Below are 54669 nucleotides of genomic sequence, written 5' to 3' on the forward strand. Positions count from 1 at the left end.
TGTTCTTTTTGTTTTTTTGTTTACATTATAACCTCCAACTTTAAAGGAGGGTTCATTGAAAAAACTGCCTACAGGACCTTTGTTTCTTGTAAAATCCACAAATCAAGTTTAAATGGAAGCATGTATCAAAAGGAAAGTAGCTGTAAAAAGCTAGAAATCTCACTTTCAGTTTGCTACAAGCAATGTAACAGACACATGAAGCACATGGAAGAGGCAATCCTGGTCAGCTGAGATCAAAAAAGTAGCTTTTTGGCCTGCAAGAATTTTGTTGCCTGCAAGATAAAATTGACATTCCACATACCTTGATCACACCACAGTGAAACATGGTGGTAGGACTATTTTTTTTAATCTTCAGCAGAAGAGGGAAGCCAGTTAGAACGGGAAGCTGTATGTAGCGAAGTGCAGACCAATATTCAAGTTTGTGAAATCTATAACTCTGAACACAACAGCCAGAACTACAATACTGTGCCTTAATATTAAATAATATCTGCTAGAGTTAACACTAGTTATGCTATGATAACTCATTTATTTACATTTCATTCTCAGTCATTAAAGTATCTTCACATCCTCAATGTAGAGCCTCTAAACACATTTATTTGTCACCCCCACTCACCGTAAAAAAAATACTTTTTTTTTTCTTAAAATACCCAATGAGATGGTTATTCTATGACCTCCAGCTGTAATCTGTGGTGTTGCACAGAAATCTATTCACACTAACCCACATTCTGCTGTCTTCATTATGAGCCACTGTCACCTTTTGCAGTGATTGACCTCTGTCAGGTCATTACACCATCCACTGCAGCTGACGCCTGTAAAGCCCACCAATGCATTGCAGCCATGCCATCCCTGCCCTTTGTACATGTCCCAACACACCCTGCATACTTTGGCTGATCTCGTATAGGAATTCGTGCTTTACCAAGAAATGATGGACAAACAAACTGTTATATTTTTGTTTTCTTCTCTGTATAAGTATTATTTTTGTAATTCACGTGCCACTGGTCATTTTTGTTGCAAGGTGATACTTTAAAAAGAAGCAGAAAAAAGTTAGGTGTGACTTGGAAGTAAAAGTCTAAATTCAAGACTTAACACAGAAATGACTCTCTAGAAAGGCCTGGTTCATGTTTAAATGTCTTTACTTTACTGAAAGCTTTATCAATCAATTTAATGATAAAATGGATTAAATCACTGTTCCTAAATTACAAATGCAAATGGCTCAATATCTAAGTCTGGCAAAAAAGAAAGTTTTTGCACTTCGCATAACAGGTACAGAGATCAAAAACACCACGGGTGTAGAATAGTGAGAGCATGTTAATTTTCTCAAGGATTGAAGGAGATAAATTTTAAAAAAGGGTGATTACCAGTGTTGGTCAGATGGACAGAAATGTGACAACTGAATGCTAAAGTTTATCCATGTCTACTAAATGTGTTATTGTTCAAGTGTTGAGTCTCCCCAACTTCACTGGGTGATGAAGTGTAAAAGTTTTTGATTTTGTTTTTCTTTTTTAGTATTCAGCCCACACATTTCCATTGAAACTATATGTGGGACACACATATTAAAAAAGGCAGCAAAACAGCATAAAAATAGCAAACATTTCTCTGTTTTATTCTTTTGCAATTAATTTTATATTTGTAGTTCTGACTGTTGTGTTGTGTGATATTTCAATCATCTAATTGTCAATTTTTTTTTTAAATCTGATGAATGGGTTTGAAAAGTTTGACTGAAGCCAATAATTCTCAGCATGAACTATAACAACAATTAGCTATCAGATATTTATTTTATTTATTCTTGTCTATATATCTCAAGTTTTATCAGACTGAAAATATTTATTTTCTGTTTCTCTAACATTTAAAATGGATTTACTTGCCTACCAAACACTGAATGTATTGAAGTATTCCAACTAATTTAATTTTACATTTGAGAATCTTTTGTAATGTTGTAACTTTTTCCAGTTTAACCTGTTTTAAATGGCCTGCTGTTCGTTAATGTTTTGACTGTGAGAGCCATTTAACCATTACTGTGACCTTAATGCTTTTCTCCAGGGGGCTTAATTGTGTATCATTTTAAACAGCGGCTCTCTATTCAGCAAACTTCTTTAAGGGCACATGTGACATTCTTGTGCATTTTTAACTTGTTTGCTAAATCTGCAACACCACAGCCCCTGCTGCTTCTCACCTTCATTGTAATGCAGGAAGGGGTTATAATCCAGTCAGGGCCCAGGCCACTTCACACCTCGGTGAACACTGCGGACCCCCACTGAGTCTGGATGGGAGTCAATGACCGCTTCTTACTGAACACACATACTGACACACACATGCACTCCAGAGAGCTACACACCTGCTCCCCAAACCAAACAACTCCCCCTTCACCGCTCGGCCGTTCTGCTGGCCGATTTCTTTGTCTCGCAGGTGTCCCATCTACAAGTCAAAAGGTAAGCAAACAGAGGAGCCCGGACAAGTTGTGGTGGACCATTACTCACTGGGCTGATGTCAACAGCCATTTGACCTCACTCACTGTCCAATAAGGCCAACAGGAGGAAAGATAAATATTTCTGACATTATTAAAGACACAGACGGTGCGTTTCTCCATGAAGTCAGGTGCTGGTGGAGAGTGGACCTGGAGGATCAAAGCATTCCTCAATGTCCACTGGCACAGCACGGAGTCAGGGTGTGGACTTTAGTGGGATGCTTGGGCAGGAGTCAGCGTCATTAAACCACTTAGAACAGATGATCCCTCATCAAGGAGCAGGTCCTAAAAATAGAGAGGGCAGGCCCACCTTAGTTTAAACAAAACCCAATGTTTGCTGTGTGAACCGCCAGATGTTCTGGGAAGAAGTAGTGGAATGAATAATGATAGCACAGCACATATTTAACGCATCATCAGAAAAAGTGTGCTAGGAATCCCCCTGTGGATAAAAAAATAATTGGTCAAGAAAAAATTAAATGATGCTGACTTATAAAGATCCTAAACTAAAGGGGATAGGGGGAGGCTTTTATTGTGTTGTATAAAAGGAATATATGTATTAAAGGTATGTTTGACATTAGAGTTTCTCTTTTCAAATCAAAGGATGTCTTAGCTAAAGGTCTGAAGTGAGATCAGAATGTCATCTCTTACTTCTAATGTTTTCCAGCTCAGATTGCTTTTGTACAATCACACTACTCATAAATACAAAGTGATTTTTGCTTTTATTAAAATTGAAGGGCTATTTCTATTAGTTCACATGCTGAGTTTAAATGTTAGTAAATTCTTATTTTTAAACCTCCACTGCCATGCTGAATTTAGGGCAGCCTATTTGAAATATTTTTTTAATCTGACCTCATGTTGTTTTTGCTTATCAATCCAGTTGGTGGGGTTCATCTTTCCAGCTTCATATTTGCTAGCCTTAATTGTCACTTTAAATTTTCTTTGTTTCCAGCACAAAAAACCTTCAGTGTTGTTAAAGACCCAAGTGTTCTGCTCCAGATGTGTTTGTAAGGAATTACTGGGGATCGTTTGGTCCCTTCAGAATGAGAGGCAGAGTTCAGTTTTACAATGTTTATTTAAAAAAGCCTTCATGCAAATCATTCTACCAAGTGGAGGAACTCTAAGAGGAAACATGTGCTTTCATGACATTATGCTAGTACTTTATACAAGGCAAATAATGGCCAGCCTCAATAAAACATGAGGAACTCTAAATTATTGCTGGCTCTAAGTTTTTCAGCAGCTGACCAAAAACATCACAGGAGAAGATGCTTGCTGTCACATATACTATTGCTGGCTCATTGATAGATATTTATATTTATAAGGTAATTCAATCATGGACACAGTTATAAAACAAATGTTATCTATTTTATCTTTCTCTCAACAAGAATGGCAAAAATTATGTGATTTAAAGCCATTTGAAATTTTAATTCATCCCAAGACCAGTTGTCTGTTGTTCCATGATCCACAATGGGGCTCCTGACCTCCTGTTTGTCAAACCACGTCTCTAAAAAGACATTTATAAATGAAATATAAGAGGATTTTAGGACAATTCATGAATGGATTTTTCCTAAATTGTACAGACAAAAATGTCTATTTACCAACTACCCTTGCACTTAAGCTAAGAAAATGAGATCATACTGGTCCACTTTCATTAATTTTAGATCAGCAAAATGTCATTCTTCACATCTTCAGTGAGCAGCTTGTGGCAGATCATAATTATGTGTTAATTAAGCGATAACAGGCTTCCCCCTCAGCATGATGCTAGAGTTAGGTGAGTCACCATAGCTGGCTTTGGACAACCTTTGTTGGCTTCTCTTTGTCTTTGATTCAGATGAGTTAAAAAACACAAAGGATCACAAAGCAGTTTAACTCAACAAGACGACAAACTATTAGTTCAAAGACAAAAGTTGATGAGTTGAGAAATTATTGCACATTTACTGAATTAACCTAAGAAGACAGGATGAGTTTTGTTAGTGGTTGGAGTTTTTTGCAACAAAAAAAAATGCATGTTTTTCTAAAGGGTAGGTAGTCAAGTGCTGAAAACCCAAAGTTATGCCAAACAAATACAAAAACGAGAAAAAACCCCAACACTATTACAATACAAATGCAGTAAGAAATCTAGTTCAATTACAATATATATGCAGTATATTCTTGTGTTTATATAATACAAGTTCTAAAAAACATTTACAATTTCAAACATTGTGCTGTGTGGGTTTGGTTTGGGATACATTATGTTTCTCATGCCTTTACTTCATGTGAAAATCAAAAGGGGCCAAGGGCTAAGGAAGACATTTTAACTCTGGCACTGATCCCTCCCCTCAGCCTTGATGTCTCATCTAGTTCAACTTCATTACCATAAAACTAAAACACAAAGCAAAACTGCCCTCCACAATTATTTTGTTCAGTAAACCCAACTGTTTACAAGACCTCATTTGTCTGGTAACTGTAACTTCATTTTGATGTCGTTCTGTAAAGTTTCATGGCTTTTTTATGACTAACGCTTGGTTACAATATGTTACTAGAAGCTAAAAGGACAAATAGATGTATAAACACCAGCTTCATTGTTCCTGCTGGTAATAAGGGTCCTCTACGCTGACACGCAACACAGAGATCTGAAGTCTTGCCCGTGGCAGCTCCTCTTCTTCCCTCAGCCCTCCCCGTTCCCTCACTGCAGCATCCACTGCTTTCTATTTTGAGCCAGAGGGCTTTTGAAATAACTGTGTGTCCAACAGTGACAGCTGTAAGAAGAGTTCAAGTCTGGGGCAGAACAAGTCCGAACCACACCCTCCGTTGCCCATCAGATTAGAGCAGCATCAAGGTCAGGAATCTTCCAACAGGTGCTTATTAATCTCTGACTCAAACTCGTTCACACAGTAGCAGGCGTGGGCACTTTGGCGGTTACAATAGTTTGGCTATTTAATAGGCTCTATGTGATCATTAACAGCGACTTTTTAGGAACTCTCCTACCCCGAATCCCCCCTAAGCTGTCATCGTCACATTCTCCTCCTCCTCCTCCTCTTTCTCCTGCCTCATTTATGCCTCGGTGGGTGTCGCCTTCATGCATGAAGCTGTGCCAGCATTCAGAAACATACACTCAGGCTGCACAGATGGCTTTTTGGCATGTGGCGTTACTTTTCCCCTGCGTACCTCAGATCCCCAAGGGAGGAGTACAAAAGTATCATATATGTTATGGCAGCATGTAAATGAGCAAATAATATGAGTCACTGCTACTACTCCTTCTGGAATGGCTTTTTAGAATGAAAAGCATTTAGGCAACAAGAAGCAGAACTGAAATACTTTGACTTAATGTTTTATTTTTACTCTGTGAGAATTGTGAAACGTGGACCTCAGTTTGTGTAGAAAGAAGATGTTTGTCCCAGAGTTCAACATGTTCAGCAGGGCAAGAAAAGCTAAAAACCTTGTGAAGATGATGAAGCTGGTGAGAAGTTGTCATATCCACAGTCATACAGTCCAAGAATATGGACTGAAATGCCTCTCACAAAGAAGCCTTTATTACAAAAAAAGAAACATAGAGATCACATTACAGTTTGGAAATGATGACAAAGGATAACAAATTCAATGTTTGGGAGCACAAAGCCCTGATCTCAGCCCCTTAAAATAATCATGGTCAGAGGTGAGGAGTTGTTTGGAATCAAGATGGTCCCAAAAACCCGATTCACTCAGTTGCATCGGTTCTATCAGCAGGACCGGAAAAACATTTACTGTTGTTTACTGTTGTTAGAAGCTTGTGACTGGACAAGAAAATCATTTAACCCAAGTTATACTATGGATTCGCATCGTACAACTTGGCTGTACTGAACACCATCGAGATGTATTTAGGCTTATGGATATGAGAAAGGAAATAGATATAATTTGGGTAATCCTAGTTGACATAAAACAGAAAATTAAGTAGTCTGACACTGCAAAAAAATGTAATAAATCCTATTTCAGCTCTCTTGTTTGGAGCTGAAAGGGATGTTGGGGTGTCTCTACCCTCTGTGAAGAAACCTGCTTGACAGTCACTGGACGGACTGGGTGTTGTCAGAGACTCATCATCTCCTCATCATCAACCTTTTGAACTACTGTTCTCCGACACAACATGAATAGAAGAAGTTGTCTCATGATTTTCTAATTTATATGTACATATATATATATTAATTTTTCTAACATCGTGAGTTATCATTTATTGTCATTTATTGTGTCACATTTTCAACATCGTCACTGAATGAAACAAAAACTGGAACAATTCTTAATCACGCAGCACCACCTGCTGGGCAAGATGTGTAATCGCAACTCAGGGCTTAAAAAATAAACGACGGAAAGCGGTAAGAACCAATGCACAAGGATAAAAACACAATTCAATTAAACAGTCAGGACTTTATTTTTAATCTTCATTTTATTTTTTGTTAATAAGTCCTCTAAATTAACACCTGTATTGAATTTTGTAAAACATATGTCGCGTCGATTACGGTTACGTCACAAAGTGTTTCCTACTTATTAGAAATGAAAATAAGAAAGGCTAAGATGAAAAACTTGGATTTGGCTGCTTTTGCGGTACAAATGAAGCCAGGTTCCGCTGTGTTCATCTGGGAAGCCGACATTCCTGAAATAAGGAAGTGAAGCCACCTTATTTGTGGAGGTGAGGGAGTGGCCACCTGACACCTTCTGCTCCACTTTCTGACATTCTGGTCGACTTGATCGCTGCTGGAGGGATTTATATACTTTTCCCCCCTCTCCTTTTATCAAGCTGTTGTCCTGGGAGAAGCTCAGTGGAATCAGGTAAGAGTAGAAATTAGTCCGTGCCTCTGCTTTTCACCCACGAAAAGAATCTCAACCTTAAAGTTGTTTACAAAAAGGGCAAAGTTTATGGACGTCAAAAAAAAAAAAAAAAAAAAAAGGAACGAAACTCGAAATATTTTGGTTTTGTGTTCCGATTCTGTCTGACTTTTTTTTTTAATGTTGACTTTCTGCATTAAAAAAAAGAGAAGCAAACTGCGTATATCTCGCAGCTTCTGTTGTGCATTAGTACTAACACACGTTAGTGTTGGTGCTCATGATGTGAAACTCGAGGCGCTTTTTATAACCACAGTAGAAGAACTATGTTCATGAGCAAAGCGTGTCTGTGCAGGTGAGGAGGCAGCCAGGCGCATTCCAGGCCCCGGGGTCATAATGTTGCGATATGTGGACCCCCTGCTATCTGTTCAGAGCAAAGGCATGGCGAAATGAGTTGCCTGGGTTTGGATATGCGCCTCCAGAATAACAGTTAGGAATTTAACCTAGAAAGGAAAGATGAAGATCCTGACATGTGTTTTAACGTTGGTTATTTCTGAAGTATTTCCGGAAGCACCAAAGAAAGAAATCCTAAAAAGTGATAAGAAGGTCTGACATACAGAGAACAGCACTGTAAGTACCAAGAAGTGCCATATGATTCTCTGTTAGGGTGGAACAGAGGCTTGCACAGCCCCAGGTGCATGTCTTGACAGATTATTTTTGTGTTTTTCTTTCCAACACTGAGCTGTACCTGGGAATAAGGACACTATACGGAGAACTAGAGCTTTCCTAGAGAGGCTCTACTCTGTTAAACATATGGTATTTTTATGCTGATCTAGTTAGGAATTTGAAAAAATATTGAGAATCATCTTCACTTTGCAGTTTCTGAAACAAACAAACAAAAAAAGACTTATAATGTTGATATGCACTAAGAAACGTGTTATTTCTCAGAAATGGTCATGTTAGAATTTTTGTTTTCCTAGGCTGAAAATCCCCTTCAGTTCAAATATTTTAAAAAAACGTTATCACTTTTTTTTGTAACCTGAAACTTTAATGTGTTTTAATGTAATCAAAAAGAGGACTTGAAAGGGAAGACAAAAAGTTTGTGGCTTTCAAACCTTTGTTGTATACTCAGAGACCTAATAAAATGTGGTACGTATTTGTATTTAATGCCTTTTGCTCTTATTCCCCAAACTGCAGGCAGAGCAGTGATAAAAGTTTAAAGCAGCACTAAGATATCAACCACTAGTGTCTCACATAACCTAGAAGCTGCAGGCCGAGCTACAGACTGGTTGTGCGTGTTGCAAGAAGCTGGTCCATCACATGCTGCTCTCCACACTGTATACATGAGCTTCCTCTTTCCTCATCTCTTGTTTAATGTTCCTCCTTCTCTGTCGGCTGCTGAGGAATTTCACTCTCTTCTGTCACTGTTCCCTCATGAAGATACTGCATATTTCAGTAAAACATGGCTGTTCACAACAAGGACACAGAGTACAAGTATTATCTATACAAAATGTCTGGTTGATGAACATCCCCACTCATTGACCTTCTGACGCCTCTGTAGTAGAGAGATGTTGAAAGAGTTACTTCACACTACTTTTGTCTCGTAAGAAAAAAAAAAAGCCTTCCTGGTAAACATTTGTCACCATAACAAGTATCAGCTAGAGAATAATAAATAAAGGCAGCATGTGCTAACTCTAAAGTAGGCCAGTTTTTCCACATCTTTGGGGAAATGAAGAAATTTTGAAAAAACTTCAAATGCGTTTTTAATTAACATTAACAGTAGTCTTGTCAGTTTTTTCGATTTACTGGGGTATTTTTGTGTATCAAAATTAACAGAAAAATTGTACTTTCCAGATATAGATTTAATAGTTACTTTTTGTGAGCCCAACTCTCTTACAACAGTTAACTAAATCAATTTAAAAGAACAAAGCAGAGACCTTGCTTCCAAGGAATGTCTGAATTCACAAATGATTATGTGTAACAAATGAATCATATTTTCAAATAAATTCTGGTTAAGAAGTTACTTGAGGAAATATGTGTTAACCAAAGAAGAAAGGTAATAGAGTGAGACAAAAAGAAACTTTATTTCCACAAAAACCAAGTTACTTTGCTTGACCTCCTAAAACAAAAACCAGAATTGAAAACCAAACATGGCATTCTGACACAGCAGACCTTTTAGTTGAAGAAATAAACAGATGTGCTGATTTCTCAAAAATGTTTCTCATCTTTCCGCATAAGCTGTCATAAAACACAAAAAGCATGTTACGTGGCTCTCAACTTGAAAAAATTAAGTGCATATCATTTAGATTCATTTTATATCAATTTCACCTGTGGGTGTGAAATATAAGTGATGACTCTAAGTTGCAAAAATCGCCTTATAGAATTTATTTGACATGTCTGAAATTGACATCGAATCACATATAATACTGTGTCAAATACATAGGAAGGTGTTGTTGTAGCATAACTTACTAAAAGCTGCACATTGCAGATGCTTGGTAGTTTGGGAGAGTAAGTAGCTGTGGAGGGAAGACACCAACCATTCACACTAAGGAGAATTTTAGAATAATGTGAAATCATGTTTTTGGATTGTGGGAAGAAGTGAGTGTGACTGGAGAGAACCTACACATGCAGAAAGACCCCACGTAACAGAACATCCCCAGTTGCAAGGCAGGAGGGACAAAAAGCCCATCAACTGTGCACCATATGTACTTTTGCAAAAGAGCCAGATATTGACATAATAAACTACACTTTTCCATTCTTGCATCCACATTTTCTGCTCTGCTCTGTGTAAACAATTTCTTTCTTTTTCTTGGTGAAAAATATTCTGTTCTGCAAAATATTTTGGCAGAACAGTTTTGGCAATGCTACAAACAGTGGATCTGAATGTTTACAATTTTTTTTTTGTCAAGACCATGTTTATATATCCCACCTTCTTCATGTATCAATCTGCAGGACAGATAAACCTTCCCACCCCCGTGAAACCAGTTGCCGAAACCCCCCTGTTGGGCTATTCATACCCAGATGATGGTGCAACATTCTTTTCTCTCATCCTCTCAGCTTGTCTCCCTCTTCTGCCTTCCGCGTTGCACTCACTCGCACACACAAACACGCCTACAGGGGAATTTGTGGCCCCAGGCTAACAAAACACAACCTAACAGTGGTGGAAGAGCCCTGAGAGAAACTAACACAACTCGGGCAGCTCACAGCGGCCTAACAGCATGGAGCTTCTCAGTTATGACGTTTAAAAGGCTCTTTCCTCACCAGCCGGGTTGCAAGGCAGGTATTGGCAGAAATTTCATGGTGAGCTTACATGTCTTTGCAAGATTGTTCCTCAATGTGCTGACTCAAAGAGTCGCAGGAAGTTTTCAGACAGAGAGACTCTTAAAGTAAGTGTATTTTCTTTTGCATTCACTGAAAGTGTGCTTTTAGACTGAGAAGTGCAATTCAAGGTGACAGTTTCAATATGTGTTTGTGTCGCAGTGTGATAAAGATTTATGATCATTTTTACAATCACTGACCCGAGTCATGTTTGTTTTAAACCAGGTGGTCAGAGGGTGATGTGTACCTGGGAATAGATATTCAGAAATCCGTAAAGGCTGTTAAACAATTAATTACAGAAGGCTTATTGTGATTCTACGCTAGGAATAAATAACATTAAGGAAAACTTAAATTTATTCCATGTAGTGAAATGTGTTTTAAACCAGGCGTAATATGCTATAATGACGTAGAGAATGTTGGTATACTCACGAAAGCTAAAGAAGAATAATTTAGATATTTGTCCAAAACATCTTTAATGTTGTTATTGATGTGCTGAAATTAGTTTCCATCCTTAAATTGAATTGAAATTTTTGTGGCTAGGCCTTCACTTGCAAATAGTGCAGGGACTTTGTTTTTTTTTTCATCTTTATGAATCACTTACTATCATTATATCTTGAGCATTCCTCTCAGAAATGTGCTGTCCTCACATTTCTGTGCACACTTGTAAGATTTGTAGATGATAAGAAACCATGGATGGAGTTTGAGCTACAAATATGGAAAAAATAAACTGTTTATGCAGCTTTAATTTTACGGTATATCTGGAAAAATTGTTGATTTGGAGTTTAGCTAGTCATTAAGTGCCTTGCTCAGTAGCACATGTGAATGTAGCTGGAGGATCATAGAATCATTCCTATAACCTTAATTTTGCCTGTAAACTGCCCTTCCCACTGAACCCCAGTCATTAACACTAGAGAAAAAGGTAGCATCACTGCAGCTGGTGGTTTATTGTATTGTTTATGATGTTATTTTGAGATAAGGCGGCCACTTCCATTTTGTAATTCCAACAGTAGTGAAAGATTAGTTGCAAATGAAAACTTGACTTCCTTGCTGAATCCCTTGATTGCTGTTTCACTTGACAAATTTTGCAGGTCCACACTTGACATCACAAATATGGGAAGAATGCAATCTTTAGATCTTCGAAACAAAAGTTATGAATCATTGCACCCACACGGCACGAGATCACAGGGTGAATATAATGTGAAAGATATAAAACATGACTGTATTTGCATAACAAACTGAGTCAGAGAACACAGTGTCCTTTGGTGGTACTGTCATTGGAAGTTTGTTTTATTATTTCTTATTAATGGCAATCTTTAAAACCTAACGATTTTGGTTGAATGTGTTCAGTTTTCCTTAAGTCAAATGCTTTCTTTTTTCTTTATTTGGTTGAAAGAATGATGCGGGCGTGACAACGCCAACCCGGCCCTGACGATGTACGAGGTGATGTCTGGTGACACCCTGGCCTGGAAAGGAGCCAGTCCAAGACAAAGCAGCAGAGACCCCAGCCCTGACAACGAGATTACTGGGGAGGGAGGGCCAGTAAAAATCCTTAAAGTGTGCTTCTGCACCAACAACAACCTAGGAAAGAACTTCAAGCTGGTGAAGTGTGACAGCTCCTGGAAAATTCAGGTGAGAGCGTCATTTTGCAGACATAGAAGTGCCAGAAGGTGGAGTTGAAGATGCTTCTGTAATTGTTTTTGATACAAAGTGGCAAAGATTTGAAATCAGGGATCCTGCAAAAGCCGTAAAACATTAATATTAGTTTTTTATTTTTTGTCAATGACACGTCAGAATTTTCTGCTCTACATAAAATTATACATGATTCAAAGGATTAAAAAAAGGAAAAAATTGACAATTGTTTTTAATTCTCGCTCAGGCTATCATTCGCTCCATCCTGATCAGCGGCCGATTGGGACCCAACGTTGAACTGTCAAAATGTTACGGTCTTATGCTGAAGCACTTAAAGTCTGAAGAACTTCACTGGCTCCACCCAGATCTGACTGTGGGTGAGGTTGAACAACGCTACGAGAGTCATCACGTGGAGGCCGAGTGGAGGTCCAGATAGGTTTTTCAGGCCTCAGTGTCGCAAAAAAATATTTTCCGTGATATGAGATTCAGAAATAAAGCATGACTAGTTAAAATGTCTCCTCTTGTTCGCAGATATGACCTTAGGATCAGATACATTCCAGTCAATTTCCTGGAGAAGTTTAAAAATGACAGATCCACGTTTCTTTATTTTTATCAGCAGGTACTGACCTCCTCCTCTCTCTCTACCTTTGATGCTGCAGTCAAAAGTAAAATCATAGAACTATGTCTGACAATGGTAAAAGGAAGCAAAGGCTGTTATAAATAAGGTTTTTAGTAACTATTAATGCTTGGTGAAGGGAATGCTCTGGTGGCACAGGAGGCCTTAGTCCTTGCAGCAGTAGTCACAGGTTCGATTCCCAGCCTGGCGACATTTGCTGCATAATTACCCTGTTTGCTGTCGAACTACCTTCAAACCAAGGCCACTAGAACCAACAAACCTTAAAAAATAATTATACATGGCAAAAATCGATTTATATTTAACTGCTACTCACAATTTCATTTTTCTGAGTGACAGCTGGTAATGTTTCATTACAGGTGCGTAGTGACTACATGCAGTGTCATGCCAGCAAGGTCAGCGATGGGATGGCCCTGCAGCTCGGCTGTTTGGAGATCAGGTGAGTCACTGCATTCCTCAGCTCACAAGTCAATGAGTTATTTGAATTCTGGTTGCATTACTTATGGATTTAACTCCAGATGATTTGTTTACCTTTATGTTGTACATGTATTGCATAACAAAGCTACTGTTGAAATAACAGGGATTTGCCTATTTGTGTCCAGCAGATACTAACATGTAACTCTGTGTTTGCAGGAGATTCTACAAAGACATGAATGCAAAAGGTCTCGAAAAGAAATCTAACTTTGAGCTGCTGGAGTGAGTTTTTTCCTCTGTTGTGTCTCTTCTGAAGCATTTTTTTAAGAAATGGCACTGAAAGTGTCAAAAGCAAAGTTTCAGGTTGTTAAAATCTGTGTGAATGTTATAAAATAGTGTTCTTTGTTAGGTGAGTCAGATGCATAACAGTTTCTTTTTCTACCAAGACAAAATATGGCAAGCAAAAAGCTGCCAACAGCAACAACAGAGGAGACTGTAAAACATGAACAACCTATACACAAACTGCTCTAATCAACAGAATGGAATGAAACACAAAGAAAAAAGGGCAACAAATAAGGGTTGCATATATTTTTACAATTGTTTTAAAAATGAAAAATAACTAGAAGGAATGGAAGACAAACTCTAAGAGACAGGATGATCTTGCTTCACTTATAATACAGAAACATGAGCAGAAACATCTAAAAAGTCAAAAAGGATTTAAAAAGGAAGTCAAAGAGCTTTGGTGCCTTGCAAAAGTATTTGTATTCCTTAAGCTTCTCAGTTTTTCACTTAACAAATTGACATCATGAACTTTTTAGAAAGGAATACTGTAATTTTCATAGTTTTCATTCATTCCAAACACTTTAGATTTCTAGATTTTAAAACAAGTTAAAAACCATTTAAAAGTTTCTTTTACTTTGTGATCACGCCCTACTTTGTCTCCTGTATAAAGTTGCTCCAATACAGATTAAAGTATGTGGCGGTAATGTGACAGAAAGTGAAAAAGTTTTATCATACTTTTGCTAGGCCGTGTACATCCTCGACATATTTAGAAAAACATCTTGTTAACACTGTTTTAGCTAAGCCAGGTATTTAGTTCATGTTTTACATTCAGGGTATATGTCTATGTATCCTTTAGAAAAGAAGTTGGCCTGGACCTCTTTTTCCCTCAGCAACTGATAAACAGCATGAAGGTAAATCTCTACCACAAACACTTGTTTTTGTATTTGCCACCACCATCCGAGAAGATTATCTTGCATTTTTCTGGAAAGTTATACTTTTGATGTCTGTTTGTGATTGTGGTCCAGCCTAAGCAGCTACGGAAGATGATCCAGCAAACATTTCAACAGTATGCAACCCTAAAGGAGGATGACTGCATGATCAAGTTTTTTGAGACCCTCAAGACATTTACCAACTTTGATGAGGAGGTCTTTCCATGTGAACTTGTGGTGAGTTGCTGTAAATAACTTCTCATAGCACCTATGACACACTTGGTTAATGTTTTCATCACAAACCTTTGTGTTCATCACCAGCAAGGTTGGAGTTTGTCTGTAGAGCTGGTCATTGGAGGAAGGGGCATTCGCCAACGTTCTCAGAAGGATTCAGCAGTAAGAGAAAAGCTGTTTTTACATTTCCCAGCTTGTTTTATACCATAAATATAGATTGTTTTTCTAATTTACAGGCCATTTTCAGCATTGTGATGTTCTATTTGGTTGTTTAGTTGCTGCATCAGAGACCCAACAGTTAATATTCCTAATTTCTTTTGGTGCTTAACAGATTTTAGTGTCTTCTGTTCCACTGGTAACCAAGAAGATTTTTATTCTAGCAACTATGTTGTTTGTTTTTTGCATCTGTGAAACAGTAACTAAATCAACATAACACCAGCTCTAGATTTTAATTAAATAAAGGAAGAGTGTTTAAACAAAATGTGTCACTTTTGCCTTACGGGTGAAAGCAACGGATAAAAGGAGGGAGAAACAGCAATGTGCAGCTTCACTCTTCACAAGTGGCTAAAAGTTCAGTTCACACAGATTAAAAGGCTATTAATTCATTATATTAGTTCACAAATAAAAAATGCAGTATTACCTAGTGCTCTGTGCAGCATCTAGGTGTTCCTTTGTCAATTTCAAGTGAAGTAACTTTGACATTTTTTTTTATTAAATATCAGTGGAAGATGTTTCAGCAAGCATTATTTACTATTTCAGTATGTCACTTTTGGCCATTTTTTTAATTGTCTTGTTTTGTGTAAACTAATAAGCAGTGCATTAAAATATGGCCATATTTTTGTGCTTTTTTTTGACAGATAGAAAATAAAAAATACAAAAATATAACCCCAAAGTTGCCCATTCACACTAATTAAATAGAAATACTTACTGCGCATGTCATGAGGAGAAGTATCTGTTGTTTATAGTCTCGTATCAAAGAATTGTCATCATAATTGAACTTACCTGTCCTTTTCTGCCACAGGCTTTGTTCCTTACTGACTTCAAACAGATAAAGAAAATCCAATGCTTGCCACAGACCAATGATAAGGCTCTCCTCAACATCAGCGTCGAAGGTGCCAAACAAGTAAGTGCAGCAAAAAAGCTGTTTCTAAAACTTCCTTAAATTAGTGCTTAATGTAAATACAACCAGTGGGGCAAAATAAATAAATAAAAAGAAAATCAAAGGATCTTGTTTATATTTGTGTGTTATCTTCTTTAACAGAACCTGTCTATCAGTGTGGCTTCGGTTCCTACAGCAGAAAACATGATGGATCTCATCGATGGATACTGCCGCCTGGAAAATGACACAGACGACAGTGTCATTTACCGGCCAAACAAAGGTGCGCTTATTTTACAATTGCCTCTTAATGGAGAGCAGTATTAGAAATTCTCTACAAATTGTAAACAAATGCTCTTAAAACCTTTTCAATCTAGATGCCAAGCCTTCACGGGTGTCCCTACCCGACATCCCTACAGGGTAAGATGTTTTACTTGATCACTCACTTGACACTTAGAAGAAGCCCTGGATAAAAATTCTGACTAATCTTGTTTTGTTGGTTTTTTTCAAAAAGCACTGACATCAACTCAGCTAGACACAGCATGGGTGAGCCAGAAACTTCAGATTTGCTCAAGCATGTATTTCTTTGGTGTAATTCGTTTAGAAATAAATACATAATGTCTTTGTTGATTCAAAGTGTCTCTCCATTTGGATTCTCAGGTTCTGATATTTACTGTGAGATTCTTGATGAGAGGCCAAAATCAGGTTTGTCTGAAGCTGTTACACTTATTTTTGTTTAAAATAATAGCAACTGAAACTCGTTTCGATCATTAAAACTATCCTATGTTGGTCTGTAGCTGTGAAATATGGGATTGATAGAAATGACATCATTCTGGGGCGAATCCTTGGCGAAGGCTTCTTTGGAGAAGTCTATGATGGCGTGTACAAAAGAGCTGTAAGTTACTATTTAGACTGTACAGATACATCTGGAAAACAAAAAAAATATGATGTGTTTGTTGTTTTGTTGGACAGAACGGTGAAAGAGTTAATGTGGCAGTCAAGACCTGCAAGGATTGCTCACCTGAGGTGATGGAGAAATTCATGAGTGAAGCAGGTACGAGGGCCTGCCTTGGCTGTAAAACAATAGAAGAAGCAATGCGGATGAGAGCAACATTTAATATGTACGAACTTTGCTTGGCAGTTATTATGAAGAACCTGGATCATCCTCACATCGTCAAGCTGATTGGCATCATAGAGGAGAATCCTGTGTGGATCGTTATGGAGCTTTACCAGTACGGAGAGGTTTGTCCCCAGTCACTGCTTTATTCTTAAACTGTTCATGTAGTTTGATTCTGCTCAGTTTTGCCTGATGCTATATAGGGAAAAGGTACCTGAGTGATTAAATTATCTACATTTTTACAGCTTGGTAGATACCTGACTCAGAACCAAAACAAACTGACAAACACAACCCTGGTACTGTTCAGCCTGCAGATCTGCAAAGCCCTCGTCTATCTCGGGGGGTGCAACATGGTGCACAGGTGAGAAAAGGATTGAAAGATTAACATAAATACAAGGTCAAAAAGTGTGTCTTTCTGCATGCAGTTAGTATATTTGGTAAAACTTAATTTAACGGGTTGTGAATAAGACTGTCATGACACTGTCATAAACAAATGTTTGTTATGAACATTTGTCATGTTCATCACAAATGTCATGAATATGAGTAAGTCTTCATGAATACTTATGACTGTTGTCATAAAGTGTCATTCGGTAAATTATCACACTTTTAATACAAAGTTGGCATTATTCAAAATGTCTGTTATGAAAACTTGACATTAATCAAGAAACCATTATATGTCATAAAATTGTTAGAAAAGTATTACTGATTACACATTAAAAAATTATGCAGCTTTATGTTATAAAAGCTAAAGTTTAATTCATTCATGAAGACTTACTCATGTTCATGTCAGGCATTATGACAGTCATGTTTATGGCTGTGTCATGACAGTCTTATTCACAACCCGCCAAATAAAGTGTTACCATATATTTAAACTTTTTGTGTCAGTATGTGTCAGTTTTGCATGACAGTTCCTCAGAATGTCAAAAACCTCAATTAAGGTAAAAAGATAAGAAAGTCAATAAACTACAGCATAAAACCTCACAAAGCTACACAAGAGAAAAGCTAGATGGCACTGTGGCTTAACTTTAGATACTGTGATCAGCCTCATGGTCATATTTCTTTAAAAAGGTTTTTAATATTTATATGTAAGAATTGTGGCATATAATCATGTAAAATTTTAAAAAATCATTCCGGTTTGCAACCCTGAAAGAGTTGGAGGAGTCCTTGTAGTTCTTGAACTAACTTCACAAATAGAACAATTAGCTACTATAGATAAATCAGAAATCAAAACTTTTCTTTGTAATTTCATCTTATCTGATGCCCAAACTCAAAAATATAATGAAAAAAAGGATTTTTAAAATGAACTGTCATGTTTTTTTTTTTCAGTTAATATGCAGGTGAAAGCAGGGTTTGTATGGAACATGAAATAATAAACTTGTGCTCTCTATATTGAGCTTTATTTTTCTGCTTTGGTAAAAATAAATAGTCTAAAAAAAAAAAAAAAAAATCTCATGTGATTTTTGAATAGTTGCCACAAATAACCACTGATATTTCATCAACTTCTATCCAGGATGTTGTAGTGATCATTATTCATATCTCACGTTCATATGTGAAAATCAGAGCCTAGATGAGTCTGTAAATGAAGAACGTTGGTTTTTTGGTTTTCTCAACGTTTAACACAACATATCGAATCAGTGCCCACATTACTGCAGGCAAGACCTGATCAGTCTATCCATCATAAACCAGATACTGATGGAACCTAACTTAGCAAACACATAAAAAATAAGAATAAGTACCAAACTACAATAATGTTGCTTTTGTCAGGGATTACAGAACGTCGGTTAAAATATTAATGAAACGATTACCATGACAATGTAATAAGAATTGCAAAAATATTTTTCTTGAAGTTAAAATACTGACCGTGAGGCAGAACAATCGAGTCAGTCAAGCTACTGGAAGAAAAAAAAGCTTAATGTTATCAGTAGAGGCCAGGCAGCCTTTCACGGCTCCAAGCTTCTGTGAAGCGAAAACACTGACAAGAAGAAATGTTCACCTGCCTGAAAAAAATTAAACATTCCTTTCTCCCTGTTTTGATCCAGTCAATCTGAAGGTGAATTTTTTTTTCTTCCTCAAGGACAAGCTTCTCATTGATCCAAATATTTGTTTAATGATATTCCTCCTCGAGCCTCCTGCCAGGACCTATTCCAGTTGCATTTTCATCTTTTGTTTTTCATTTGCGTTCAGGGATATTGCTGTTCGGAACGTGTTAGTTGCAAGCCCAGACTGTGTGAAGCTTGGAGACTTTGGTCTGTCGAGATACATTGAGCATGAAGAATACTATAAAGGTAACAGAGACGATGATACAAACATTTCTGTTAAAAGATCTGGGTGGTTAATCTAAAGTGTAACCTTTGACCTTTTGCACAATGTGGCTCAGCGTGATCTGATGGTGATTTCTCCACAGCTTCTGTTACTCGATTACCAATCAAGTGGATGGCCCCAGAATCCATAAACTTTAGACGTTTCACGTCAGCTAGCGATGTCTGGATGTTTGGTGAGCTCAGACGCGTTTTCAGATTTCCTTCATAATCCACTGATTTATATCTATAATGCTCAACGCTTCTCTTTATAGTCGTATCTCATGGATTGCAGAGTGAAAATGTCTGATGTCTCGGGTGCATTTCTCTGTAGCTGTGTGTATGTGGGAGATCATGAGCCAAGGGCAGCAGCCGTTTTTCTGGCTGGAGAACAGGGACGTCATCAACCAGCTGGAGCAGGGCATCAGATTGCCCAAACCAGAGAACTGCCCTCCAGCTCTTTACTCACTCATGACTCGCTGCTGGTCCTACGATCCCGGAGAGAGACCCAGCTTCACTGAGCTTGTAATCAAGATCAGGTATTTATTTATTTTTTTTAATTAACAAGACGCCCAAAGAGAAATCCTTTCATGATCTCCTTCTCTATGATTTGTGATTGTTTATAAAAATGAAGAGAATATTTTTTTTCTGTTAAGAAAAACAGAACAATTTTCTGTTCAATTAAAATATTTTTATTTGATAAACAATGATAAAAAAACAAAACAATAATTCATTGAAACATAAAATTCACATGTAAAGGAAATATAAAAACAAGTTATAAACTCTGACAAGAAATGACAGATATCAGATAAATGTATTGTACTGGCAATGTATATTTATTTTACTGCATAGTGTTGTAACATACGGTAGTAAAAACTAAAGCTAATTCTTGTGACTATTTAAGAGACCGACTACATGATACAAACATTTCCAATGCCCACGAGAGGTTACTTGGTGTCTGTTGTTTAAATTTTTCATCCTGTAAACCACTTCAAATTGCCACATTTCTCAAACATGCTGTACAAATAAACTTGAGGACCAAAAATACACACAAGGTCGTAATTCTGACGTGTCTTTCAGTGACGTCCAGAAGATGGAGAAGGAGCTGGACGTAGAGAGAGAAAGAGACAGAGCACGCGCCACCAAATTTCTGGAACCAAAGGTCAGCTTTGCAGATGCTCCCCCCAAGGTATAAACACTTGTTCATTTTATTTTGTTTTAACATATTATATATACATAAAAATAAGTGGTTTAATGCATTCACTTACTTTTTTCACCCTTTACTGAAGCCCTCAAGGACGAAGCCAAGCCGATTTGGGAACACACTCAGTATCGGTCTACATATTCAGGTGTGTAAGTTTATGCAAGTAACCAGAATATTTGCAGGATTTTTACAGTCTGACTGATTTGTTTGTGTGTCTGTGCAGCTGAATGAAGCTCTTTGTGCCAGCTCACCAGACCTGGCCAGCCCATGTGAATACCAGTCCCCGATTGACTCCAGAAACACGCTCGCTCTGCCGGTTAGGTCTCCCCGTCGCCGCAGTATGGGGGTAAGATCACAATATCAAAGCGTACTTCTAACATGCAATAAATGCCATCCATTTAGAGTTAAAATAAATGATCATCTCTGCATCAGGAGAGTGAGTTTATGCGAATGGAGCCGAACAGCAGGGAGGACGCCCAGCGGCTGTGGCAGAGAGAACGGCAACAGAGGCAGGAGACTCTGCGGCTCCAGAAAGAGCAGATGATGGAGGATAAGAAGTGGCTGGAGGAGGAGGAGAGACTCCTGGTGGGAAACAGAGCATCATTAACTTTAGTCAGCCCCCTCTCTGTGTCCCAGTGTCCCTCTTCTCACCAATACAATGTTACCCTGGAACCTGAGTGGAACAAAGCACCTCTAAATAGAATAAAAACTTTTGTTCAACCTCGACGCCCCACTAGTGTTAAACTGAATGTTCCCCTGATAACAGTGCAAAAGGAAGGCCCCATGTCTTTATTATGTGAAATGAACCTGCCTGTTCTTTTGCAGGACCCCATGGGACAAGATGACGTTTCCATTTCAGAGGTAAGTGTCCATGCGTACAAAATAAAATCCCAGTGAGATTAAATGAAGACAGCAGGTAGCAACTGTTTACCACACACTTTCTAAGTAAATATGCAGCTAAGTGAGAAAGCATATTAGCTTTGTTACGTACCAGAACACAAAGTGCATAATTGTGAAGATAAATCACTTTTTTCCAAAATTACAGCTGTAAGTCTCAGTTTGCAGTCGTGCCATGCTCTTTTTGTTTTGGATGAAAACCTTTACACTCATCCACTTTTTGTAGGTCACAAAATCCAAAGATGATTATAACTTAACAGGATCTGAAAAAAAAACTCTAGAGTAGTACAACAAAGATAATGTTACATTCTGACATCTTTTGTCAATATGATCCTGCCAGTAAAATTACAAAATTAACAACTCAATAAGATTTTTTTGTCCTCTTGTTGAAAGCACACATTAGGAACTGCTTAAGTTATTCACATATACTTTCTATACTTATCTGATTAACTCCATGTTTGTTTTTCTCTTTGTAGCCAACTGAAGATGAGAGTGAGCATGGTAAGGACTAAGACAAATTACTGTTTTACATTAAATTGTTTTCCTTTTGTTGTCTTGTGACAAATCTGTCTTCCCACACAGTACCACCTGAAAAACCCCCACGACTCAAAGCACAAGTAAGAAGACAGCTGTACCCTTGTTAAGCTTTTTATGGTCATTCAAACAGATTAATAAGCTTTTCTTGAATTAATATTTTAACAATTAATATTTCACGTTAGGCTGCTCCCACAGCAGAGATCGACCGTTCTGATGATAAAGTATACCAGTACGTTATGGACTTGGTCAAAGTTGTTGTCCAACTCAAGAATGACATCACTGAGCTGCAACCAGAACAATATATCTCCATTGTCAAGGTACACTGAGACAAATTACCTGCCCTCCACCTCCGCTTTGTAGGTCGTTGTTGTTTTATTGGCCAATTTAAAATGCAGAGGAAAACCTCCTGAGTCACAGAGCTGATTCATTTACTTTATTGATCTATCCTCACAGTCTGTTGGGATGGCCTTACGAGATCTGATCCGCAGTGTGGACGATGTGCTGCCGAGTTTACATGAGTCGATCAGGACTGAGGTATTGCTTTATTGTGCATGGGATTCAAACACACTACTAATATCCTTACCTTGAAAGCACAGAGGCAGGATTCGGTAAATAAACACCAAATTAAAATGAGGCCAGCTTTTATTTGATCAGATCCATTCCTTCTTTTTCAGATTGAAGGTACCCAGAAGTTGCTCAACAACGACATGGCCGAGCTGATCAGCAAAATGCGCCTGGCCCAGCAGAACTCCATCACATCTTTAAAGGAGGAGTGCAAAAAACAGCTGCTGGCTGCTGCACACACTCTGGCCATGGACAGCAAGAACATGTTAGATGCTGTGGACCAAGCTAGAGTCAGAGCTAATATAGCCAAACCAGCTGCACCAGAGTGAACTGATTTGTTTTTTGCTTTATTTTTTTTAAACTGACTTTTTTCTTGTCTTCTTAAAATAACACTTGGGCCTCTGCTGAGGTCCAAATGTTTTGATATCTATGAGCCAAAAGCAGCCTCTGGTTCTTTGGGGAACCATCAGTGTGTAAATGAGTGATGTGTTAAGTAACTCTGTCAAGAAAAATCAAAATCCACACTATTTGATATAATATTTTAAAAAATTGCATAAAATAGACTTAAGTGTAATGATCTGATTTATCAGTGGCTGCTGTCACATTGAGCTGGGTCATTCTGATGAGTCCATCATGAAATCGAAGTCTATGATGAGACATTTATGTTAAGTTGGAAATTAAAAATCTTTGTAAATACAGAATGTGTCCTTTCTTTAACCCTTGATAGCCACAAAGTAAAGGTTTGTGGCTATCACAAGTGTTTTATTTTTTTTTTTTATGAGGACACAGAACAAAAGAGTAAAATTAAAAAAGCAAGTATATAGATCAGCTGTGGGGGGAAAAAACAAGCTCCTCCTACTTCTCCTGCTGCTGAAAAAAAAACACACACTTCAGAAACAACTGGTCAGGTCAAGGAATAATCTCTTATCAATGTCAGTCATGCTCGTGTACACGTTGCTCACAGAGGAGCTGAAGGAAATGATGGCTACAAACAAAACAAACAAACAAACAAGTAAACAGAGAGGAAGGATGTCGCCAATACTAAAATTAGAGAAATAACAACATGACAGGAACTAAATGATTAAAAAGAAAACATGACAACAGGGTCCAATACCTTATAAGTACAATGCTGACAACATTGATCATTTGAATGACTGAGGTTCCAATAGAAATTTAGTCATAGATTTTGGTCCGTCACAGAAATTTGTGTTTCTGTGATGGACACAGAAACACAAATTTGTTTCTGTGTCTGGGGTGTCATTGTATGTAAGTCAATGACACACTATTGGCTGTGTAAGGCTGAACACAAAAGTGTTCAGCCTTACATCTGTTGCATAATTTCACATCAATATCAAGTTAATAAATCTCACCACTAATTTAATGTAAGCATTCGTGTTTATTTCTGAACACACTTCTTAGCATTCTGCTGTCGATCCCGATGGAGTTTTATTGAAGTCCTTTAAAATAAATATGAAGTCAATGTCATTGTTTTTTTAATAGGTGACTTCTGAGCCCACAGAAGTTGTGCCATTAAAACAAAAAACATTAACAATAAATCAGAGTCCAGCTACAGATTTTATTTTTTTTACCTTTCCTCACGAAACCTAAATCATGCCAGCCAACCATGGTGGTAGGAAGAGTCCTATTGTGCCAAGCAGACACACAATAATGAACATCCACAGGAAGATCCGATCAATGACCATGGCAACATACTTCCAATCCTCCTTCACCTGTGGAAAAAACAATAAAGGAGAGAAAATTTAATCAAATAAAAAAGACGCCTCACCTAAGAGAGCAATCTTATGAGAAACATCTACTTTGTTTATGAACTAGATTTTTAATTTGCTGCTTTAGGACACTAGCACTGCAATATATTCTGGAGGACAACACTGTCAGTTTAGAGACTGTTCCTCACTATTCCCATCCAGCAAAGTGATTTACTGAAAATTGTCAGTATCAATCATCTCATAGAACCTTTTCTCCTGATATTGACTCTCCTCTGGAGTTTTTAAACAACTTAAGGTTCATTAAAAGCAGACTATTAGCCCAAGAACCCAAGAATAAATGTCTCTGAAGTGACTTTTTGCCAAAAAAATAAATAAATATCAATTTACCTTAGCAAATCTAAAACAAGAAGTTACTTCTGTTCTTCAATTCACAATTTTTCTAGCTGTATTATGGATCTGACTTCCATCCATTTGTTGATACTCGTTGATATTTTTTTGTGAATCCTCAGCGTAATCTTTGAGATGATTTAATCCCCCCAAACTAATCCCAGTTCCCTGAATTGTAGAGCAAAGAACGCATCAAATCTGCCCTTCCACAAACATTTAACTCTGTAAATTCTCATTGACAGCCCCCATGTCTAGTCATAGTTTACTTTTAACTTTCTCACTGGCTGGTTAATCATATCAGATTTTCATGTTTTTTGCTTGTTTTCGTTAGCAGGAAAATAGTAGCATTACGGTTGTTACGATAAGTAATACTCACACTGAAATCTGCATCTTCAGCTCTCAGATGGTCTGCAATGTAGTGAACCCCTTGTAATGCCCGTATTACACTTGGTGAAAGTATGCAAGGTGACTCTAATGCTGAACTGTCCTCTTTAGGTGCCTGCTGTGGGGAATTAAACCTTGCTCCAGAGAGCTGCCTGTTCAATCCTGCAGCACCATCTTGCAAGTTTTGGCTGCTCTGGGGTTTTTTCTGTTGCAGTGGAGGAGTCAACCCTGGAGGTCTCGGAGAGGGGGGCCGAAAGGAGAAATATGACGTCAGCGTTCCCAGCTCCAAGTCCTCATAGCAGCTTCTCTCTGGGTTTTCCAGAGTGCTCCCATCTCTCATCCAGGTATAAGAGGTGCTGATGCAATGGCTTGAGTCATACCCTATTTGCATTTGCCGCCTCTCTGCTGCTATTTGCTGCTGGAGTAGCAGCAGCCTGCGGCGCCGGCCGTCAGGCGCCGGCCTGCGCATGAACAGCCAACGTGGGATCAGGTCCAGGAACACGGAGTGGACCCAGCGGGGCATCTTGTGAGTGCTGGGTGAGCGATGGTGCACGTTTAGCACAAATACTGTGATGACGATGGACAGGGTGACGAAGATCATAGTGAAGAGGAGATACTCGCCGATGAGAGGAATGACAAGAGACGTGGAGGGTATGATCTCCGTTATGAGCAGGAGGAACACAGTGAGGGACAAAAGGACTGAGATACAAAGAGTGATCTTCTCACCGCAATCTGAGGGCAGGTAGAAAACTAAGACGGTCAGGCATGAGATCAACAAGCAGGGAATGATGAGGTTGATTGTGTAAAATAAAGGAAGCCTTCGGATGATGAAAAAGTAGGTGATGTCTGGGTAGATCTCATGGCAACAGTCATATTTCTTGGTGTTGTATGTTCCCACAGCGTTGATGATGGCCCATTCCCCGCTCTCCCAGTAGTTGTTGAGATCCACAGTGTTTTCTATTCGCTCCAGGTCGATCTTGGCTTTGTCATAGGTCCAGGAGCCAAATTTCATTTTACAGTTCTGCTGATCGAAGGGGAAGAAGGTGACGTCGATGCTGCAGGAGCTTTTGTAGATGGCAGGCGGGACCCAGCGCACTTTACCATTGTGGAACAGGTGAGCTTTGGTCATGTGGGTCACAGCAAACTCGCCATCAGCACTGGAATAGAAAAGAAATTGCAAAGCAAACTCAGCATTGTTGTGGCTTAGAGGGAAAGCAAAGTTTAGGCAAAAGGGCTGCAGCACATACAAAAATCACATGGGGAAAAATTGTAACTCATCTTAAACCCTATTCATTACGTTAATCATTAAAATAGCTTCTGCTGAAGAGCCGCTATCATTTCATCAGTTTAATTTCACTGACAGACTGTGATTAAACAGACTCAGCGGAGCAGAACTCCATCATCAACCTGCTTGATTTTAATCTGAGAGAGGTGACTTTAGGTGCTGGGACTTGAGTCTGAAAGCTGGATTTTACATCTGATTTCACATGGAGATTGTGCATTCATAAAGGCCACTTTCCTTTTAAAAAGAATAAGCTTCACCAACATGCTAGAAAAGAAGTTCATCAAATACAGGTAAACATGTAAACAGTAATCCATTTAGTATACCACTAGATGGCACTATACACATATCAGAAACCTATAAATTTGTCATTGAGTCATTCAAAATGCAATAAAATATTATTTACATTTTTAAAGCAAGCAGTTTGTATAGCCACTTGAATGATCTCCACACTCTTTACTTTTTGACAATATACATTATTAACATAGATGTTATTTGTAAACAACAATATTTGATCAAAGCTATCACAGAAATAAAAAAATATTAACAATAAATAAAAAAAACTATTAACTCACTTGTTATAGAGAACTATATCTGGGACCCATATAAGCTCCGATGGGACTCTGATGGACGTTACGTTGTCATAGTCAGACGGTCTCCAGCGAAGTTTGTAGTCATTCCACTCCTGGGATCAATTAGATCCTTGAGTTTTTATCCCTCATTTAAGGTAGAAACAATTCTTTGAAAAATGTGACTATAGAAACAAGTTTTCTAACCTGCTTTAACCACACATTAGTTGTCATCATTTGGTTTTTCTCATCCTAAATGGGAGAAACAGGAAGGAACAAAGAACAAACACACTGAAAGCATTAAAAGATGTACAGTATGTGTAAAGTCACATTTTTCAAATCTAATTGTTCAAATCTAATTATGACTATAAGTGATGGAACAAATTGTCAGGGCCAGAAGAAAGAACATCCTCTTTTTGGTACACATGCAGCATTTTTGGCATGGATTTCTTTCACATTCATTCTTCCATTTGGTGTTTATGTTAGATTTGTTCATGTTAAACTGTTCTAAACAGTTTTACAACCAGTTTTCTGATACCAGTTTCGCCTTTAGACCAGTTTTTTATCATCAAATGACCAAGTAGCACAGTCATTACTGAAAACACACAGAGGATACGTCACCACATCCTATAATCACGGATGAAAATGACACCAAGATTCTTCAACTCCTTTGCTAGATTCAGAAATATTGACTATTGATCCAGCATTTCCAGACAAAAATATTTTGCATTAAATCAACAATTTTGCTTGAATCCTTTTACAATCAAGATAACTCACCACATCAATGAGCTGGGCTATGGACAGTCCAAACTTGACTATAACCACATCAGAGATGTTTGGGACAGGTCTTGACCACTTGTTGTAACCAGAGAAGAGCGTCTTGAAGAGTTCATCTTCGGCATGTGAATGGGTCTTGACATGACCAAGAACTGTGGAAAGTAAGATGTTTATTTGTCCAGATTACTCATTATTAGAATTTTACAAACACATAGATTTCATTTAGATGATTATGTTTGATCTCTGATTTCATGCTATCAAGTGTTTATAAGTAAATATGATCGCTTAAACTCTTTATTTAATGATTTGAAACTAATACGAACATATTAAATGCTTTTGTCATTGTTGCCTTCAGTTATCTATCTGGCTGGCATCGTATTGTGACTGGTGATAGAAAGAGCGGCAGCTGGAAACATGGAGGTGTTTCATCACAAAAGTCTACCTGTGTGAGATTTAACCTCAGTTTAAACTCAGATGTCTTGGGAAGCCGTTAAGACATTGCTAGAGAACATTACAGACTATCAGCATCAAGAGAGCCAAGGAAAACAGCTGTAACCCATTTTCTCATCAACACGGGTCTTTTGTTCCAACATTCACCCTCACAGCACTGAAGCCCTTCTTCTGCTCACACTCCTAGCTGGTTCCTCCTGTTTAATCCTCTTCATTCTTGGTTACATTCTATTATGTGTACTTTTTGTGTTCGCCTGGCTGTTTGTAAGGTTTGGTTTCCTTCCCTGTTTTCATCAAACATCCACTCCATGCCTCTGCCTATGGCTCTCTGACACATTTGGTTAAACATTTGAATAATTGTGACTCTGATCAATGGACATTAATTGTGTACATGCTTGTGCGTAATTAAATGTTTGAGAGTTCTGATACTGACCTGAAAGCTGAATCCACACTGTGCAAAAGTGGAAACTTTGTGACTGCAGAAACTTTGGCCACTTTTAACCTTTGTGAAAGAAAGGCTTTTGTGTTTATTTTTAAGGCTATTATTTTAATGTTAGACCTTAACCTTTGTGTTAATAGTTCATTTTATGACCTTTTCCAGCTTCATCTGTGTACACTCTGGGTTTATTAGTCCCTCTGTCTTGATTTCCCTGGTCTGCTTTTTCTCCAACTGCACCACATTCCCCCGATTAGTCACTCCTGATTCTCGCGCCACTCATTAACTCTCCCAATAGTCAAGTCTGTCATCATCACCTTCCTGCCAGACGCTCTGTTCATCCATGTCCATTCATCACTGCCTGCTTTTCATCACCCTTTTTGTCCTCACAGTAACAGTGACCATGTATTCTAGTTCTTGTTGTTCCCTGTTAGTTCTTCTACTTTTCTGGATGTCCTGTAAACAAATAACGAGTATGAGTCCACCCCTGTCTTGTCTTGAGGTATGGATGCTGTGCAGTGCACTGGACCTGGATCTCTTCCTTTTAATCACTGTTGGATAATAAATAATTTCTTTTTAACTGTGTGTTTTTCGTGTCACAACTTGTGCATAAGAAAAGCAGATTTCAGAAAAGGGCTTTGATGTATCTCATGTGCACTATAATGAAAGGGATTAAAATATGAAATTCTGGGACTATTGCAATGACTATTAGTGTGGCTAAGACCTGGTACTATACTTTTAGTTTTGTTCTAGTTGATTACTTTAGATGGACTAACAGCAGCCCTTAATTTGCAAAAAATGTCAAAAGCTACCAACTGAAGACTGTTAAATTGCTCATTTATTTTTATTAGCTCTAAAACAAAAGCCTTAAACTGACAGTGTGACATTTTGCAATGGGTCATGCACCATAACTCATTATATTTCACTTCCCAAAATGGTGGTGTGTGTTTTATGTGCCTTTCTTTCTTTGTGTGTTTGATTCAGTTAAGATTTGGCATAAAGAAAAATGTTGGATAGTATTTTGTTACGTTAGATATTTGAATTTTCAAGATAGAAAGAAGTGCTTTTCTTTCTTATCTTTCTTTCAAAATCTTTTTTTAGAATCTTACTAAAATCAGGCACATCCACATATGATCTGTTATGGTGACATTGACAAGGTCCTGCTATGTTTGTGCTATCATAGTGCAGAGGACTTTCCAACTCAGTGGAATGTGTCACCATTATGGATCAACAAGTAGCACACGCTGCAGCTACTTGGCTGAGTTTTTGGTTCCATTAAGGACATTTTTGCAAACAGTTATTGTAGGTCTACCCTCTGCAGGGTCAATGATGTAAAGTCCTGTGGCTACGTGTAAATCTGATGCAGAGATTTACTGCTAAAGCTGATACCTTGGATGGGCTTTAAACATCACAATGCTGTTTCGCAGTAAGTGTTTCACATTGTAAAATGTTATTTTCAGCATTATTTTTTCAGACATTATCTTTGCCATATGATGGGTTTTAAAGTGAATACCTGGGGTCATTTCCCGCCATCATTTGTTTGCTCTGACCTGACCAACAAGGTTGCAGCTGAGATCTTTTGACGGCCCTGGTGAGATGCTAAACAAAACGGCTCCTGGGTACCATACATCAAAGAACCTCCTGGCAGTGGAGTCTTGAAATGAGATGACACCTTCAAAATCCAGCAAACTGGGCTTAGAAGACTGGAGGCCAGCCAGGCCCCTTGGCCAGGTCTATAAAACACTGACCCGTTTGGAGGATCGAGTCAGCAGCTTCCTTGGCCAGAGGCACTCTTGGTGAAATTGGGCTGTCAAGTGCTTTTAGTGAAGAGTTTGTAGGGGAACAACGTGGAACATTTTCTGGACAAGAAAACTGCAAGGCGTCAAGTCAAAGAGCTGATCTTTGGCTTGGTGGCAAATGAACCATCGCTAGATTGTGTATCTACTTTTTTTTTTTTTACTGCAGAAGTAAAAAAGAAAATATGGGGCAGAAAGGTGCAGACTTTACATGTTTTTTTCAGGTATCTGTTAAGCAAGTCTGCAAATGACTTGTTTGTGCATTTGAGTGAACGACTGATTCAAGGTTTAAATTGGTGCAAAACAGAGCACTCTTTTTTTCTTTTCTGTCAATCTCTTTTTGTAGAGAAAGTTTCTATAAATATCTGAAAAAAGCATAATGTTTTCATGTAATATATTTCTCTCAATGGTTATGTATATCCAATCCACCTCTTATAAAAAATATTTTGATCTAATTATGGCAGGGAGAAAAGAGCTTGTTTAAATTCAGCTCCATATCTTACCTATCATTTGATCCTTTTGTAAATATCTGAAAGTGATCAGTTGTAGATTAGCATTGTTTGCATATAAAACGTGTGTTTTTAATTTGCAAACATTGCAAGATGTATGCATGTTAAATGACTTTAGAAAGGCCACAACACAAGTAATTCTATGGTAGAAAAATGCCAGTTTGTATCCGGTGGATGGTATAAAACAGGATTAAGAGAATAAATTGGGTGCTTGGTAAATTAAAAAATACAGAAGAATTAATCAAGTAAAACATAAGGAACAAATAAAAGATACCAGCAATTGTTTTAATTAACTAAAAATCTGCACTAAGGACTTTATGGCTTCTGGAGATGTTAACAAACAGTTGCAATTTTAAAAATGTATGTGAGGCAGCTAGGTCAGAAACAATTATGATAAACTTCTAAAATCATGAAACTTAGTACAACCTTTTCAGGGGAGGGAAGTGTTACCAGGATATGCCTGGTTTGTAGCAACTACTCTTTATCCTTACAAGAAAATAATTCCATGCTGGCTAATTCAATTTGGATTCAGAAACAATTGGGATAATTAAGGAAAACGATTTTAAAAAAAAACGTAGTTATTAATTTTTTTTTTTTCACAGAGTCTAGAGATGGACGTCAGAACAATTGAAGGGCTTTTATTGGGAAAAAAAAATATAGGTGGTTATTATTGCAATTCACAGGTTTTGATTCCTAAATATGTTTTTCAGCTGGACTGTGTATTAAATTCCTGCTCAGTCGTTACAGTACAGGAAACAAAACAAAACAAAACAAACAAACAAAAAAAAAACCGCTTACCTGTCTGACCCAGAAGTAGCGTCCAGATGACGATCGTCCCTTTCAGGAACAGGTGGTTGTGAATCATTTTGCGCTCCGTGAGAAAAAAATAAGTCCAACTTGATCAGAGAGGAAAGCGCAGCAGGGACGAGCCGTCAGAGTCTCCTCCGTGAGAGGAGCATGTGTCATCTTCGCAGCTGGGAGGCGTATCAGAAAAACTGCACAACTGCCACTACATCAGAGGGAGAGGAGAGAGTGGAAAAGTGCTCCGACCAACTACGGTACCGCCGTTCAGCATTGGTAAATGTCTCTTCGATCACCACTGAAACGTGCTTCTGTTGTGGTTTAAATCTGCTATTTTAATAACTTAAGTATAGAAAAATGTTGTCCAGGCTTGCGCAGGTACCAAATCCAAACCGCTGCGCCTTTTTACGCACGTTGCCACGCTGTTATTCTTTTGCAATTTCGAATGATTTTAATCTGGAGAGTGGATCCAACTAGGGAACATGCGTCCCTTTATCTGGTAGGACACCTCCAGCAGTCCCTCCTCCTATTTCTCTTCCTTCTCATCTCTCTCTCTCTTTCCTCTCTCCCTCTTTCTCTTTCTCACTATGATTGCCATAAACCTTAGATGCAAAGGCAACTGAAATACCACATTTAAATCTAAGCACATTAGAAAGTGTTAAATTATAGTTTCATGTCAAGTATTTGCGCAATTCTTTCAAACGTTTTTCACTCAAAGAATCAGCTCAGCTCACTCAGGTCAATATATTTATGATATTTCTGTGGAGAGCAGCTAGAGGGCAGACTAAGTGAATAAATATACTTGGATATGTTTAAGTTTCCCCAACGTAGGATGAATACAGAAGCTGCGTAATATCATTGAATAATAATAAAAAAATGATTTTATTGGACCAGACATACATTGTTAAATTAACAGCATACTCTTTCTGAGACTCAGGAAAACCAGCTCCACAGTTGGCTCTTCCGGGGTGAAACAATTTGAAAGATTAATCAGACTTAAATCTGAGTTACACCATTTAAAAAATACAATTACGCTTTGACCTAAAAACTATTACATTGAAGCTCTGTATGCTCAGGATGAATAATCCTGAAGATAATCACTCATCACTATCAAGCTTTTTGCAGTCTCTAACAGATTTTCTTCCCAATTTGCCCTGTATTTAGCTGTATTATATTCCCATCAGCTCTAATCAGTTTGCCTTTCCTGCTGAAGAAAAGCATCCTTGCAGCACAAATGACACATGGCATCACCAAGATTCACCAAGAACAGTTCTTGGATCTATTAACATTTTGGAGAGTGAAATATCTTGAGTTTGGTTTCATCTGTCCAGAGCACCTTCTTCAACAAATACATGCAACGTTTTCTAGAAATATATATATTGTTTTATTTATTATAAAGTTCCTCTTAAGTTTTGTGTTGTTTGTTTCTGTAGTTGCAGGCTGGGCGAGAGGTCGCAGTATGTATAGGAAGTATAGGAAGTATAGGAATGTATAGGAATCTCCACAACAGGTGTGGGTCCAATTTGGTCTTGGCAAATTGGACCTAATAAACTATCAAGTGAGTGCAGTTTACTTTTTAAATGTTGAAAACACATATTTTATCAACAATCTTTTCATTCTAAATGTTTATTAAATCACTATGCTGGCTTTCCAAAAGTCCCTTCTAGTTTGCTTTACAAATGTTAGACTTGCTCCAAAGATTGTGTGTCTATTTCATAAACAATTCCTGAATTAAAGATAATATTTAACAAGTCTAGCTTTTATGACTCACCCCATGAGAGGCGATTTGTTTAAACCATCATTTCACAACTTGTAGCATTTTCTTTCCTGGTAACAGAAGACGTCGTTGCATCTCAGTAACAAAAATACACAAAATATTTAGGTCTGTATATCTTGGTACATAACAGTTTGCCAGCCTTTATTCAGACATTTATTCAACTGGAAACTGATATCTGAACAGTTTCGAAACTCTGATCATCAGTTTCCTATTGGTGGATTCTGGCAATGTCTTTCAGCTGTCGTGTAAATGAAACATGAAGGGACTGGGACGACCTCTCCAACTTGCTGGCAATGTCCGCTGCAGCATGAAGCATCTCTTCAAAGACCACAGACTCTTCTCTTACTCTGCGCCAGAATTTGAAAAAAGAAAACAGGTTTCAGGAAGAAAGATAAGAACAGAAAAGGCAAATGAAGGATTGCCTACTGGCCTACTGTCCATTTCCCAGGGGGTAAATTATGATTGACATTTTCATAATAGAAAAATGGACTCAGAAAGTGACAGCCACGTTGAAAAAAAGTGCAACTTGTTTTACATTTTATGATATGTCTGGAGGCTTGAAAAATGATCCAAAGCTAACATCAGGTGCACAAACAAACAGCAGTCATTTTCTATGACATATCATCATCTGTGTGGGAAAAATTAAGCTCACCAAATGATTCTGTTAATTGTAGAAATACATTTTGAGGCCTTAATTGTTTTTTTTTTTTACCTGACTATCAATCTTCCATATTTTTGGGGAGAAATTTCTTGCACACTCATCTTGATTAAGAATATTGAGGTTTATAGACAACTGCTTTTGATCAGCTCTCTTGTCGTCCCACCACAGCATCTTTTTTGTTTAAGCACTGAACTTTAATTAGGCCATTTACAAACACCTGAAATATTTTTAATTTTCAGTCTTTCTGCTGCAGTTTTGTCCCTTTGATGACTCAACTTGGGCACAGTGTTGTCTGTCAGACAGACAGGTCTATTTGATGCTTAAAAACGTCTGTGAACAGCAGCAAGATTCATCAGTCCAGTGGGTTTCTACATTAGTCCAAAACACAATACTGCCACCAGTACACATTCTTTGTTTGGATTATCCTGAACAAGATAGTCAAAAATTTAACAAAAATACATTTTATTGTAAAAATAATAAATAATGTTTGATGAAATGCTAAATCTCCTCCTCTTTTTATTGTTAGTTTGTAACTTCAACCAATACTCACTTCTCCATCCCAGCGAAGCCATCTCCCTCCAGCTGTTTTCTCAAATCTTCTTCAGCTTTTTCTAAATCCTCACTACAGCCTTTATGGTCTTCCTGGATGTTGATAATGTTTTCTTTAATCACATCTTCATATTTCTGATTCCCCAGCTCCGCCCCCACAAACTGCTCCAAGTTCTCCACCACTGCCTTGTTGCCGCGTTGAATCGTCCGCAGGTAGTCCAGCTCCTCTCGCCGGGCCTTCAGCTTTCGAGATGAAGCAGCGGCTTTAGTGCTGAAGTGGACAGAGCACTTATCTGGTTGGGGTTCAAATTGGAGCGAGGGGGACGCTGATGACGGGGTTGAGAGACGCTCGTTTTTCACACTCGCAGGCTCGTCACCTACAGCCTCCAAAGTGTCATTGGTGGCCATTAAGCCAGGGAAGATGTCAAAGCCTGAACCACAGTCGCCATCTCCACTTTGGCCAATTATCGGGGTTGCCAAAGACATCCAGGCCAAGATGAGCTTCATCCAAAACTGCCACATGGTAGCCTGAGTAGATAAAGGTAGTGATTGTGAATTTCATGAAAAGATGTGATGATTTCTAAGATAATTAGAGGATATGGTTTGGGTTCAAGGTATGCTGTTAAAGCTTAATGTTGCAACTTTCAGATGAACAAACATCTAAACTGCATGAACATCCAGTGTGTCGAGGAAATGCAAGTCTGATGTTTATTCATTTCAAGGAGGTAATGGCACCTTTGAAAAGCTCAGTAAATAAGATGAATTTATGGCTGGAAACATCTTGTAAATATAAAGTAGAGTACTTGCTCACAATCACTGGCTCTGATGTTTTTGTTGTTTTTTTTCAGCTGTCACTTTTAAGCTCTTTACACTTTACATCTGGTCCATCAGCAGAGCTTGTGCTCCAATTTATATGTTTTTTTGAGTTCTACTTTTTGAATCCTCAGCACTGTGCAAATGGCAAAAAGGTTTGTTCAAAATCACTTTCTCAAGATGATACTGACATATTTCCAGAAATGTTTGTCTTATTTATATTCTTTTCCACAAACCAGCTGAGAATTAAATGTGGCTGCGACTCTTCTCTAATACTTACAAGGTTCATAAATCTGACTCTCTGAATGTCACACCGCATATTTTAGCAGCAATCATATTTTTCTATGTACAATTTATCAGGCAACCTTTTTTCTGTTGAACTTTTGTTAAATGCCACATGCAGGTTATAAACTAATATACAGAGTATGTCTTATTTTGCTACATACAGGTTGCTGCTATCTGAGTGACTTCTATTTAATAGAAAGACTTGCTTTAGAGACTCTTACTACAGGTAAGTAAATCTATCCATCTACCAATTCAAATCAGTAATTTTGTCTGCACTAACAATTTTTCTTTCTTTTCGTTTGAGGTCTCTGAATGTGCAGAGCTGGTAGAGGAATATCACAAAATCCTTCCGACTCACTGCAGCAGAGGGTTAAGCTACTGCGTCGGTTCAGACTAAATACACACATGTGCAACAATTCTTCTCCCTCTTTATAACTTCACACTATTTTAATCAATAATATAAAGTCTCACTGTCTACACTCGCCTATACCTGGATGGTCACATGGAGTCTGGTGCCCATCTGCAATAGTCACTGGGTTAGAGTCATGGATACACCATATATTTGGACTATGGGAACAAGCCAGAGTACCCAGAGAGAACTCCTGCATGCATGGCCAAAAAATACAAACTCCATGCAGAAAGATCCGGAATCAAGACAAGCATCTTTTTTCCTGCAAGGCAGCAGTTCTAACAACTGCACCACCATGCAGCCCCTTCAAAATATGTGTATGAAATTTCAAATGTATTTTGGAATCCTCAGAAGATTACAATTTTACTGTAAATCGATGCATCAGCAATTTTCATGTCTCTCTATTTCTGTTGTGAGAAGTAAAATAGGTTAAATTTAGTCTTTCAGTGGATTTATATCATTGCTGTAAAAAACATTATTGCACAAAACCGTGCCGCCTCAACTGTGGAGCAGTAATAAGCTTTTCACATTCTGTGGCTAGACTATGTGGTGACGCGTGTCACGCCAAGGCTGTGAAAGCTGAAACTTCTCCTTACAGTAGAGTTTCTGTTATTTCCAGTGGTTGTCTAAAACTCTTTCTTGAGAATGTGAATTCAGGAAGTCTTTTTTTGTCTTTCTGGGTACGAAAAGAACCAATTTGTTTTTTTTTTTTCAAACTATAGTTTTTGATTAACTCATGTGGCTATCTAGTTTTCTCTCTTCAGCATTTGGAAATGGAAAATATTTAAAGGCATCCACCATAAACTGCATGACAGAGATCTTTCTGCTGTCAAATCACAGTCAGAATTGGCTCAAAACGTTTTAAATCGTCAAAGCTGAGAGGAAAGTCTGGTCAGTTATAATCTTTCAGAACAGCTTGTTCTGAAAACTGCTGAAACAAACATAATAAAATAGTGCTTATTTTAAGGCAACTTGTGGTGTGGAAAGACACCCAGTGACCCGTAAAACAACCCTGAGGGTTCCCTCTGCGTTTAAATGGCAATTTCAATTAGGTTGCAGTGGTTTTTGTGGAAACGTGTTCAAGTAGGATAATTTTGGGACAATGAGGTTTATATCCTGATATCACAGTAATGTTTTTTTGCGTATTTGAATGGTTACAGTTGGGATGACCTGACATGTAAAATAAAGTCAGATTTAATGAGTTTTCCAGATGTGCTCCAAGTCGATGACGGCATGCGTTACATCTGCTTCTTCAATTATTTTATTCAGTCTGCATTTACTTTGTTATTTTGAGTATTAAAACCAATTAGCTGACCACAAACAAAAAAATGGCACATTTATTTATAAATTAAATGGGAAATCTGCCCCCTAATTGTGGTGATGCAAAAACCTTTTCTTGCTACAAACTTTGGCCACGCTTGTTTCAGCGGCACTAAAACAAATCCCTGTTGGCCCACAGTGACAAGACTGGTCTTATGTCTGAAAGTAATAAGATAAAAAGGGAATTTGTCTGTTTGGAAAAGATGTGAATTTGTTTTGCTAACGCCCTGCACAGTCCTCAGTGTATCACAGACTTGCAGCAACAGTGGTGTCTTTGAAAAATGCCTTGAAAGTTAAGATGCAGACGGTTAGGTACAAACTGTGCTTGTGTTAGACTGCAGTACGTAGTCGCATTTTTCTTGGCTTCGCTGCAAAGGATTTGTCACAGGGAAGTGACTTTTATGGGCTGACTTTTCTCTTGGCTTAAAGCGTTTCAACAAAGGGAAAGCCATGAGTTTGCCAAACCCTTTAATGCTTCACCTTAATCTTTAAATACAACAGCGTGCAAGTCATATTCAGAGTTTAAATCCCGAAATAGAAATAGTTATGAAGATTTGGTTCTAATGAAAACAAAAAAGTTCATGAGAAAAAATGTAAACATTGTTCAAGTGATTTGTACAGTTGAAGCCAGATGTGTGAATGCTTTGTATAGAAAGATTCAAATCTTTTTCTTCTCACCAACTTTTAGTATCAAAGTTAGCTCTCTTAGCCAGATATCAAAACGATTTGAGATATTCTAGCCATTTTGTTAAAGTATTTTGAGGTTAAGAAGTTCAGGCTTTTACATGAAATGACTTGTATGTGAACTGTTTGGTGATCCTTTCAAAAGCTTCTCACAATATGCTTTTGAATCAGGTTTGTTGGTTACCTTTAAAGTTAGGATGATTTTTTTTTTCAGTTTTGTAAGCATTTTTTTCCCATCCATATCACACAGTGGCCAAACTCTTGAATTTTAGCCTTAACATAGCACAGGACATTTCTTCAAAAATAAAGTTTTTTTTAAATCTTGATTTTGCAGGATTTTTATATTATTCTCACAAAGCGGCTCTTCATCATGTGTCAGTACAGGTCTTGATTCCATGTGGACAATGCCAAGCACTGGTACAAGTTTTGTAGGGTTAGTTTCATATAGTGTATGTGAAAATCTGGTTTAAATCCCCAAATGCCGCTGAATAGACGTATCTCTTTTTTTGAAAATGAGGCATCAACATGAAATGATTCTGTAATTTGCAGAAATGCTTGCACACATCCTCCTCTGTCTGTCCAGGTTTAGGAGCAAATCTGAGAGTTTGTTGGGTGGTTGCCATTCAGCTTCATGGCCCCTCCTGTCAGAGCTTGACCAGGTGTGCTTTACAGCTGTCAAAATACATTTACGTCAGCAGCACCATGACAAGAAAGGTTCTGGTAGCAAGGCGGTGCCAAAAAAAAGTTCATATTTTTTTCTGCTATATATAGGAGTGGATAGTTTTAATTGTTAAATAGTAAGAAAGGCCAATGTTATATAAACTTGCAAGCATACAATATGTTTAACATCTTCATGGTCTGGTCATATCATGCATTCATATTTCTCTGTTTTCAGTAAAAATATTTTTGAATTTCTCCTTTAGAATATGAGGACAAAATTTATAAAGAAAATATATGTTATTGATATTGACTTTTAGCACCTGATAATTTTGGATTATGCTCTTTACTTGTCTCTGCAGCAAATACATTCGGGAATAACTAATGTATTTGTGTGAGATGAAATATTGTTCTTAAAAAATTTTCTTAGTTCATCTCTCATCTGGAGAAGTTTGGAAAACACACTTTGTTTTGTTGTTTTTTTAATCCCATCAAACTTGTTTTAGGACAAATAAACCAGAAATACATTATTACTTAAAATATTAATGACATCTTTTAAGATCCAAATTGTATGTTAATAATATTTAGCCCCAGTTATTTATTAATGAACATTAACATTAGTTCAAGTGTCTCCAGAAAATGCATTTACTTTAATATCTTATAAGTTTGTGTAATTGATGTGGGCATCTTAACCGTAGCTGAGGAATGTGTGAGGGAAAAACCAGAGTGTACTCTCTATATAAGGTATCATTCAGTCCACATATCAGACTTACCTAACTCCAGTAATTTTTGCACCTCTGGATTCTTCCACTTCTGCTCTTTTAGTCTGCAGGATCCACTCAGAAGTTCAAGAGTACCATTTACAAGCAGAAAGAAGAAATAACTCAGCTCTTCCCTTCATGTCAGAGAAAGAAAAGTGCAGACACACGCAAACGCAATTAGAGTAAGTCTGGAGAGTCTGGTCGCCTGTGTGCCTCTGCATGTCTGCTGGGAGGAGTTTCATAAGGAAGGGGAATGTTTTCAGAAAAGGCTAAAACTGAGTTATTTCTTTTTCTCTGCTATGGGTACAGAGGCTGGAAGTAGGGAGGGGAAAGAATGGGCTTAATTTACTTCACATATGGGGATTATGGCAAGTAGGCATGTGGGCTTGATAGCACAATGGAAACTTCTGGAGACCTACATAATACATTTTCATCATGTTTTTCCTTGCTAATGCTAATTATGTTCAGGTCTGAGTTTCTTGTGGCATGTTCCAGAGTTTTACTTTCTCTTGCAAATTAACTCCGGTCCAAAAACTTTTCTGTTCATGTTAACATATAAAAAATATTAACCTATATGTGTAAAGACAAGATTGTGTTATTTGTGCTGTATTGAGAGCATTGTGTTTTGCGTTAGAAGTGTGAATAGTCTGATTTGTGGAAATCTATGAAGACAGGGAATGTTTCTGTGTCTCTTTTTCATGCGATGTAGCAGAAAAATCTGAGTGCCATCATGGCAGAAAAGATTACAAAGTTATCTTAGGGTTGGAATGACAGACTTTATAAAAGAAACATAAAACGATATCAATTTGATTGGTATTGTCAACTTAGAAATTTCCTAAAACATCCATCTTCTTCTGCTTATCTGCGATTGGATTGTAGGAATTAGTCCCATAAACGAAGCCCAGAAATCTTAATTTATTGGGAATCCCAAGGCGTTCACAGGTTAGAAGGACGACATAGTCCCTCCAGCTACAGTGCTGGGTCTGCCTCAGAGTAACCCACCGGTGGGATGTGGACAGAAAAGCACTATAGTGAGGCTCTGTGGGGGCATCCTGATTCAACATGAACCATTTCACCTGACACTTTGGAGGAGCAGCAGCTACATTAAACTCCATCCAGATGAGCTCTTCACCTTACCTCTAAGGTTGTCCAATCATTCTAAGGAAGAAATTAATCTTAGCTGTTTGTGTCTAGAGCCTTGTCCTTTCAATTATGAATAATATCTAAAGGATGGACTGATAGCTCAAGATCTTTATTTTTTGACTCAATATATTCATCTCTATAGACTAGCCTGAAGCAGCAGTTAGATTTGTTTTTATTTGGAAATAAATGCACCAAATAAAGTAAACAATGGAAGATCTCAAATTATTTTGAAGCTTTTTATCCACTTACTTTACTAGGGCATCAATCGGAGTGTGGGGTGCTGTTTGTGAGATAGAAAGAGGTGAATTCAGGGTTCAGTTCTGTTAAGGAGTTAAAGCATCTTGAATCTGAATCACAACTGGTGTAAAACAGGAAGAATACTGGAGTATTGTCTGTTTCAAACAGTAAAAGTCAAAATTTCTAATTTCAGCTTTGATCATGAGCTCTGGGAAGTGACCAAAAGAAATGGGATTTGGAGTAAAAACATGATTAATCTCGGAGGAGTGGCTATAAGCTCATCCTACAAGAAAGGCAGGAAACCTTATCAGTTTAGAAGATGTTTTAAATTAGTTTGCTCCTCTGTAATAAAATGGTTCCATTAACTTTTTTCCATCTTTGTTTCTGTTTTCTAAATTGATTCTATCACATAGGTAGATTGCTTTTTGGTGAATTCCCATCTGTGCAACTATTCACTTGTCATTCCATTGAATTAAAACAAAATGTAGCAGCTACTTTTAACAGCATAGGAAAGATTTGCTGCTGTGCCTCTGAAATACATGAAGATCGATGTGCATAATCAATTATCCCATTAAACCAGCATTCATTACTTGAATTTCTGTAGCAGTTTTATGGTCAATATACCAGCATGTTTTACAAATTTAAGGTGAGGATGACTTGAAAGGCAGAATCCTGTTTTTAATTTGCACAGTTACCAGGACACCTTTGCTCTAGAAAAAGGTTGCATTAATAAAATGTGAACTCGTGTTTTTATGATCTTCAGCCTTTTGGATTATGTATGTGTTCGCGCGAAAGTTTGTTAGTTTGTCATCTGGAATTGCAAAAATGTTTTAGTGAAGAGGAGAGTAGAAACTCTGCGCCGCTCAGCTGCTTCGGTTGCAGATGCAGATTGACAGACACCAGGCATCCACACAAAGCAGCCATGCAGCTTAGACAGAGCCAGGTACGTAGAACGGTTTTGTGTTGGCAGCTTCTAAAAATATTAATTATTATTTTTTTTTTTTATGATTAGGGGGTCTTGTGTTTTTTGTGGGAGATTTCCACTTTGCTCTTCAAATCTGGACCATTTTGCAACCTGCTGTCAAATAAAAACAACATGAAGTTATGTCCATGTGAAAGAGTTTTAATTTATGATTTTCCACTGATTAATTTCACCAAATAAGAAAAAAATGGGTTAATGTTAGATTTTATAGTTTCTTCTTTTGGAAAATTTTGAAAAAAATACAAATACAAAAAAATAATTCGGGAAAGCCTATACTTTTTAGTATCATGGCTTTCTAAGCTTCTGGAATATTATGGTGATGTCCTTGTGTAACTTTATGAAAAAGATTAGGAGAAATGTACAATTTCAAGTTTGTAAATGAACATGCTGAGTTGATCTGGTCAAATAATAATAATTATACAAATATAAACTGCATGTCTAGATATCATACTGTTTGCATTTGTAATATATGAAATGTATGCATCAGCCTCACAAATGAAGATGCTGCCTAATATTATTAAACTGACTTGGGCTGCAGGGCCACTCAGTAAGTAAGAAGCCATTATTTCCAAAACAACATTGAAAGTCAGATTCCAGCTAACAAATAAACTCATGGACAAAGGCCTTAATGTTTGGAGAATGTTATCTGATTATATTACATTTGGAGGAGACTAGCAAGCCTGGGAACACTATCCTAACCATAAAGTTGAGTGTTGTGAGGGTATTTCTATGCAGGAGGGACTGTTGCACTTCACAAAACAGATGGTGTCGCTGGGAAATGGCATCTCTCGACATAAGCCAGGGATGTGGCTGAATTCGAGCGAGAAGCTTGGGGAAGGATCCCCAAAATGCTTGACCAAAGTCAACTAATTAAAAAGGCAATTCTGCCAATAAAATTGCACAATTTCAAGACAGTTGGAGATGATGGCCTCTCCTTTAGAGATTAAGCAAATAGAAATAACTTTTGTAATCAAAATGGTGCTAAATCTCAGGTCAGATTTAAAAAAAAAAAGAAAAATACAGCAATGTGACATAAACTCAGCTTCGTCAGAAACAAACTACCCATTACACGGACATGCCTTTCTTCCTGTTGAACTACACATACATTTTATGTCATTGTTTACGAAACGTCAAAAATAAATCCTAAACCACCACACTAGTTATCCTCACTCTGCAGGAGACCAGATGTTCTTTGTCAAACGTCAGACTATTAAATGTCCTCAGCCATCTGCAGATCTCCATGTACCAAGATTTTTTACCCGAGACATAATGAGGGCAACACATGGACGAAATCGAGTGTTTGTATTCACTGCAACATGTATTTTTTAAGTGACTCAAAAACCATTTCAACTTGTGATAAGTGATACATATTGCAGTGAAATGAATAGCCTATGATTATATTTGTAGGTGAAAGGTATAGTCCATTGTATATACATAAAAAAATGCTATTTTAGTGGAGAAGGTGTAATGTTAAATTAATGATTTTGTCTTCAGCATCAGTATTTGTTTTTTAAAAAGAAGCAAGAAGAGCCCACAACACTAAATAATTGTTGAGATAGAGTCAATCTTAATGCTTTAAGAGTCAAAGGTTCTTGTCTTACTTTCAACTCTGAATCATTTTGCCTTTAATTCTTTCCTGTGTTTGAGTTTTCTGATAAACTTTGAGTTTCAAATCAAAATAATACACCGGAGCGTTCAATATATACACCGTAAGTAAAACAGTGACTGTGAATATATCAACCCAGAGAACGTGTGAGCTTTGTTTTAATTGATGAGCACCTTGTGCCCTCAGGGCTGTTCTTGACCAAGGCAAGGACTTCATCCTCTTCCAACCTTCTTATCCACAGCAGTGTGTGCGCGCAATGAATGCCGCACTGTGCTGGGGCTGATAAACTCTGCAAATCTGCTCTGGGACCCAAACACAGTTTAGGCTTTTCTCAGTGCCCAGAACCAGGCTGCTTTGCCCATTTGTCCCATGTTTTCCTTCAACTGCACAGATTGCATGGCTTTGTGACTAACAGGCAGGAAATTGTGATAATATTGAGCTCTAAAATTTATACCATGTCAAAGTCTGTTGTAATTAATAAATCTTCCAGTGGAGGTATGATGTGAAATTTTAAGAGTGGCTTGTAAATCACTCTGGCTCAAGAAGGTGACCTTAAATAACTTGCACCTATGAAGAGCTGCTGGTGAAACGTCGTTTAAACAACAGCATAAATCACATGCGTATGCTTGAATGACATGCCTACAGTTTTCTTGTTTGGTAATACATATGCTGAAAAAATAGCTCTGATGACCAAAATGCATTCAAAATTAACATTTTAAATATTGAAAATAAAATGCTTTTTGAAACAACATTGAACATTTATTGTGCATCTCAAAAAATTTTGAATGCAGCATAAAAGTGCACTATGTCTTGCTAATCATCTCAGAAACTGAAACTCGTGTTATCACACACAGTTATATATTCCAAGCCTTTTTTCTTTTTTGATGAAAATTGCTTATAGACAACACAAATCCAAAATTTTGGGTCTCAGGAAATTTGAATAATTTCTGAGACTCATAGTCACATTAGGGTGTGACCATGATTCACATTAGGGTGTGACCATGATTCACATTAGAGTGTGACCATGATTCACATTAGGGTGTGACTCATGTTGTCACACTCTAATAATCAAATTAACTCAAAAAACCTGTAAAAGTTCCCTGACCCTTCAAACCGTCTCTTATTCTGGGTCAGTAGACTACACAACCATGGGGAAGACTTTCATCTATTGTTATTTCAAACTCTAAACCGTATCAGGCAGATTTTTATAGAGAACTAAACTGTTTGACTATTATTTTCCTGATGCTTGGTCACTTTGATCTAAATTACTAGTTCTGTGAATATTTGCCCAAAGCAGTCATTATTCACAGATTGATAATGTAATCTTGGTGAGGTATCATTGCCTTTGTTCATGTTGATGTTTAACTCTCTGAAAAGTATTTCTGATGACTAATGCACTAAATGAGTGCATTTTACCTATACACTCATTTTCAATAAATGTAATGCCTGTTGTATTCACATGTTATGTGTTATGTCTCCATGGATTTCTCCTAATACAACATTTATGTTGGTATGTTAGATCGTATTGTATAGTGCACTCTACCTATATTCTGATTTCTTCTTGTCACTGCTTTTTGACAGGTTTATTAATGAATCTTTTTATTGACAGAGCCGAAAGATCAGAGTTAGTGTTACACATTTTCAGATGTTCTGCAGTGGGGAAAAAAAAAATACCACACCCACCAGACTGCCTCTAATATGTGTTTCACAATAAATACCATCCCTGTGAAAGGAAGCCCAGACCTCCATCCAGACCTCGTTAAACAAGTCAAAGAGCAGGAAATGAGCGAGCCTACGAATACAGAAAACACTGATCAATCAGACTGACACTGATTTGGACCAATTGGCATCTGAGTGTCTGCACACTCTGCATCAAGGGCAGTGTTCCTAAACATCCCTGCTCACTTTACTCATGTGTAATGTAATTAACTATACCAGGATAAATAGAAGATAAGTGGCAAGAAGGCGGGCCAAAATGTAATCAGGCAAACATAATTAGTCAGTTTGTATGCTTCCTGGAGACCATGAGCACAGAGGAGATGACTTCATAATGGAAGCCACTGCTCGGTGCCATCCTCTTAACGCGATGTTGTCACCCATCAGAAAGACGGTTAAATAAAGTGACCCCAGAATTTAATGACACATATAAAAAGTATTTTATGGTTGCACTGAAAGAAGACTTGTAAGCGCTTTCTCTTTTTAAAGTCAGAACAATTTTGTTACCACATCTAATCAGTTATTACTCACTATATTTTGCCACCTTTTTATTAATTTTTGGTACTTTCCCCCAATTTTATAATTGTCTTATTGTTTTTTCTTTATTTTCTGTTATGTTATGTATTTACCTGGAATGTTGTGATTGCTGTGAATCACTTTTAAACGTGCTTTGTAAATAAACTTTGACTTGACTTGACATCACATTAATTCAAACAAGGATTCCAAGATTAGGCATGATGTTTGCATGATGTTTGCATGTTTGCATGATGTATTTGAAGTTGTTGCTCATGATGATGATGATGCTGAAAGGAAATGTAAGGACCAAAGACAATACTTTATAGCATTTCGTGACACCCTTTTTGTCAGGGTGGTTTGTTTAAGAGGACCCCCATGTCTTGTTTTCTCTAAACCTTTTTCTTTTGTTATTAGTCGACATAAGCATAATCTTTGCTCTGTAATTTCTTGTTTTGGAGTCACTTTAAAAAGCAGTTGAACTATAAAAGATAGAAAGCCTGCAGGGATAAATCAGGCTATCTGCTTCTTCTTTAGAAGCAAGTGTTTTAGAAACCACTGAGAGAAGTAATCTTAAATGTGTCTCTATACCATCACATGTAATAGGGAAGGAGAAGGTGAGAATCAAGACACCAGCTGTGCCCTCATTCTGGTAGAAACTCTTAATCAATACCAAACAGCCCCAAAAAAGTCTCGTTGAAAATGGCGATGGCCGGGGTCACATACATCCAGTCGGTCTGAGGTGTGAAATTGAACACAGAGACTCCAGGCATGTCAGGGGGTTTCTATGGATTCTGACAAAAAAAAGATATTTCTTTTGCTCTTCTACTTCAGCATTTTTTGACTCGATGTTTGCAAGAAAAAAATAACACATTTATTTCCTGTAAACTTCAAAAGTAACATTCAAAGTACAGACTGGCAGATAAAAAGGAGAAAAGAAGAAAACAAACTCACTCAAAATTCAATACTTCCATCATCTGCTTCTTTTTGTCATGTCTTTTCAAACAGGCGCCCTGCTCAACTGCATGTGCTATTGGCATTCGGCTCACACCAGCTAAATGCATTTGAGACAACCCTCTAAAGAAATCCGGCTGTCCTTCAGGCTCTCGTCAAATCTACCTTAATAATGGGATTTTCACCCATCGCATTCAAACTCGCAGGGGACTAATGTGGAAGAATAATATTTCCGGCATAAGGTGCGAGCGGGTCCAAAACTGAATTTAAAATGTTCGAATTGGCTGACGGAAAGCTGGCTTTGCTGTGTGTAGTGGTCAGGAAATCATGTTGCTCACTGTGAGCTGGATTTCCCACACACTCGTGCACCATCTGAGTCCAGCTAAGACGTGAAGCGTGGTCTCACTAGAACTGTAAACTGCTTGCTGTAAATGGCCTGCTGTTGAACTCTTATAGTGCTAATATGCAACTGCATGCTGGGTCTGGAATTTCCTATGTTTTGGGTTCCTTCTCCTTATTTCCTTTGGCTGCCCTGTTCTCTTTCCTTTATCCATGCGCACACTGACAACCTCGCAATCATTACTGACACAGATTTTATAAAACCAGTCAGTTGGATTTGCACTGTGACCAGATTAGCACATGGACCCTGTTCTGCAGCATTGCATAAAATGTATGTGATGCATTTTATTGAGATGCAAAATTCCCTGAAAAAGAATAGGTGATTCTTATTTCAAACTGTAAATCATCTCTGTTCTGTTCAAACCAATGTGAATATGAATAAGTTCAAGAGGTGTGAATGTTTTTGCAAAGATTTTATTGATTTATTTATTTATTTTCTTCTGCAAAAGACAGTCCAATACAAAAAATCCAGAAGGTTATTTTTCTATCACACCAATGATGCAAAGAAAAACAAGTGTGCAAACTTTGCAGTGGCTGCAATTTGTATCAAGTTGATTCCAACTATGAAATCTCTTCATAAGACTGGCACGTAGAACAGGAACCCCAATATTAAAGCTTAACAGTCTCATTTAACATGTAGCAATCTCATTTTTATTCAACTAAAAAGTCAAATTATATGAATTGGGGAGTTACTTAACATAAAGTGACATTCATTTTTCCCTCTTCTCAAAGATTACTCCACTGTTTCTGCTACAGTTTGACTTCCTCTCCCTGTAAACAGATTTTATATTAACAACTGGTTCCAGCACTGGTGTAGCACTCAACTGGTTCCCTGACAGCAGTGAAGACAGTGTAAACTTTTAGCCATTGCATTATTGAACACAGGCATATCTATCATGAAATTCTCTCAAACGTTAAAACAAAATAAAATCTTAAAACAACTCTGTGATGAGCATAAATGTCATTCTTTTCAATTCAATGTGAAGATTTAAAAGTTGGAACCAAAACATTTGTGTTTGGCTTTGTGAAAATTTTATTCCAGCTGTCCCTCAAGCAGAGATATTTCATCTAATTACAGTGTCGTGACTTGATGTAGCTACACTATCCACTGAAGGCTGAGATAATTTCTGAGGACCAACAGCAAAATATCATTAACAAAATATGAATAATAAATTTTACTCTCCTATTTGAGCTTTCTTTGCCAGAACTCTTTGCAAAGTTAATAGTTCTTCCGTTAAGATGCAAAAACCAACTTTAATGACTTGAGTTGTTTTATGTTATACTTCATTTTTAACATTTATATGAGAATGTGACACACTAAAATACCTAACATCACATGAGATGTCAGTAAACCCTGTCACTGACTTAACTGTGCAGATTTTACAGGTCACCCTTTTCATGGATGGTTTCTTTTTTCTACATTTTTCTATCTATCAAAAATGGACCAAAAGTTTGTGGTTACAGCATCTAATTTTCTGATCTGATCTGTCTGTTTCTATACATTTGTCTTTGTGAATTTGTTGCAAAGGAAAAAAAAAACCCGATGTGAAATGAATTCAATAAAAATAATATTTATATTTCCAAAAATGTTCCCCTTTGCTCTTATTCATCACTGTTTTGTGATGGACCAAAGTCAAGGGCCATACTTAGGACAATGCTGTCTTGTTCCTCTCACATTACTGTGCTTTGTTACCAAACGAGCTGATGCCACGGCTTTAGTCAGGGTCAAACACAGCTGTCCGTCTCTGCATCTCAAATTTCATGTTGACTGCAAGCACCTATGATTTAGCTCCCACAATGAGTCAGTGCTGGTGGACAGCTGGTGGACAGAACAAATCCCTTTGCCAAAATTTCATCCCATTTGCTAGCTGTGATTTTAGCTTTGGGTCAATGCATTCTGCTTCCTGTCTCAGTTTCAACAGCAGAATGATGTCATAAGTCCACATCACTCAAATGTCAGATGTGATTGAAAATAAACAGGAAATCAATCTTTCAGTCTCTGTTCTCTCTTACGTTGTATTTATTGGTCTGCTAAGACTTCTCAAGTAACGTTTTGATAATTGTTAAGAGCTTTCTCTTTACATTCCCCTCAGTGGTAAATTACAGCCACTAATGGCTCCAGATGGACACTCAGTGCCTGAGACCCTCCCAGCTATTAAAGTAATTACAGGAAAAAGGAGTCCTAGAAGGCTTTGACAAACAAAATGTAATTTGCTACATTAACTCATCTTAAATATAAGTTTATTTAATTAAGTAGATGGAGTAACTTTTCTCAACACTGTTTCCAGGCTAAGTTTCGTACATACGCCTATTCTTGAATTTCGTAATGATTTTATAGAAGTTGAAATACAATCACTGAACTAGACAAAAAGCACAAACCAGATATTTTTCTGAATATTCAAGATTTTCTTTACCCTCAGAATTTTGAGGGTAAAAAAAATGTTAAGAATTTTTAAACTCAATAATAAAGCCTCCTGGATTCCCATCTCCACATTGACTGATTGTTCAGTTTGGACTTTGTCTAGTTTCTCCATGTCTGTGCGCTTTATCTAGGTGCTGCAGGTCCCACTCAGCAGCGTGACACTACAGAGCCACAGTGAAAAGCTGAGATAGGCGGACCGTTGATTTGAAATTAGCCCCAAGCATTAATGAGAGAGTCGCTGGTTTCTCCTCTGATCGGGTTAGTTAATTATTAAGCTAATTATCAGAACTCGCTCATTGATCATCTTGTAGTATATTTCGGTAATATTATGCCAGATGTGACAGTCATTTAAAAAGAAACGAGCAAGACTGTTTTCAGCTACATGTGTAAAATACTTCAGTGTCACAGATTTATCAAGGTAGAACTGAACTGGCTCACACACATTTATAACAAATTTGTTACATTGAAACTGATTAGTTAGTCTGTCTGTAATTAAAAATTTCTTAACCAGCTACTAACTTGGTAAAGACATTGCAATAGTGATAAATATTTTCTTTTGTTTAGAACCACAGAACTCAAATAACAGTGGCTCCAGCCCAGAACTCTTGCTTGTGACTGACGGTTTTAATATCTTTGCTGCTTGTCATTAATACAGATAATTCCTGACAATCCTAAAGGTTACGCACACATGCAGGCTTTTCCCACAACATTTTCAATGGCTTCATAGTCTTTGTTTTACAAGCACTAAAGTGCTCAAGACATAGAGTAAGAAACCGAGGCACTGCTGGATATTTTAATGCAGTTCTGTTTGGGCTCAGCATGTAATCAATTTTCACAGAGTACAGACAGTGAAATCCAGAAATGCTGAGACTCTCCTACTGAGTGGTATGTCAGTGGACCGCTTGCACCAAACCAATGGGAAAGGGAAGTCATATAACCTAACATGTTTGGATGTTTGAATATAGACTCTGGTGGGTGAACCCAACGGGAAACAGGCTGTTTAAACAAACTACATTTTATTGAAAAGGTTTGAATAGTAAACAGATACGGCTGTCAGAACCATATGCTCAGTTTGTTGTTCGGGGCCTGGTCTGAAGGAGACGTACATTGCAGGTGTTCAGATAAAACGAAGGAGGAAAAGAGAAAGATTGTTTGTTCCAGGAGGAGTGGTTAGGCAAATCTGGGATTCAAGAGAGCCTGAGTGTGGTAAAAGTTTAATTGTGTTGGTTACTTGATGGTTACTTAGGTTTACTGATCACCACATGGTGCATAGTTGAAAGGTAGACAGAAACATAAATTGAGTTAAGTTGGAAACATACCTGCCCAGATAAAGGAAGGTTTACTTTTATAGCAATACAATGCAAAGGAAAAAACTATGTTTTAAAGGTTAAATCCAGACATCAAATAGCTATGGATAGCTATGTTTGGGATTTGTGTGGCTTATTCTCTATGAAATCTGTTTTTAAAAAAACCTTGTGCACCACATAGTTTACTCTGGCAAAGAAAGATTAGTGTTGGATTGTTACAATAAAAAGAAGATTCAGTGCCTTCACACAGCATTTTCCCAAATAATTTCTTTAATGTTTTTCCTTCTAATTTTCTTATTTCTTTTGATAAGTTTGCTTTTAAGTACTCTTGGCAAAACAATTCCCTTTTTCCCCTCTACCAATGCCAAATGAGCCTGTTCAGAAATCCGTCTGCTGCTGGAGTGCTGCAGCTGTGCGGCGTAGTGAAGTGGTGCTTCCTTCAGCCCGCCTGCAGGAATTCATTATCTTGAAAGCAAGCGTGGCAAAGACCATGGGCAGGTGGTGTGGGTAATTTCACATTTCTCCTGTGCCCTGTGAGCCGAGGATGCCACTTTGCGTTATCTATCTGTAGTGAAACAGCACATTGGCAAGGTCTGTTCAGCTGTCAGTCTGGCTGAAATGAGCCGGTGTTGATTAGACGAGGAGCTGAAGTCCCCCACAGACACCTCTTTTCACTTTTTAACTTTTACGACTGACAGACTGCAACTTCCAGGAAATACTTTACCTTGAAGACTACTCCCTAAAAAATTACAACTAAACGCATTCCCAAGATAGACAAAAAAAAAAAAGAAAGGTACTGACACTATCAGAACTTTTTGAGCTGAACATGAACACATCAAATGTGAGGGTACATATACCTGCATGTACCCTCACATGGGAATCCCAGTGGGAAGAACACGGGCATTTGGAAAAATGTGAAGCGATGTAAGCCGTATTGATTTGATTGTTTAGCGCACTGAGGGCCGTCTAACTGGGGTCATTGCACAATAGCCAGACTGGAGGCTTCACCGCTGCTTTGTGTGTGTACTGCTGCAAACGAGAGATAAACTCAGACCACTGGGCACTGCAGGCGTACACTGGAGCAGAAGTGTTGGAAAGTTTGACACAAGGTCACAACATTGGCAGCAGCACGCCACGATTGTTTGAAGAGACAACCCAAAAGATAAAACTCCTTTTTTTATCAAACTTTTTTAGCGTTTGGCATTACTGTCACAGTTCTCTAAGCTTGAGAAGAAGAGCTATAGGCATTGCGATTCAAGTCCTAATATAGATATTTTACAGATCTTGTAAACAATAAGAAATTCTTCATAATCTGTCTTAACATGCTATGAAAACTGAATTAAACTTTCAAGTGTAAAAGTTTTAACAATATTTTAGGGTTTGTATTTTAACAAAGTATCTCCCCATCTTTGCTGTACTGGAAAAAAACTATAATTGTTTTTGTGCATTTATGATTCTGTCAGATCCACAACCTTATAATGTCCTCTGAAATTGTTGTGTTTAAAACATGTTTTGTTCTGTTTTGGATGGGCAAGCATAATTCTTACATTGCAACTTTCCATGCCGTGCAGCTCACCAAACTCAAAGAGCACCAAGTACAAATCTGAAAGCATTTTCACAGACATATGAGTCAAGAATATGATCCTGCTGTCATGTCTCAGTGAAACACAATGCTGCGTTCTCGATACTCTGGATCTTTGTTGGGGCTTGGAGTTCATCCAATTTTTTTCCAAATATCTCACATTTCCCATTATGATGGAGGAAATGGTTTAAAAATGTTTCTGCTCTGGATCTGTGATACATTCTTCCCAATTCATCCTGTACTTACTGATCCATTCGAGGTAATGCTTCAACTTTTGAGATGTTAATTGGATGTTAAAGAAAGTAAAACAATTTTATTTCAGCTGTACAGCATCCAAAACCAGAGGAAACCGTACACTTGACAAAGTTTCAGCCTGAAAATTTAGGATAAAAGTTACTAAAAAATGAAAACCAGCAATAGTGGCACATCATAGAAAAATATGTTTGCCACACACAGCATATAATAGCACATAATATAAGACATGCAAACATACAAAAGCTATGCCTTCTCTAATGCATATGGGCGGACTACTTGCATTTTCTGTTTGTACATAAAGAAGTCACTGTTGTGGTCAAGTGAAATAAAAAACGGAGTTGAAACTTAATCACCTAACCATGAACAGGAATCCAATTTCAATTCTGAAATATGTATTATTTATGTGGCTTGTTTTATTCAAATATCAATACAAGCTTTGCTTTTGTCAGCACAAGTTTTTTAGAAAGTATGAATGATGCTACAATAAAATTAAACATTCTATTGACTAGCTTTTCATTCATCTGTAACTTCATGTCTTATAGATGTAAAACTAAGTTAATTGTGTGGCTGTAAAACAGTGAAATAATCAACAAAATGCCTGAGGCAGAAAAGTTGGATAGAACTTTATATAAGTTGTAGACTATTGGTCAGGTCATATTAAGTGTGAAAACAATATGTTGTTAGTAATGTCAGTGCAAATTAGAAATACCCAAGAAATTATATAGTGCTGATTGTCATAAACTTAACCAATCTAAACTGACCTCGAGCAGCGAGATGGAAAATGGCAAGAACATTTTCCTATTAGCAGGGAGTCTTTTCCATTACTAACACAGTTTCCATGTAAATAATGACCACTCAGGAGAAAAATAAAAAGTTAAATGACATTATTATACGGAGCCAAAATGAAAATGTGCCATTTTAGAGTAGTATTTCATTTTGGCATATTGCAAACTGTGTTTTAAGACCAAAGGTTCATATCCCCATATATTTAATATTTTTTTTATCTTATGTTACATTTTTACCCAAGTTCAACCTGTGCTGCTGTTGCTGAAATCAAGACTGTTGTGTATAATTTATATTTTGTTAATGACACATCTAGTATTAAAAACTTTCATGCAGTTTGGTTTTCTCAGACATTAACTCCTCATGAGAGTCTTCTTTTTTAAGTATCTTTAGGATGCATTTATCACAGTTTAAATTTACAATGTTCAGGCTAGTTGAAAATAGGGCCGTATTTTCCAATCGTATGGCTATGATGACATTACCACACTTGACTTCATGTCTGCTGTGGAGACTGAGGAGTTTTCTGATAATTCTTGATGCCATGTTTGTCAAATCTGAAGATTAAAAAAGCTTCCATCACCCTGACTTTTTACCTCGGCTCAGGATTCTTGCTCACTCACATGCATCCTGCTACTGTTAATGGATTTGCTTTGCATTTCAAACAAGGACATTATGTCAGCAGATTCCTGCTCACCAAGAAAAAGAAAAACAACAACAAAAAAATGCCCATCTAATTAAAACGACTCTAATTAAAGAGGACAAACATTTCTGAAAACCTATAATCACTGAAAGGCTTAAATATACTCCAAAGGTGGCATAATTGGTTGCTTTTAAACCCACATCTTCAGAGGAGCTTTTTAAATAAAATTACAATTTGCTCACATTAAACTGACAACATTGTGGTTACATTAAATTCTCTGTGGGACATTCTCTTTGGATCATATTATCTTTGGTCAGAGTAGAGCCAACACCGGATGGCAGACAATAGCAGAGCTCTCAAATATTCCTGCATGACTGCACTATAAATTTCTTAGCTTGGCGAGAGAGAGAGAACAGGATGAGGTCCTATCTCATATGTGACACATCAATTACTCCAGCCACCTCCTATTTCATTTACTGCTAAGTTATAAGCAGTGCAAAGTAGAAAAAAAAGAAAAAGCTTCAACATCTTTAAGTTTGACGTGAATACATTTTTCTCAGCTGACATGATTGACAGTTTGAGTTTTCCCATCACTTTGCACATGGCTGCTCTTAATGTCTATAATTAAGTCAATTAGTTTAGGATATTTGTGACTTATTTTGCTTGCTTCTTCTTCTACTGCCAGTTAAAATTTGATAAATTAAAATGGT

At 37.5% G+C, this 54669-nt stretch overlaps 3 protein-coding genes across 4 annotated transcripts; 1 reads left to right on the forward strand and 2 right to left on the reverse strand.

Annotated features, from left to right (window-relative positions):
- The first annotated feature begins 7121 nt into the window (after positions 1-7121).
- On the forward strand, positions 7122-23081 carry ptk2bb (protein tyrosine kinase 2 beta, b). 2 transcript variants are annotated; one of them, XM_055019990.1, is made up of 31 exons: positions 7122-7240; positions 11946-12181; positions 12429-12607; positions 12713-12800; positions 13175-13254; positions 13449-13511; positions 14368-14422; positions 14537-14677; positions 14762-14836; positions 15696-15797; positions 15936-16053; positions 16148-16190; positions 16285-16316; positions 16431-16475; positions 16568-16665; positions 16743-16824; positions 16912-17012; positions 17133-17248; positions 19072-19172; positions 19292-19381; positions 19519-19723; positions 20265-20373; positions 20474-20533; positions 20612-20734; positions 20821-20973; positions 21214-21249; positions 21762-21786; positions 21868-21902; positions 22005-22139; positions 22276-22356; positions 22497-23081. In XM_055019990.1, exons 2-31 carry the CDS (start codon positions 11984-11986, stop codon positions 22713-22715), a joined length of 2988 nt encoding a protein of 995 aa, XP_054875965.1. In that variant the 5' UTR covers positions 7122-7240; positions 11946-11983; the 3' UTR covers positions 22716-23081. The 2 variants fall into 2 exon arrangements, with proteins under 2 accessions (XP_054875965.1, XP_054875964.1); XM_055019989.1 differs by having other exon boundaries at positions 20821-21249.
- On the reverse strand, positions 23081-31962 carry chrna2b (cholinergic receptor, nicotinic, alpha 2b (neuronal)). The gene is made up of 6 exons (XM_055019991.1): positions 31502-31962; positions 27513-27664; positions 26943-26987; positions 26742-26851; positions 24877-26041; positions 23081-24116 (listed from the first exon to the last, which is right to left on the reverse strand). The coding sequence occupies exons 1-6, from the start codon at positions 31566-31568 to the stop codon at positions 23991-23993; spliced, it is 1665 nt and encodes a 554-aa protein (XP_054875966.1). The 5' UTR covers positions 31569-31962; the 3' UTR covers positions 23081-23990.
- A 405-nt stretch (positions 31963-32367) lies between these two features.
- Positions 32368-39605, reverse strand: si:ch211-142k18.1 (uncharacterized). Its single transcript, XM_055020053.1, has 3 exons — positions 39433-39605; positions 34493-35019; positions 32368-33628 (listed from the first exon to the last, which is right to left on the reverse strand). Exons 2-3 carry the CDS (start codon positions 35011-35013, stop codon positions 33490-33492), a joined length of 660 nt encoding a protein of 219 aa, XP_054876028.1. The 5' UTR covers positions 35014-35019; positions 39433-39605; the 3' UTR covers positions 32368-33489.
- Positions 39606-54669: the final 15064 nt, after the last annotated feature.

The sequence above is a fragment of the Poeciliopsis prolifica genome, unplaced genomic scaffold (assembly GCF_027474105.1).
Source record: "Poeciliopsis prolifica strain line A6 unplaced genomic scaffold, Auburn_PproV2 SCAFFOLD065, whole genome shotgun sequence".
NCBI classification, from domain to species: Eukaryota; Metazoa; Chordata; class Actinopteri; order Cyprinodontiformes; family Poeciliidae; genus Poeciliopsis; species Poeciliopsis prolifica.

Coding starts and splice junctions, on each gene's coding strand:
- si:ch211-142k18.1 (XM_055020053.1), bottom strand. CDS start 35,013: ATGTGGCAGTTTTGGATGAAGCTCATCTTGGCCTGGATGTCTTTGGCA. Junction 33,629..34,492: donor GGCTTCGCTGGGATGGAGAA/GTGAGTATTGGT, acceptor ATTCTGGCGCAG/AGTAAGAGAAGAGTCTGTGG.
- chrna2b (XM_055019991.1), bottom strand. CDS start 31,568: ATGATTCACAACCACCTGTTCCTGAAAGGGACGATCGTCATCTGGACG. Junction 26,988..27,512: donor TAGCCCAGCTCATTGATGTG/GTGAGTTATCTT, acceptor TCTCCCATTTAG/GATGAGAAAAACCAAATGAT. Junction 24,117..24,876: donor CTGAAGATGCAGATTTCAGT/GTGAGTATTACT, acceptor TTTTTTCCACAG/GTGAAGGAGGATTGGAAGTA.
- ptk2bb (XM_055019989.1), top strand. CDS start 11,984: ATGTACGAGGTGATGTCTGGTGACACCCTGGCCTGGAAAGGAGCCAGT. Junction 16,476..16,567: donor TGATGAGAGGCCAAAATCAG/GTTTGTCTGAAG, acceptor GTTGGTCTGTAG/CTGTGAAATATGGGATTGAT. Junction 21,787..21,867: donor TGAAGATGAGAGTGAGCATG/GTAAGGACTAAG, acceptor CTTCCCACACAG/TACCACCTGAAAAACCCCCA.